Source organism: Moschus berezovskii, chromosome X, assembly GCF_049115385.1.
Source record: "Moschus berezovskii isolate FMDL1 chromosome X, NW_MosBer_1.0, whole genome shotgun sequence".
Lineage (NCBI taxonomy): Eukaryota > Metazoa > Chordata > Mammalia > Artiodactyla > Moschidae > Moschus > Moschus berezovskii.
Window position 1 is genome coordinate 137,273,830 of NC_142488.1, and position 72,089 is coordinate 137,345,918.

Below are 72,089 nucleotides of genomic sequence, written 5' to 3' on the forward strand. Positions count from 1 at the left end.
ATCCAACCAGTCCATTCTAGAGGAAATCATTCCTGGGTGTTCATTGGAAGGACTGATGCTAAAACTGAAACTCCAATACTTTGGCCACACACTGGAAAAGACTCTGATGCTGGGAGAGATTGGGGGCAGGAGGAGACGGGGACGAGAGAGAATGAGATGGATGGATGGCATCTCTAACTCGATGGACATGAATTTGAGTGAACTCCGGGAGCTGGTGATGACAGGAAGGCCTGGCGTGCTGTGATTCATGGGGTCGCGGAGAGTCGGACATGACAGAGTGACTGAACTGAACTGAACTGAGCAGTAACTGTATTTTTATTTTTTGGGGGAATCTCCACACTGTTCTTCCTAGTCACTTTACCGATTTACATTCCTACAAATAGTGTACGATGGTTCCCTTTTCTCCACACCTTCCCCAGCATTTGCTGTTTGTCGCCATTTTGATGATGGCCATTCTGGCTTATGTGATACCTCAGTTTAGTTTTGATTTGCATTTCTCTAATGATGGTAATTATGTGAGGTGAAGATTGTTAGCTAATATTTTTGTGGTAAGCATTTCATAATAGTTATGTGTTTTAAATCATTACACTGTACACTTTATGAAGTAAAGCATATGACTGCCTCATACGGTACACTTTAAACATACACAATGTTATATGTCAGTTATATATCAATAAAGCTAGAAAAAGAAATGAGATAAACTCAGGAACTTTGTGGAAGGTAATAAATGTTCAATAAGTATATGAAGAATTATTCAGTATTGTTAGTCATCATGTAATTGCAAAGTAAAGACAGACGATAACAATAAACCCTCATCTGAATGGCTAAAATGAAAAGGACTTTACAACATCAGTGTGGCAAGGGTGCAGAGCAACTAAATACACCGATACTGCTGGTGAGTGTATGAATTTTTTTAGTCTCACTGGAAATATGTTTGACGGTGTCTACTGAACCTAAACATATATATATGCTGTGACCTAGCAATTTTCTTCCTAGGTATATAATCAAACAAAATGACAGTTTATCTGCCAAAACACTTGTCCATGAGTGTTCTCCAGATGTATACATAATAGCTTAAATCTGGAAACAACTATTAGTCCATCAACAGTGGAAAAGATAAATACATTTCACTATATTTGTGTATTTTTATAATTGATGAGAGGCGACAATATTGGTTAATTTCCCAGACATGCTGATTGACAGAGGTGTGATGAGAAGGACATGTTGATGATTTACATGGAATTCAAGAAAATGTGGAATTAATTTATCGTCCTATATTAGAGGTCAGAGGATGTAGTTTTAAATTTTGGGAGAGTATTGACTTGTTGAAACACTAGAAGAGCTTTACAGGATACTGGAATTGTTCTCCATTTTGATCTATATTATACCCCCCCCAACATATAGATATAATGTATTCATTGAACACACAATTCAAATATTTTATCACAATGGTATATCAATTATTCTTACTAAAAAGGAAAAATATTAGTTCATATTTTTTAAACTGTCATATAACAGGTACATTTTTGAGGAGAAGGGGATGACAGAGGATGAGATGGTTGGATGGCATCACCAACATGATGGACATGAGTTTGAGTAGGCTCTGGGAGTTGGTGATGGACAGAGAAGCCTGGAGCACTGCAGTCCATGGGGTCATAAAGAGTCGGACACGACTGAGCGACTGAACTGAACTGAACTCAATACTAAGCACTAATGAGAAAAACAGCATTCTAATGGCAAAACCTTTGCCCTCAATGACTTGACTCTAGTCGAGGGAAACAAATATGGATAGGTAAGTGCATGTACTGTAGGTTTTAAAGAACATATACAGGGTATAATTCTCTAAAGGGGGAAGTTGGATTATGAAACAATTCATAAAAGAGGAGACAGTTCACTTGTGAAAAATGACTAGATAAATAGTGTGGGCACAGGAGTTGGATGATATTTCCCATAAAGGAAACAAGGCAGGTAGAGGCCTAGAGTTCAGGGTTTCATATTTGGAGCTAAGGAGCCCAGATTCTAGAGAGTCTGAAATATACTGTTAAGTACTTTGGACACAGTTCCAAAGTCAGGGGAATCATTATGAGATGAAAACTCATCTCTCATGTGTTCGTGGATTTCTTGATTACTAGTCTAACCTAAAGTGAAAAATAATTTTACCAGCAAAATTTTAAAAGTTTTTATTGTTCATTTGTTTCCTGCCACATGGTAGTCAAATTATATCCTCTGTTCAGAGAAAGGAAGTGTTCCCCAAAATGTTATGATTTCCAAATTATAGTAACTTCCCCTCAATTTCTCTCCTTGACTTCATCATTCTCATGATAAGATTTTAGTGGTGTGCAGGGAAGGGGATATGTTAACATGTCTGACTGAACAATGACAGCACAGTTAAATAAAATTCTGGAATATCCTACTATGTCCATTGTTGATAATCCAAACCAGGACCCCAGGTTGTATGCTTTTTTCTTATGGTTAACTGATTCTAAACAAGGCCACAGAGGAAACCTAAGTAGATATTCTAATTATGTCACAAAGTGAACAAAGAAAAGCAGTTATGCAGAAACAATGACATTTAAATCCTTAAGAACAGAGTCTGCTACTGGGAGGGAGACGGCAAAGTGTGAATTTTTCTAAAATCTTTGAGTTCCTTGCTAATTATATTTTCATATTGATAATTAGTAACATTATAGCTCATTCTTTACCTCATGCAGAATGCCATGGCTGAAACTATGTCTCAGATAATTCTGGATGTTTTGCAAAGGATGGATGGCAGTAAGTTAATGCCAGAGGCAAAGTGACCAGTTAAAAGCGTCTTAGAAAATCCTCCTTTAAATTGGCTTAAAATGTCTCTGGCTGTGACTTCCAACAATACGGTTCTTGATTGGGGGAAAATGGATGGCATCCCCTTGTAGTGCATTTTGCTGCAACTGGCTATGCTGTCCCTTCAGTCTAACTCCCTCCTGACACAGCACCCAATCAATATTGCTTGAATTTGTTAAACCTGAGTTCCTTTAGGAATTTCTAGAGGTTGATTATCCAGCATCTCTACGTTACTAGAGGGCTTCCCTTCCCTGGTGGCTCAGAGGTTAAAGCATTTGCCTGAAATGCGGGAGACCCGGGTTTGATCCCTGGGTCGGGAAGATCCCCTGGAGAAGGAAATGGCAACCCACTTCAGTATTCTTGCCTGGAGAACCCCATGGAGGGAGGAGCCTGGTAGGCTACAGTCCATGGGGTCGCAAAGAGTCAGACACGACTGAGCTACTTCACCTCTTTTTTTTTAGGACACTATTCAGAAAGCCTTTTGAAGTGGAAGAGGCTCCAGAAATGAAGGGCATCTAGTGCATGGAGATGATGTTTCAGAAGAAACCTCTGTGTGAATGTTTTTAGGCAGAAGACAGACATCTTGGATTTTATGCTTTTGTGTTTGGGGGGGGAGGCGGGGAGGGAGTGTTGCCTGCAGCCCACTTGGGTCTTCAGCTTTTGCAGTTACGAAGGTATTGAATCCATCCTGGTGGGTGTTTCCATCTTCACCCCTTTTACAAAGTCTTCCTTATGCCTCTCTTGTTTTCTTCTTCACTGTCAGCATTGACCATACTTCTGAATTTTAAATCTCTGAATTATGAGCCCCTTTCCAATAAGTATGGACCTGTATAGAGGTCTGTATGCAATTAAAACATTACAGATCTCTATGAAACAAAAAATTTTGGAACCCTCTTCTCACCCAAGCTCTGAGAATCCCAGTCCCCAGAGTTCAGCAATATTAGTAGATTTTTTAAAAATATGAATTTGTCTAAAAGTAGTACATTGACAGATATAGAGAACAAATTAGTAGTTACCAGTGGGGAGGGGCAGTACAGGGGTAGGGGTGTGGGAGGCACAAACCATTGGGTATAAGATAGGCTCAAGATTTTATTGTACATCATGGGGAATAGAGCCAGTATTTTGTAATAACTGCAAATGAGAAGTAAACTTTAAAAATTGTATACAAATAAAAAAATTTAAATATAAATGTATCATACTGTAAATATCTATCTACAACTTTTCCTTTTAATTACTTATAGTACATGATGGTTACATTTCCACAGAATTATATATAGATTTGCATCTTTTTTATCTGCCCAATATCTATTTACATGGCTGTACCATAAATTAACCAGGTTCCTACATATGGACAATTAAAATATTCCCAGTTTTCCATTAGTGCAACCAATATTGCTGAGAACATAGCAGTGAATACATATTATTATAGCTGGAGTACAAATACCTAGAAATTTTATTGCTGATTCAAAAAATATATGCGTTTTTAAATAATAGAATATATATATTGGTCTCTCCCTTGGTTTCTGGAACAGAGTTCCCAAAACTCTTGTAATTCCCCAATAAAGCACTCCAAATATCTAGTTCTAATATTTGGCCTTTGGCCTTGGTTCCTGACACAGAGATCCTAAATCTTTGGAATTTCCTGGGTGATAGAAGTATATTTTATTCTATATTTTTGAGATTAATTCTTTGTCAGTTGCTTCATTTGCTATTATTTTCTCCCATTCTGAAGGCTGTCTTTTCACCTTGCTTATAGTTTCCTTTGCTGTGCAGAAACTTTTGATTTTAATTGGGTCCCATTTGTTTATTTTTGCTTTTATTTCCAATATTCTGGGAGGTGGGTAATGGAGGATCCTGCTGTGATTTATGTCAGAGTGTTTTGCCTATGTTCTCCTCTAGGAGTTTTATAGTATCTGGTCTTACATTTAGATCTTTAATCCATTTTGAGTTTATTTTTGGATATGGTGTCAGAAAGTGTTCTAGTTTCATTCTTTTACAAGTGGTTGACCAGTTTTCCCAGCACCACTTGTTTAAAGAGATTGTCTTTTCTTCATTGAATATTCTTGCCTCCTTTGTCAAAGATAAGGTGTCCATAGGTGCCTGGATTTATCTCTGGGCTTTCTATTTTGTTCCATTGATCTATATTTCTGTCATTATGCCAGTACCATACTGTCTTGATGACTGTGGCTTTGTAAGAGAGCCTGAAGTCCGGCAGGTTGATTCCTCCAGTTCCATTCTTCTTTCTCAAGATTGCTTTGGCTATTCAAAGTTTTTTTTTATTTTCATACAAATTATGAAATTATTTGTTCTAGCTCTGTGAAGAATACCGTTGGTAGGTTGATTGGGATTCCATTGAACCTATAAATTACTTTGGGTAATATATTCATTTTCACAATATGTATTCTTCCAATCCATGAACACAGTATATTTCTTCATCTATTAGTGTCCTCTCTGATTTCTTTCACCAGTGTTTTTTAGTTTTCTATAATGAGGTGAGTCTTGGTGGGCTCCTGGTTGGGTGCTTGTCATCAGGAAGATAAAGCCATAATTGAAAGCTTAGACTTTTCAGCCCCATCCCCCATTCTCCAGAGATGATAGAGAAGATACTGATCATGCCTACATGATGAAGCTTCCATGAAATCTCAGTGGCGTGTGGTTTGGGGAACTTCTGAACTGGTGAACACATGGAGGTGCTAGGGGACTGGTGGCCGAATGAGAACACAGAAGCTCTATGCCCCTCCCCTTACACTGCGCTATGCTTCTCTTCCATATGACTATTTCTGATTCATATATATTTTTATGATGAACTGGTAACCTAGAAAGATGACTGTTTTCCTGAGTTCTGTGAGTCACTCTAGCAAATTAATGAAACTTGAGAGTGGTGGGAGTCTTGTGGGACTGAACCCTTAACTTGTGGGATCTCACACTACCTTTAGGCACATGGTGAAGGAATTGAGTTAAATTGTAAGATATCCAAGCTGTGTTGGGGCTTTCTAGGTGGCACTGGTGGTAGAGAACCCGCTTGCCAATGCGGGAGACATAAGAGAAGTGGGTTAGATCCCTGAGGTGGGAAGATCCCCTGGAGGAGGAAATGGTAACCCATTCCAGTATTCTTTGCCTGGAGAATCCCATGGGCAAAGGAGCCTGACAGGCTATGGTTCATAGGGTTGCGAAAGAGTCAGACACAACAGAAGTGACTTAGCATGCATGCACACAGCTGGTGTTGTTGAATTGCCTGTGCGGGAAACTCCCACACATATGGTGTCAGAAGTGAAGCATAGTAGCATAGTGTGAGAGCCTAGGAAACATAGACAACGAATGGTTTTTCTTTACTGCATTTTTTTTTAATTAAAATGTTCCTTGTTAGATTTTGGGCATGTGCATTTATAAATTTTATAGATAGTTCAAAATTAACCTTATAAAACATTGTATGATTTCACATTCCCATCCATTATATAACAGATTTCCTAGTTCTTCAGACCATTATTAACAGTAGCATCAGTATTAACCTCTCTGATAGCCACAACATGATACTTAAACCTAAATGTTGCATTTCTTATTGGATTTGCTTTAATCATAGAGTTGTAATTAAATTATTGATCCTCTTTTCTTTCTTGATTCATGGACATTCTGAAATTTCCTTTCCAAGTGTCCTTAGTCAATGTTGACCATATGAGATTTCCATTTCTTCATTATTATAAACCTTAGAATAATGAACTTTTCAATATCTTGTCTGTTCCAAATTAAAAGTTGTGATTTTCTTCTTTATGTCCTTTATGTTGTTTTCCAGCATCTACTACACTCTTTGTCATAATAACCCTGTATTGGAAGCATGAATTCTCACCCAACATTCTTTCCAATGTCAAGACTGCTAATGCCAATAGACACCAAGAGGATATGAAGAGATTTAATTAATGACCTAATGAGGCTTCCTGGAAGAAGCTGGGTGGTTCCAGAATAGGTCAGGAATGGCTTGAGAGAGCTAGGAGAGGCAAGTGGCTTTTGTTTTTATTATAGTTAGGAAATGAAGCTGGGATGAGGATTTCTGTAAGTCGACCAGGATGAACTTGAACCTTCTGCTGATGCTAAAGGGTTTCCCTGGTGGCTCAGATGGTAAGAAATCTGCCTGCAATGCGGGAGACCTGGTTTTGATCCCTGGGTTGGGAGGATCCCCTGGAGAAAGGAAAGGCTTCCCACTCCATTATTCTGGCCTGGAGAATTCCAGGGACTGTGGTCACAAAGAGTTGGACACGACTGAGTGACTTGTTTTTTTAGCTGATGCTAAAAGACTTAGCACACAGGCTTTCTTATCTGTTTGACCAGTTGTGGTACTAGAGGAAAGGAAAGAGGGGTTGAGCTTGAAGTTTGTCAGCAAACATGAAAAAATGGAGTCATGCACTTCATTACATCCTTTCTGAATATTCTGATATTCACTTAGATATCCACCCCTCTCTTGATTGTAGTTCGTTTCCCTTTCAGAAAGCTGATCCCACCCCCAGCTACAGAAGTGGACCTGATCAATATAAAGCAATCCCGTTTCTTTGCCATTTAGGAATTTTGAAATCAGGTATATGTTAATCAGCATGTAGAATGCCCCTGGCCATAGTGAATTTGTATATGACCAAATTTTAACCTATAAGAGGCAAAGGGAGGTATGTTTTTTGGTGTGAAGTGGTTTCCAGTGGGGAAATTCTAGGAAAGTTTTCTCCCACTTAGAGAAGTTTTGTGTAAGAGATGAGCTCTCTTCTTTTGGTCACTGCCATGTGTTTATGTGAGGTCTGCAAGTCCAATAGCCATCACCCTTCCAGCTTGCTACTAAGAAATTAACAAGAATCAGAGTTAGAATCTTGCTTATACCATGTCTCGTGACTCTGTCACCTCATGACATTTGTGGTCGTTTGAGCCAAACAACTGGCTATTTATAAAAATTATCATATTTTTTTTTTGTTAATTCACTTCAAAACAAACAAAAAAATCCTAGTCTTATATACATATTCATTTGTCTTCTGAGATGAAGGATTTTCTATAAAAATCTTGCTGGATGTATGCTTTTAGAAGAATAAGAATCTCCTAGATATATAGACATCAAAATCTTCCTGACCCAGGGATCGAGCCCCTGTTTTCAGCACTACTTTTTTTTCCCCCTTAAATTGCTAGTTACACAATCTGTACTCGAATCCACTATCCCTATATTCTTCCTTTCTCAAGAGTTTATGCTCTGATCTGTTTCATAATCTTATCACTTTGGTTCCTCTAATTTTCTCCCAAGGATTCCCTCTGAACCTGAGATGTTCTTTTTTGGACAGAAAGTTATCATCCTTCATACCACTCCTTTTTTGTTTAAATTTATTTATTTTAATTGGAGAATAATTTACAATGTTGTGATGGTTTTCACCATACCTTTTTGAACTACTTATTTTGAATAATGTAAATCCTTATATTGTCATTTTTCATTCATAAATTACACTTTAGGAATTAATTTGCCCCTTCCTACCAAGTTTTGAGACCACTCAGAAGTGAGTTGAATGATTATAGTAAGGAATTTCAACTAAATTAGGTAAATTCAAGTAAATGGTCTTTGGAACAGTCTATTTTTTGTTGACCTTTGTCTCCATTGTTCTTTGTTTTGTTTCCTTCATAAACTCATTGCATTCCAATGTCTAAAATTATTCCTAAGAACACTCATTTTATATTTTGTAGAACTTTTGTTTTACATTATTGTGACTTTTGATCAAGATAAACAACTTGTTAGTGTATTCATCTTGGTTGAATGCCAATACCTATAATTCTCTGTGAAGCAAAAGATATTGCACGATAACACATGTACACCTGGGGCAGATTCATGTCAGTGTATGGCAAAACCAGTACAATAATGTAAAGTAATTAGCCTCCAATTAAAATAAATAAATTTTAAAAAAGAAATAATACTTAGTGACTTCTGCTTTTTAAAACATATTTCCAAAATAATGTATTTCCATATATACTTCCACAGAAGCAGTGCACTTTCCCCAAGAATTATTATATTCATGTTGTGTAAGTTTATCTAGAGAGAAACTTAAGGGAGAACTCATTGTCAGTTTCTCATACTGGTAGTTTTGTTATATGTAGGAACATGCCGTTAGTAACATAGAAAATAAATTTATAGTGTGAAATATCAGTAGTATATTTAATGGTTAATTATATTGTTTGGATGGTAATAAACAGGTTTTGAATTCTCTTTTCTAGGTAACATAGATGTTACTATTATCTATCTATATATATAGAGAGAGATATTTGCTTTTTAAGTCACTATCTGCATGTTTGCATTGAAAATCTTTTTACATTCTTTCCTTTATTTCATGATTTTGTGTGTGTGTGTGTGTTTCAGTGTAGGAGCATTGAGTGAATGTTTATGATAGTAATATAGTATTCACTTTGTTCCCTTCTAGTACTCCCACTACATATCACCCTCTGACAGGCAATTAGTTCCTGTTGTGTAATTAATTATTAAAATCATCTTATTGCATTTTAAAAACTGGCACACAATATAGTGTAAATCACTGTAATTTCTATTCTACTAAAATGTGTAATGCTACTCTGTCTGAATAAAAAAAAAAAGTTTGTCCTTAATGTAAAGGAGATGGATTGTTGTTCCCATGTGAATACTAGTGCAATTTTCTTTAATGTCATATCAGCAAATATTATAGCAATGCTATGTCTATATTGGTGAACAGGTTTGCCTGACTGAAGAAAATTTGGCTCAATAAATATATAGATATTTCCTTAATTTTTCAAGTTTGAAAAATGATCAGTACAGTTACTAGGAGTCCTTATTTTCAGATATCAGGTACAACTTGATCAAAAGTGGAGGTCATCTGACTTAATACCAGAAGTCAGGCTAGTTACTATACAATTAGAAAAGTAAGTTGAGAGATGTCCTAGATCGATACACAATCAACAAGAACTTTTCTAGCTCCTGTATTAGGAAGTTTTGTAACAATACACCTTGATAGTACTGCAACTTACTTAGATACACTTTATAGTTTGGAGATTTTAACACACTCCTCAGCATGTAACCACTCCCCAGATGAAAAATCAGACAGATCAAATGAATGACTTACAATGGAGTGTGAGTCTGGCAAGTGGAGAGATCAGATGTTGTTTAAAGAGAGTCACATCTACTCATCTCCCCTCCCCCAACTCCCACCTTAAGCAAAAATCCAGATCCAGTGATGTGAAATCCAGATCCAGTGCTTTGATAACTTCTAATTTTTCAAGTGAAAATGAAAGTGTTGATTTTTATGTAAACTCACCTTTTTTTTTTTTATTTTAAGACTGCTCTTTCCCCATGGCGTGGTTTAGGGACTCTGGTCATAAATACATAAAAATGTAACAATATATTTCTGGACTCTCAAATCAATGCCATGAATCTAAATGTTTACCCTTATGCCACTGCCACACTCTCTTGCTTGAGTACTGTCATTTTGTAATAAGTTTTGAATTAGGAGGTATGAGCACTCTTTGTTTATCCTTTTAAAATTTGTTTTAGCTATTCTGGGTTCCTTATAGAAGGGCTGGCATATGAATATTGTTGTTATTCAGTCACTAAGTCATGTCCGACTCTTCGCAACTCCATGGACTGCGGCACGCCAGGCTTCCCTGTCCTTCACTATCTCTTGGAGTTTGTTCGAATTAATAGTCACTGAGTCAGTGATGCTAACCATCTCATCCTCTGTTGCCCTCTTCTGCTCTTGCCTTCAATCTTTCCCAGCATCAGGGTCTTTTCCAATGAGTCTGTTCTTTGCATCAGGTGATCAAAGTATTGGAGCTTCAGCTTCAGCATGTATTTCCAGTGAATATGCAGGGTTGATTTCCGTTACGATTGACTGGTTTTGTCTCCTTTCTGTCCAAGGGACACCCAAGAGTCTCCTCCAGCACAATTCCAAAGCATCAATTCTTTCAGCTCTCAGCCTTCATTATGGTCCAACTCTCAAATCCATACATGACTACTGGAAAAACCATAGCTTTGACTATACAGAATTTTATTGGAAAAGTGATGTCTCTGCTTTTTAATATGTTATCTAGATTATTCATAGCTTTTCTTCCAAGGATCAAGTGTCTTTTAAATTCATATGTTGAAATTCTAAACCTCAGTACTTCAGAATGTAACCATATTTGGAGACAGTCTTTTCACAGAGGTAATTAAATTAAAATTAAGTCATTAGGATAGACCCTAACCCAATATGACTGATGTTCCTGCAAGAAGAGGGAAGTTGGACACAGAAAGAGGAATAGGTGAAGACACAGAGAAGATGGCCATCCACAAGCCAAGGAGAGAGGCCTAGAACAGATCTTTCCTAGAACAGATCTTTCCCCCATGGCCCTCAGAAAAACCAATGCTATTGTTTCCTTGATCTCAGGCTTTTATTTTCCAGAACTGTGATTTCTCAGTTTATGTGGTTTAAGTTGCCCTGTCCATGGTACTTTGTTGTGGGAGACCAGGCAAATGAATACAAGTGGCAAGATGTATTGCCTTTTCTTGGGCCTGATGTTATGGAAAATGTATTCAATCTTTTACCAGTAAGTATATGGTGAGTTCACATATTTTGGGACTTAATCAAAGGAAAAAAAAAAGAAAACTTGACAATGAGGTGGCAGTATTGCTCAAAAGTTTTATTGGGCAAAGTTTAGACAGAATTGCATGAGAGGGGAAATTCCTTAGAGCAGGAGACTTTCCAGAGACAGGAGGGCTTGTTTACCATCCAGAAGAAGAGAGGGCAAAGGGTTCCCTTGCAAAAGGGTACTTGGAGAGGGGGCTTACGTGTTTAGGTGATGGTGCTCAGTAGCATGGGATTCTGTGTCAGAGAGCTCCAAAGTCTAGTAGTGGTTGTGGTATATTAATAGACACAGGGTTTATTTTATTTATGACCAGCAGATATTGGGTGCAGTTTTGCAGAATATGAAAAGCAGAAAGGATCTAAATAGCTAAAAATCTTCCTTTTAAAGTTATATTTAAAGCAACTGCATGTGTAAAAATTTGAGTTTGGTACCAGTGAGCTTCCTAACCTGCTATGAAAAACTAAAGAACAAAAGGCAAATATACAGAGGCTATCTTTTACCCACATATAAAACAAATATGCTAGCTGTGTGTTTCTATAACTAGTCTTAACAAATTGAGGATGTTCCCTTTTATTTCTAGTATTTGATGGTGCTTATCATGAAACAGACACATGCCAAAATATTTTTAAAAAAACCCAGCCAGTTTCATTTCTCTACACAAAAACTATTTGGAAGAGAAATAAGAAAAATCATATTTATAAGACCATCTAGCAATAAAATACTTAAAAATAAATTTAAACAATGAGCTAAAAAGTCTGTACACCTCAAGTTGATGATAGAAATCGATGAAGAGGCAAGCCAATGGAAAAATGTCCTATGTACATACAACAGAATAATAATAATAATACTGTTATTAAAATGTCCACATTATCCAAAGATATCTATAGATTCAATGCAATCCCTGTCAAAATTCCAATGACATTTTCCACAGAAATAGATACATCAATCCTAAAAGTTGTATGAATCACAAAAGTCCCCAAGTAGCCAGAAGTAACCGTAAGAAAAAATACAGCTGAAGGCATTACTTTTCCTGTTTTCGAACTACATTACAAAGGTATAGTAATAAAAAGCCAATATGGTACTGGCATAAAACAGACACCCAGACCAATGGAACAGAATTTAGAGTACAGAAGTAAATCCACACATATACCATCAACTAACATTTGACAAGAAAGCCAAGAATACTCAACGGGGAAATTATATGGAAAAGGATGAAATTGAACTCATATCTTGTACAACATACAAAATTTAACTCTAAATGGATTAAAGACATGTAAGATCAGAAACTGTAAAACTCCTGGAAGGAAACAAGAAAAGGTTCCTTAGCATCGGCATTGGCAATGATTTTTTGAATATGACACCCAAACTACAAGCAATAAAAGCAGTAAACAACAAGTGGGATTACACCAAACTATAAAAAGCTTCTGTACAGCAAAGGAAACAATAAAAAAAAAAAAATGAAAGGGCAACCTACTGAATGTGAGAAAATGTTTGCAAGCCACATATCTGAGAAGGGGTTAATATCCAAATTATATGAGGAACTCATACAATCAAATAACACTGATACAAATAATCTGATTTTATTTATTTTTTCTCTCTGCTAATAGGATTTATTTATTTATTTTTAAATTTATTTATTTTTTATTGGAGGCAAATTATTTTACAATATTATATTGGTTGGTTTTGCAATACTTTGACATGAATTTGCCCCAGGTGTACATAAGTTCCCCCTCCTGAACCCCTCTCCCACCTCCCTCCTCCCTTTATCCTCCCTCTGGGTCATCCCCCCACACCAGCCCCGAGCATCCTATAACATGAATCAATCCTGAACTGGTGATTCGTTTCACATAAAACAACATACATGTTTCAATGCCATTCTCCCAAATCATCCCACCCTCACCCTCTCCCACAGAGTCCCAAAGACTGTTCTATACATCTGTGTCTCTTTTGCTGTCTCGTGTACAGGGTTATAATTTGCATCTCTCTAAATTCCATATATATGCGTTAGTATACTGTATTGGTGATTTTCTTTCTGGCTTACTTAAATCTGTATAATAGGCTCCAGTTTCATCCACCTCATTAGAACTGATACAAATGTATTCTTTTTAATGGCTGAATAATAATACTCCATTGTGTATATGTACCAAAGCTTTCTTATCCATTCATCTGCAGATGGACATCTAGGTTGCTTCCATGTCCTGGCTATTATAAACAGTGCTGCAATGAACATTGGAGTACATGTGTCTCTTTCAATTCTGGTTTCCTCGGTGTGTATGCCCAGGAGTGCGATTGCTGGATCATATGGCAGTTCTATTTCCAGTTTTTTGAGGAATCTCCACACTGTTCTCCATAGTGGCTGTACTAGTTTGCATTCCCACCAACAGTGTAAGAGGGTTCCCTTCTCTCCACACCCTCTTCAGCATTTATTGCATGTAGACTTTTGGACGCGACGCAAGAGACGCCGGCCCCGGGCAACAAACCTAGCAAAGAGGTGCGGCCGTGAGGAGCTACCCCACGCCTGAGGCCAGGGCCGGCAGCCGAGAGGAGCTACTCCACGTCCAACAGGCAGTGGCTGCGCGGGTGCAGGAGGGCCGAGAGGAGCTACTCCACGTTCAAGGTCAGGAGGGGAAGCCTTGAGGAGATACCCCTCGTCCAAGGTAAGGTACAGCGGCTGCATTTTGCTGGAGTGGCTATGAAGAGATTTTCCACGACCAAGGTAAGAGAAACCCAAATAAGACGGTAGGTATTGCGAGGGGGCATCAGAGGGCAGACAAACTGAAATCATAATCACAGGAAACTAGCCGATCTGATCACATGGACCACAGCCGAATGTGGTCCACTGGAGAAGGGAATGGCAAACCACTTCAGTATACTTGCATTGAGAACTCCATGAACAGTAACGAAGGGCAAAATGATAGGATGCTGAATGAGGAATTCCCCAGGTCGGTAGGTGCCCAGTATGCTACTGGAGCTCAGTGGAGAAATAAATATAGAAGGAATAAAGGGATGGAGCAAAAGCAAAACCAATACCCAGTTGTGGTTGTGACCAATGATAGAAACAAGGTCCGGTGCTGTAAAGAGCAATATTGCATAGGAACCTGGAATGTTAGGTCCATGAATCAAGGCAAATTGGAAGTGGTCAAACAGGAGATGGCAAGAGTGAACGTCGACATTCTAGGAATCAGTGAATTAAAATGGACTGGAATGGGTGAATTTAACTCAGATGACCATTATATCTACTACTGTGGGCAGGAATCCCTTAGAAGAAATGGAGTAGCCATCATGGTCAACAAAAGAGTGCGAAATGCAGTACTTGGATGCAATCTTAAAAATGACAGAATGATTTCTGTTCGTTTCCAAGGCAAACCATTCAATATTACAGTAATCTAGGCCTATGCCCCAACCAGTAATGCTGAAGAAGCCGAAGTTAATCGGTTCTATGAAGACCTACAAGACCTTTTACAACTAACACCCAAAAAAGATGTCCTTTTCATTATAGGGGACAGGAATGCAAAAGTAGGAAGTCAAGAAACACCTGGAGTAACTGGCAAATTTGGCCTTGGAGCACGGAATGAAGCAGGGCAAAGGCTAATAGAGTTTTGTCAAGAGAATGCACTGGTCATAGCAAACACCCTTTTCCAACAACACAAGAGAAGACTCTACACATGGACATCACCAGATGGTCAACATCGAAATCAGATTGATTATATTCTTTGCAAACAAAGATGGAGAAGCTGTATACAGTTAGCGAAAACAAGACCAGGAGCTGACTGTGGCTCAGATCATGAACTCCTTATTGCCAAATTCAGACTTAAATTGAAGAAAGTAGGGAAAACCACTAGACCATTCAGATATGACCTTAATCAAATCCCTTATGATTGTACAGTGGAAGTGAGAAATAGATTTAAGGGACTAGATCTGATTGATAGAGTGCCTGATGAACTCTGGACAGATGTTAGTGACATTGTACAGGAGACAGGGACCAAGACAAGCCCCATGGAAAAGAAATGCAAAAGAGCGAAATGGCTGTCTGAGGAGGCCTTACAAATAGCTGTGAAAAGAAGAGAGGCGAAAAGGAAAGATATAAGCATCTGAATGCAGAGTTCCAAAGAATAGCAAGGAGAGATAAGAAAGACTTCCTCAGTGATCAATGCAAAGAAATAGAGAAAAACAACAGAATAGGAAAAACAAGAGACTTCTTCAAGAAAATTAGACATTCCGAGGGAACATTTCATGCAAAGATGGGCTCGATAAAGGACAGAAATCGTATGGACCTAACAGAAGCAGAAAATATTAAGAAGAGGTGGCAGGAATACACAGAAGAACTGTACAAAAAAGATCTTCACGACCAAGACAGTCACGATAACGTGATCACTGACCTAGAGCCAGACATCTTGGAATGTGAAGTCAAGTGGGCCTTAGAAAGCATCACTACTAACAAAGCTCGAGGAGGTGATGGAATTCCAGTTGAGCTATTACAAGTCTTGAAAGATGATGCTGTGAAAGTGCTGTACTCAATATGCAAGCAGATTTGGAAAACTCAGCAGTGGCCACAGGACTGGAAGATGTCAGTCTTCATTCCAATCCCAAAGAAAGGCAATGCCAAAGAATGCTCAAACTCCCGCACAAATGCACTCATCTCACACGCTAGTAAAGTCGTGCTAAAAATTCTCCAAGCTAGGCTTCAGCAGTATGTAAACCGTGAACTCCCAGATGTTCAAGCAGGTTTTAGAAAAGGCAGAGGCACCAGAGATCAAATTGCAAACATCCGCTGAATCATGGAGAAAGCAAGAGAGTTCCAGAAAAACATCTATTTCTGCTTCATTGACTATGCCAAAGCCTTTGACTGTGTGGATCACAATAAACTGTGGAACATTCTGAAAGAGATGGGAATCCCAGACCACCTGACCTGCCTCTTGAGAAACCTGTATGCAGGTCAGGAAGCAACAGTTAGAATTGGACATGAAACAACAGACTGGTTCCAAATAGGAAAAGGTGTACGTCAAGGTTGTACATTGTCACCTTGCTTATTTAACTTCTATGCAGAGTACATCATGAGGAACGCTGGGCTGGAAGAAGCACAAGCTGGAATCAAGATTGCTGGGAGAAATATCATTAACCTCAGATATGCAGATGACACTACTCTTATGGCAGAAAGTGAAGAGGAACTCAAAAGCCTCTTGATGAAAGTGAAAGAGAAGAGTGAAAAGGTTGGCTTCAAGCTCAACATTCAGAAAACAAAGATCTTGTCATCTGGTCCCATCAATTCATGGGAAATAGATGGAAAAACAATGGAAACAGTGTCAGACTTTATTTTGTTGTGCTCCAAAATCACTGCAGATGCTGACTGCAGCCATGAAATTAAAAGACGCTTGCTCCTTGGAAGGAACATTATGACCAACCTTGATAGTATATTAAAAAGCAGAGACATTACTTTGCCAACCAAGGTCCATCTAGTCAAGGCAATGGTTTTTCCCGTGGTCATGTATGGATGTGAGAGTTGGACTGTGAAGAAGGCTGATCGCCGAAGAATCGATGCTTTTGAACTGTGGTGTTGGAGAAGACTCTTGAGAGTCCCTTGTACTGCAAAGAGATCAAACCAGTCCATTCTAAGGGAGATCAATCCTGGGTGTTCATTGGAAGGACTGATGCTAAAGCTGAAACTGAAATACTTTGGCCACCTCATGCGACGGGTTGACTCACTGTAAAAGACTCTGATGCTGGGAAGAGTTGGGGCATGAGGAGAAGGGGACAACGGAGAATGAGATGGCTGGATGGCATCACCGACTCTGTGGACATGGGTTTGAATGTACTTCGGGAGTTGGTGATGGACAGGGAGGCCTGGCGTGCTGTGTGATTCATGGGGTCGCGGAGAGTCGGACACGACTGAGCGACTGAACTGACTGAGAATTTTGGATAGCAGCCATTCTGACTGGTGTGAAATGGTATCTCATTGTGGTTTTGATTTGCATCTCTCTGATTATGAGGAATGTTGAGCATTTTTTCATGTATTTGTTAGCCATCTTTATGTCTTCTTTGGAGAAATGTCTGTTTAGTTCATTGGCCCATTTTTTGTTTGGGTCATTTATTTTTCTGTAATTGAGCTGCAGAAGCTGCTTGTATATTTTGGAGATTAATCCTTTATCAGTTGCTTCATTTGCTATTATTTTCTCCCATTCTGAAGGCTGTCTTTTCAACTTTCTTATAGTTTCCTTTGCTGTGCAGAAGCTTTTGATTTTAATTAGGCCCCATTTGTTTATTTTTGCTTTTATTTCCAATATTCTGGGAGGTGGGTCTTGGAGTATCCTGCTGTGATTTATGTCGGAGAGTGTTTTGCCTACATTCTCCTCTAGGAGTTTTATAGTTTCTGGTCTTACATTTAGCTCTCTAATACATTTTAGTTTATTTTTGTGTATTATGTTAGGTAGTGTTCTAGTTTCATTCTTTTACAAGTGGCTGACCAGTTTTCCCAGCACCACTTGTTAAAGAGACTGTCTTTTCTCCATTTTATATTCGTGCCTCCTTTGTCAAAGATAAGGTGTCCATAGGTGCATGGATTTATTTCTGGGCTTTCTATTTTGTTCCATTGATCTATATTTCTGTCTTTATGCCTGTACCATAAGGTCTTGATGACTGTGGCTTTTTAGTAGAGCCTGAAGTACAGAAGGTTAATTCCCCCAGTTCCATTTTTCTTCCTCAATATTGCTTTGGCTATTCGAGGTTTTTTTGTATTTCCATACAAATTGTGAGATTATTTGTTCTAGTTCTGTGAAAAATATCGTTGGTAACTTGATAGGGATTGCATTGAATGTATAAATTACTTTGGGTAGTATACTCATTTTTACAATATTGATTCTTCCAATCCATGAACATAGTATATTTCTCCATCTATTAGTGTCCTCTTTGATTACTTTCAGTAGTGTTTTATAGTTTTCTACGTACAAGTCTTTTGTTTCCTTAGGTATATATATTCCTAAGTATTTAATTCTTTTCGTTGCAACAGTGAATGGAATAGTTTCCTTAATTTCTCCTTCTATTTTCTCATTATTAGTGTATAGGAATGCAAGGGATTTCTGTGTGTTGATTTTATATCCTGCAGCTTTTCTGTAATCATTGTTTAGCTCTAGTAGTTTTCTGGTAGAGTCTCTAGGGTTTTCTGTGTAGAGGATCATGTCATCAGCGAACAGTGAAAATTTTGCTTCTTCTTTTCCAATTTGTATTCTTTTTATGTCTTTTTCTGCTCTGATTGCTGTGGCTAAAACTCCCAGAACTAAGTTGAATAGTAGTGGTGAGAGTGGGCACCCTTGTCTTGTTCCTGACTTTAGGGGAAATGCTTTCAGTTTTTCACCGTTGAGGATAATGTTTACTGTGGGTTTGTCATATATAGCTTTTATTATGTTGAGATATGTCCCTTCTATTCCCACTTTCACCTTGCTTATTTAACTTATATGCAGAGTACATCATGAGGAACACTGGGCTTGAAGAAGCACAAGCTGGAATCAAGATTGCTGGGAGAAATATCAATAACATCAGATATGCAGATGACACTACCCTTATGGCAGAAAGTGAAGAGAAACTCTAAAGCCTCTTGATGAAAGTGAAAGAGGAGAGTGAAAAGGTTGGCTTGAAGCTCAACATTCAGAAAACAAAGATCATGGCATCTGGTCCCATCACTTCATGGGAAATAGATGGAAAAACAATGGAAACAGTGTCAGACTTTATTTTTTTGGGCTCCAAAATCACTGCAGATGCTGATTGCAGCCATGAAATTAAAAGACGCTTATTCCTTGGAAGGAAAGTTATGACCAACATTGATAGTATATTAAAAAGCAGAGACATTACTTTGCCAACCAAGGTCCGTCTAGTCAAGGCAATGGTTTTTCCCGTGGTCATCTATGGATGTGAGAGTTGGACTGTGAAGAAAGCTGATCGCCGAAGAATCGATGCTTTTGAACTGTGGTGTTGGAGAAGACTCTTGAGAGTCCCTTATACTTCAAGGAGATCCAACCAGTCCATTTTAAAGAGATTAATTCTGGGTGTTCATTGGAAGGACTGATGCTGAAGCTGAAACTGCAATACTTTGGCCACCTCATGCGATGAGTTGACTCACTGAAAAGACTCTGATGCTGGGAAAGGTTGGGGGAGGGAGGAAAAGGGGACGACAGAGAATGAGATGGCTGGATGGCATCACCGACTCTGTGGACATGAGTTTGAGTGTACTCCTGGAGTTGGCGATCCACAGGGAGGCCTGGCGTGCTGTGATTCATGGGGTCGCAGAAAGTCGGACACGACTGAGCAACTTAACTGAAATGAACTGAACTGAACTGAATTCCCACTTTCTGGAGGGTTTTATCGTAAATGGATATTGAATTTTGTCAAAGGCTTTCTCTGCATCTATTGAGATAATCATATGATTTTTATTTTTCAGTTTGTTAATGTGGTGTATTACGTTGATTGATTTGCGGATTTTGAAGGCTCGATTGTTCAGTCCTGTTCTGGGAAGGGAGGAATGCTGCAGACGAATATCTCTGGCATCTGTGGGGAGTGCTCACAGCGTCTCGGTCACACTGGGTTTGCCCCCGCTCGCAGCGCATGTGTTGTCCCAGTCTACACTGCACAGGCTCTAGGTTGTTCTGCCAGGAACTATCCGAGGCTGGCGCCGGGTTGTATGCACTTCCCAGGTCTGAGCTGCTCAAGTTCAGGTTCTTGGATACTCCACAAAGGCTCAGACTTGGTTGGGCCTTCGTTTTGTGCCTTCCCCGGTCTAAGCAGCTCAGGGGACCAGGTGTTTGGCGAGCACGGTCGCTGCGACTTATCACCTCCCCAGTCCCTGCCACTCGGTTTTCTGGGTGTACAACCGGCGCACCTTCTCAGGGGGATATTGACCGGCCCAAGCCCAAGAAGTCCTGATTAGCAACAAGCCTGCCTGCAGTTTGTATCAGATGCCTTTCTGGGGCCGTGGTTGCCCGCTCCGGTTCTGGCTGCCCTCCCTTCCTGTCTCGGCGGGGGATGGGGGATGGGCCGACCGCAGCCAGCTCGCTCTGCTCAGTCCTTTGTTCTATGAAAGGGTCTGGGGACTCTTAGGTTAGAGCTTTTGGCCTTTTCGTGGAAGCTATCCCAGTCTGCTTTGCTATCCCCAGTTCTCTCAGGTTGTTCTCACGACATTCAAGCCCAGTCCTCTCTCTAAGCAGTTCAGCCGGCTCCTCCCTACCCAGCCCCTGCTTGCTAATGGCATATGCAGGGGTCTGTGCTGCTTCTCCGCTGGGAGTTACCATTTGGCGGGTAATCTGTGGGTTTTAAAAAAATCTTAAAAAAAAAAAGAGGGTTATGTGGCCCTCTGAGATTCCAAGGCTCGCCACAGATTCGCCAGTGAGAGTATTTCCTAGTGTTTGGAAACTTTTCTCTTTTTAAAGCCTCCCTTCCCGGGACGGAGCTCCGTCCTTACTTCTTTTGTCTCTCTTTTTATCTTTTATGTTTTTTCCTACCTCCTTTTGAAGACAATGGGCTGCTTTTCTGGGTGCCTGATGTCCTCTGCCAGCATTCAGAAGTTGTTTTGTGGAATTTACTCTGCGTTCAAATGTTCTTTTGATGAATTTGTGGGGGAGAGAGTGGTCTCGCCGTCCTATTCCTCCGCCATCTTGTTCCTTCTCCCCTAATCTGATTTTAAAATGGGCAAAGATTTGAATAGACATTTTGCCAAATAAGACATACTAATAATTAGCAGGTGTATTAAAAAAGATGCCAGCATCACTAATCTCAGGGAAATGTAAATCAAATCCACAGTGAGATATCACCTCACACCTGTTAGATTGGCTATCATCAAAAAGCCAAGAAATAACAAGTGCTGTTGAAGATGAGGAGAAAAGTGAATGGTGGGAATGTAAATTTGTACAGTTACTACAAATAAAGCAATATGGAGGAGCCTCAAAAAATTAAAGATAAAACTACTGTATGATCCAGAAATCCCACTTCTAGGTGTATACTGGAAGGAAAAGAAAATACTATCTTGAAGGGTTATCTTCAATCCTATGTTCACTGTAGTGTTAATAACAATGGCCAAGAAATGGAAACTACCTAAGTATCTGTCAATGGATAGATGGATGCATAAAGAAAATGTGTGTGTATACACACACACACACACACACACACACAATCACACACATGTAATGGAATATTTTTCAGCCATAAAAGAAGGAAATCCTGACATTTTCTATAACATGAATAAAACTTGAGAGTTATGCTAAGTGACATAAGCCTAACAGAGAAAAATAAATACTGTGTGATCTCACTTTTGAGTGGAATCTAAAGAACTGAACTCATAGAAACAGTAGATTGGTGGTTGTCAGGATCTCTGGGATAAGGGAAATGAAGATATATTGATCAAAGGATACAAACTTTCAGTTATGTTATGAATAAGTTTGGGGGTCTTATGTACAGTATGGTGATTACAGTTAACAATACTGTACTGTATATTTGAAAGCTGCTGAGTAAATCTGAAACTTTCTCACTAGGCACACAAACAATAGGTACTTCGTAAGATAATGGATGTATTAACTAACATTATTGTGGTATTCATTTTGCACTACACATGTATACCAAATCATGAAGTTGTATACCTTAAACTTACCCAATGCTGTATGTCAATTACATCTCAATATAGCTGGAAAACATCATAAACTTGGCCCACCTTTTAGGGACAGCCAAATTCATGTTTGAAACACTCAGAGTTTCCAATCTTTGAGCCTTTCTGTGGCTTCAGAAGGGCTCTTCTTGGTTTCTTTTTCTGTTGTTCTCCCTTAAAATTCTAGGTGGGATCTACCATTTCATTTGTTGGTTACCACCTAGACCTCCATTGTTTTCCATAGTTCCCTTATCTATGAACTTTCCTATATTCTATGCCAAATAAAGTCAGTTTGCTTAGGAAGAGCTATGGATATCTCTGCTCTTATGTCCTGCTTCTCCACCTGAGCAGAGTCTCTGTACCACTGCACTAGAGAGGGGGCAGGCGAGGACAGTGACTTTCTTTTCCTGAAGTGTCCTCTTGATCTTTGAATGGGGGAACTGAGCTGTGATGGTTAGCCCCTGGTCATTTCACCTTGCTATTCTGGTTTGGAACCTTCATCCTATGAGCAAGATGTAGCTGGGGCTATTGGGTCCAAGTACACTTGGCCTGGGCTTCCCTGGTGGCTCAGTGGTAAAGAAGCTGCCTGCCAGTGCAGGAGTTGTGGGTTTGATACCTGGGTCAGGAATATCCCCTGGAGAAGGAAGTGGCAACCCACTCCAGTATTCTTGCCTGGAGAATTCCAAGGACAGAGGAGCCTGGTGGGCTAAAGTCCATGAGGTTGCAAAAGAATTGGACATGGCTTAGAGACTAAACAACAACAGTACTTGGCCCACCTCATCTTGGGTAAAGCTTCTACGTAAACACAGGCTGATAAGGTGAAGGGAGACCCAGTCCTTTAAGTTGCACCATTCAGAAATAGAAATTCTGCAACACAGAGCTGTTGGTGAATGAGAGATTTTGTGGTATCTCTCTTTCAAGGTGCCATCAATTATAATATTTTAAAATTGTAAGATGATTTAATATTGGATACTTAGAAAAGAGAAACTGTCATATAAAATTTTAGGTTTCAGAAAGCTTAAAATATATGGCCCCAAATCAAGTAAGTTAGAAACTGTGAATAATTGAACTCATATTGTGAATACAGAACTCCATATGGTGATTGATTGCATAACTTGGGCAGCATTTTTTTGTCTGGAAATAACTTTGAATTAAGTAAACTTCCTCTGTAATACATGTATTTCATCTTACAAAGAAATGGTTGCATCTTTGTATTGTGACTGTTAATAATTATTGCCGAGAATTGCTCACAGTTTTCATGTCTGGGCTTTCAGAGAATTGCAAAGAATGTAAAATATGTCAATCTCTTCCAAAATGCCCTGCAATGTGTCTTTCATCTAATATCTTGAAAAGGCTTTCACCCTGATCCTTCCCCTCTCCCAATGCAGACAACTCTTTTGTGCTCTGTTTTTCATAATTCCATGGCTTTGTCTCATGATGAGAGAATAGAAAGTTCTAGATGATCTCCTCTGGCAAATGTCCCCAATATTATATAATTCAACAAATGCTTCTGTAGCACTCACTACTTAATCACTTATTGAATCCTCCTAACAACTCAGGGCAAAGAGTCAGATGTGACTGAAGCGACTTAGCAACAACTTGGGAGTTTAAATTGAGGCATGATTATTATATCCACATTTTAGAAAGGTGCTAACTATTAGCTGTAGGATGCACAGCTGACAAATGTCAAGGCTGGTCTCTGAACTGGTAAAATCTGGCTTTAGAATCTACCTTATTAATTACTGTAATCTATGAGGAAAAGTAAAGCAAAGGGAGGTGGAGTGAATTGGCCAAACTCTCTAAGGGAAGCAGAATTTCCCTCTGTTCTCTTGACTCCTTGTCTGGTGTTTCCACACTTCCCCCAGTCTCCCCGACCCCCACTATTAGTTTTTTCTCTGCTGTAAGGAGCTGCATAAGAGGTTGGAATCCTTTCTGGATGGCCTCCAATGGAAATCTACTTAATAGTAAAGAGCTAGAGGGAAGCTTGTGTGTATTGGTTCCCAGGGTCTTAAGCTTTATCTTTCCTGCCACTACTGCTCCTGCTTCCATTCCAGCTGGCTCCTCCACCCCTTTTAGATGGCTGCCTTCATTCACCTAGTCACTGAAGAATCACAGCTGTGCCCTCTTTTCATAATCCCCAAAGCTCCCAAACCAATATTCACTTGAACGAGCTTGTATCACTGTACACATACACACCAGAAGCTATTCCTGGGTGAGATGAATGAAATCGTTCTTTGTTGCTATGACAAGTTCACTGGCAGCCAAGATTTCCCTATCCCATTTAAAAATAGAGGCAGGAAGTTACTAACATCTATATAAGTACTGAAAATTAACTGATTTCATGTGAGATGCCCTTGAGGTACCCAGGCCCCCAGCCAACTTAATTCCCGTTGGCCCCCCTCAGTCTCAGTACCTTAGACTTTTTGCCAAAACGGCTTGCCCAGCTGTAAGACCTCATGCTGTGACAAAGATAACTTACTGTATAAATTAGAAGTGGGACCTCTAGCAAGCACAATGAGAGCTAAATAATCCCACAATCTAACAGAATGTTTCACACCTATCTTGCCAAAATGAGTATGTATCCATGAATGAGGGTACTCTTTAACAGTAAAAACCTCTATTTCTCTATTACCATATTATACTTTTTTTTTTTTGGCCTTTCTACTCATTTAATCATATGGACTCATGGAAAGCAAACAAGAATCAAATAATAAAACTTCATTCTTATTTTTACATCAGGTTGTGAGTTTTTACTATATAAGTTTAAACAGGAGTTTAAATTTTTTATTAGAGTATAGTTGATATACAATTTTGTGTTAGTTTCAGGTGTACAGAGAAGTGAATCAATTATACATATATCCACTCTTTTTCAAAATTTTTCCCATATATACCATTACAGAGTATTTAATAGAGTTCCCTGTGCTATACAGTGGATTCTTATTATATTATACTTATTTCTTGTTCTTAGAAGGGTTATTCCCTTCTCAAATACTTCCCAGAAGAAAATATGAAGCCAGTAAATATTACAACCCTCCAAATTTCAACTCAGTGAAATTCATATTTCAGCATTTTGTCCTCTTAACCTATCAAATCTTAGATTAGGCTCATCCTCCAAAATTGATAGCTCTCTTCCTTGCAAATCTGGCTAGAGAGTTCACTGTGACTTTGCTTTAACCTCCTATACCCTGACTACATGTAAACTGTATTCTAAAAATATTGTTGGTTCATTTTTGGTCATGAAATGTGAAAAAAAGTAGTTTACTACATTATAAAATACTTAATAATTTAATTAAAAATAAATAATGAAATATATATTTGCTATTTTATTCTTGAAACTAATTTTCTTCACATTTCACAACTAGAAATTGAACCCAATTATTAATTTTGAGTATTATTAATGGAGTTTTATTAGAATTAGCTTTTTCAGAGCAAACAGTTGAGGAAAGAAAGCATTCAGGTTTTCAATTTGTCCTTTCATCTGAATTAGTCAGAGTGTATAAACATTATAGCTTATATCCCCCAAAGTGTTTAAAAATAAGATAGAAGTCTAAAATGTGTACAGAATTGATAATTCAGCAATCGTCAATCTGATGAAAACATTTTCAATAATGATAGAAATTTTACCCATGTAGAACCTCTAAAATCATTTGACCAGGACTTCCCTGGTGGTCGAGTGGTTAAGACTCGGTGCTTCCACTACAGGGGGCACAGGTTTGATCCCTGGTTGGGGAATTAAGAAACTACATGTTGTGTGGCATAAAAATAAAACAAAAATTTAAATTAAAAAAAATTAAAAAAATAGTTTGACCAGTTATGTTCCAGAGCTCTGGAGCATAGAGCTGGTGAAAGAAGCAGAAAGCCATCAAAAAATAGTTGTCATATAAATATCATTTACCCCTCAAATGTGTATAGAACTTCCTAGTTTCCAGATATTTTCATGTCTCATTTGATCTTCACAAAAACCAAACTGAAAATATTACCTTTAGCAATATAATTTTGAGGAATTGTGAGAGCTAGCCACACCAACACATTAGGCTAGAACCAGTCTTGTTCTTCTGTCACTCAGTCGTGTGGAGCTCTTTGTGACCCCATCAATTGCGATCTTTTCCAGTGAGAACCAGCCTGCCAACTGATAATTCCGTTGATCTCCTCGAGGGAAATGCTGTGTATCCCCAGTACCTGGCACACTGTGCAGCAAATACTTTGTGTTTGGTAGGTGTTTTCTGCGTGTAGAATCAAAGAACTTAGAAGGATGCTCCACGACTAGTTGAGCACCTCTGTGGGGGTGATTATAACTCATTGACAGAGGCCATGGATTTAGACATGGTAAGGTTGCAAAAAAGTGACCATTGTGAAAAAAAAAATCAGTCATTGCTTTATGTATATATACCTGAACCCTTCACCCTAGCCAGTGATGGTCACCTAGTATCCTGCAAGTGTGCAGGCTGGGCTTTTTTGGGGGTGTCAGTGTCTCATCACTCTGGAGGGAGTGCATGTGATCATCTTCAGAGCTTTATTGCTAAGAGGATAATCCTGATATGGTCTGTGTCTTGTGTTTGGCTTTCTAAATTAGTCTTGCTCCTTGTGGTGTGGGCTGATTTTCCCTGGGATGGCCATTGCTTACTTCAGCCTTCTTAGCAATGACAGCATTCCTGGCCTTAGCCCCGGAACTCAAGGATGACTCAGCAGTTTTCTGCTATTTCACCTGAATCCTCTGAGCTGCGGTTTATGTGGTAACTGATATCTCTCTTCAAGAGTAACATTTTAAAGCCTCATTTTAAAGGAGGAGACTTTCCTGCTTGGAGAAGAAACTTAAAATAGATCCATTTGTGAGGCTGCAGGAACCTTCCTGGGAAATAGTACAGAGCATGTTCCAGGTATGGCTGTCACATGGGTGTGTTGCTCAAATATCCCTTCAAGAGAGCATGCTGTAGGGCTCAGAGTAGCCTGACAACCTGTATCTGCTTTGTCTTTGGATTCACTATGGTACTTTGTTCCAGGCTATACTTCCCCCAGGGACTCCTCCAGTTAAGCTCTGATAACAGCAGGGGTCCCAGAGCCAGAGCATCTTTGTCTCATGTGGGCCTCCTTTAATGAACAACCTTTGCCTTGAGCCCCTTCACTGATCAGGTTGAGAATTTCTCAGTACTGTGTTGTCGTCTGTCTAAACTCTTTTCCTGTTCATTCCACTCCTTCGCCCTTTATCAATATATCTCTTGCATATTTTTAATCTCACCTCTACATCTACTTCTCAAAGGACCCAGATTGACATGGGGCAGGGGGCAGGAGTAGTCTGAGATATAAAAAATGTTAAGATGGGTTTGTAGCCTGGCTCACTCATTGCCTGGCTGGCAAGATCAGTGCCTTCCTGAGTGAAATATGAGGTAAGGACAAGCCTGAGCACGACATGGATGGCCCAGTTACTAGAGATTTCATACGTGATATCACAGAATGTACTGGTGAGAGGAATGTACTAGCTAGAGAGAAGTTACAGGCATTTGAAAGATTTGGTAGGGGTGTGTGTGTGGTGGGAAAGGGTGCAATGTCTAGAAGAACAGTAGAATTGATTATGCATCATTGAATCATACTGGCACTGATGGGGGCCTCCTAAGTGATGCTCAGTTCAGTTCAGTCACTCAGTTGTGTCTGACTCTTTGAAACCCCATGGACTGCAGCATGCAAGGCCTCCCTGTCCATCACCAACTCCTGGAGTTTACTCAAACTCATGTCCATTGAGTCAATGATGCCATCCAACCATCTTATCCTCAGTTGTCCCCTTCTCCTCCTGCTTTCAATCATTCCCAGCATCAGGGTCTTTTCAAATGAGTCTGTCCTTTGCATCAGGTGCTCAAAATATTGGAGCTTCAGCATTAGTCCTTCCAGTGAATAATCAGGACTGATTTCCTTTACGATGGACTGGTTGGATCTTCTTGCAGTCCAAGGGACTCTCAAGAATCTTCTACAACACCACAGTCCAAAAACATCAATTCTTCAGCACTCAGCTTTCTTTATAGTCCAACTATCACATCCATACACAACTATTGGAAAAACCATAGCTTTGACTAGATGGACGTTTGTTGGCAAAGTAATGTCTCTGCTTTTTAATAAGCTGTCTAGGTTGGTCATAAATTTTCTTCCAAAGAGTAGGCATCTTTTAATTTCATAGCCACAGGAGACACAGGTTCCATCCCTGGGTCAGGAAGATCCCCTGGAGGAAAGCATGGCAACCCACTCCAGTATTCTTGCCTGGAGAATCCCATGGACAGAGGAGCCTGGTGGGCTACAGTCCATAGGATCACAAAGAGCCGGACAAAACTAAAGGGAATTAGCATGCACGTATGCACACCACGGTTGACTGAAAAAAAAATGCAGAACCTAAATGTTGACAGTTATATTTTATTTGGTGGACAAAACTGATGACTTAAGCCTGGGACACAGCATCTCAAATAATGCTGATAAACTGTTCTGATTAGGCAGGGGGGAAGCCAGGATATATAGGAGTGTCTGCAATAAAAGACCAGGTAGTTAGAACATCAGGAGAAGGCAATGGCAAGCCACTCCAGTACTATTGCGTAGAAAATCCCATGGATGGAGGAGCCTAGTAGGCTGCAGTCCGTGGGGTTGCTAAGGGTCGGACACGACTGAGCGACTTCACTTTCACTTTTCACTTTCACACATTGGAGAAGGAAATGGCAACCCATTCCAGTGTTCTTGCTTGGAGAATCCCAGGGACGGGGGAGCCTGGTGGGCTTCCGTCTATGGGGTCACACAGAGTTGGACACGACTGAAGTGACTTAGCAGCAGCAGCAGCAGCAGTTAGAACATCAAATGATTATTGTTAATAATAAAAGAAAACCAGACATCTCAAGCTAACGACTTTAGCTCTTTTCTATGTATGGGAAGATGCAAGAGTCTGGGCTCACTGAAATCACTCCTTGGATATGCACCTCAGCTATCTAGGGTCAGTGTACTTTGCTTTCTCATCCTGAGTTTCTTCCAGGTGCACCTTGTGGGGTGGCTGCAGCAGCTGACTGCTAGGTGGCAGGTGTTCTTTTCCTCCTTGAATCCCTTCAGGGCTCATCAGCTCACTGTTCGTGGGTTTGCAATTGCTGATGACTGTGACGTCCTTCGTTTACTGATATGGCAGGCAATATTTTACTTCTTTACCACCTTGAAGAAGGATTTACTGAGGGTAGCTAAGAAATAGTTATGATCTAAGCGTATGAGCCAGAGAACCTTGCTGATAGCTTACAAAGAGGTCTTTTCCTACAGTGGAAGAACAAACAGTTGAAGACAGACTAAAGACTTGATAGTTGAAGTTCCAGAGTTCCAGAGACATTTTTATGCTTATTCAGGGTTAGTTTGTTATGTTAAGGTCAAGACCTTGGCCTATAAAATATGAAAGGAGGATGTTTGTCTAAGTGTATGCCCCTTAGAATTTTGGCTCTGAAGACACCCCTGAAACATCAGAGATTGTAGAGTTCTCCCAGCACTCACTAATATGAAAAAGCAACCTCCTCTCTTCTCTACAGAGGATTCTATAGAGACCTTGTTCACGCAGGCAAGAGGTGATCCCCTTAGGAAGAGCCACTTTCTTGGTTGCTAGACCAATAATTAGGACTAAGTCCCAGCTAGGAAAGTTTGGGAATTGATAATGGAGGAAAGAGTTTACCACTCAAAAGAGCTGTAAGAATTAGCTAGTGTGTACTGGCAGAATCTAAGGATAGGACTTGGGAGGTACTTGATCAAAGGTTCAGATCAGAATACCAGATAAGAATTCACTGATGTGGGGCATGGGGGCTTTTTTTTTTTTTTCAAAACAAGGAATTTAACACTTTTGTGAGGACTTCAATGGATGGAGCAAAATTGCTGTTAGGATGACTCTTTAGAGACCAAGAGAAAGCAATGGCACACATAAAGTGAAATAGAAATTCCCAAGTTTCTCTGGAAGATGACAATGAAGGAATAAAAAAAATCTTAGGGACATGAGCATGCTTGAACAGATATGATACACGATGCCGAAAGATTTTCTAGACGGTGATTTTTCACAGAAGGGCCCAGAAGACACATTTTTGTGTGTTCATGAAAGGATACCAGTAAGTGTTGACTCGCTTCTGCAGACCAAGGCTTCTATTATAGAAGTGATCATAGAGATGAGTTTTTTTTTTTTTTAATATTCAAGGGAATGATGAGGCTCCCAAATAATAAAGGCCAGGTGGTAGTGCTTAATTGCCAGAAGCCATGATGAATAAATTACTACAATGACCACCAGGTTTGGAGAAGCAAACAAGGGGATTGACCTAAAGAATCTGTAGAGATTAATAGAGCATATTGAAACTATTAATAAGAACAAAACAAAAGGTAGACAAAAGGGTGTTGCTTAATATCTACAACTAGAAAAAATGGCAAGAATGAGGAACAGGAGGCTGGTTGTTATTGGCCCAATAAAAATTCATGATCCCTTGCTCAGTGCCTGAATCTGAGCCAATTTCAGATGTATAACCCATTCACTGAAGACTTTGAAGGATCTCTAGGAGTAATGACCATGCCATACAATTGCTGTGTATACTGTAATGATTTTTCCAGGCCTTGCCTAAGAGGACCTGTGGCCATTTTTACTTGGATGAATTTACACTGAGGAAAAGGGAATACTCAACATTTTGTGGAGTATTGGGCACATATTCTGGTTTGATTTTGGTTTGGTTTGGGTTTTTTTTTTTTGGCCATGCTGCATGTCTTACGGGATTTTAGCTCCATGACCAATGTTTGAACCCAGTCCCTTGGCAGTGAAAGTATGGAGTCATAACTACTGAACAATCAGGGAATTCCCATGGGCACACATTCTGAGTAGACATTAATATCTGAAAACCTGAGGTATCATCATGGTCCCCTTGCTAGAGTAGGGACTTCTAAGCCAGGTAATAATGGGTTGGCCAAAGAGTTCATTTGAGTTTTCCTATAACCCAATAAATGAAGTACTGGCTAATGTCTTGATTACAATGGATCTGTTGGTTCTCCAGAAACCACCCAGTGTTCATTACTTCAGTTCTCAAGTTTGATTGAAGTTGACATACTTATAAATTGGAGTAACATCCAAATAGTATACTTAGCTTGTTAAGAGGTATCACAGACAGAAATACTAAGTAGATGCCTCCAAAACTGTCCCCCAAATCCTGAAGTCAAAATCTGGACATTAGTATTTAAATCAGGTAACAGGCACAGTGCCAAGAGTGATTCTTGGCATATAGAGGAATAATTCATTTCCTCTCATTCAGCAAATGGTTATTGATAATTTCTTGTGGACTAAGTACTGTGCTAGATACAATGGTAAACAAGAAAAAAGTCTTTCCTACTTCCATAGACACCAGAACTTGGTATGTTGTTATTGCTCGGTCATGTCCGAATCTGTGACCCCATGGACTACAGCATGCCAGGCTTCCTGTACTTCATCACCTCCTGGAACTTGCTCAAACTCAGGTCCATTGAGTTGGTGACACCATCCATCCATCTTGTCCTCTGTCATCCCCTTCAACTCCTGCCTTCAATCTATTCCAACATCAGGGTCTTTTCAAATAAATTGGCTCTTCACATCAGGTGGTCAAAGTATTGAAGCTTCAGCTTCAGCATCAGTACTTTCAATGAATATTCAGGACTGATTTCCTTTATGATTGACTGGTTTGATCTCCTTCCAGTCCAAAAGACTCTTAAGTGTCTTCTCCAACACCACCGTTCGAAAGCATCAGTTTTTTAGCAATCAGCCTTCTTTATGGTCCAACTCTCACATCCATACATGACTACTGGAAAAACTATAGCTTTGAATATACAGACATTTATTGGCAAACTAATATCTTTGCTTTTAATATGCTGTCTAGGTTGCTCATAGCTTTTCTTCCAAGGAGCATGTGTCTTTTAATTTCATGGCGTCAGTCACCATCTGCAGTGATTTTGGAGCCCAAAAAAAGAAAGTCAGTCATGGTTTCCATCATTTCCCCATCTATTTCCCATAAAGTGATGAAACCAGAAGCCATGATCTTCTTTTTTGGGATGTTGTTTTAAGCCAGCTTTTTCATCTCTTATTTCACCTTCATCAAGAGGCTCTTTAGTTCCTCTTCGCTTTCTGTCTTTAGGGTGATGTCATGTGCATATTGATATTTCTCTCAGCAATCGTGATTCTGGCTTGTGTTTCATCCAGCCCGATATTTCACATGATGTACTCTGCATATAAGTTAAATAAGCAGGCTGACGATATACAGCCTGACATATTCCTTTCCCAATTTGGAACCAGTCCATTGTTCTCTATCCAGTTCTAATTGTTGCTTCTTGACCTGCATGCAGATTTCTCGGGAAGCAAGTAAAAGTGAAAGTGAAGTCCTCAGTCGTGTCTGAGTCTTTGTGACCTTATGGACTGTAGCTTGCCAGGCTCATCCTCCATCCATGGGATTTTCCAGGCAAGAATACTGGAATGGTTGCCATTTTCTTCTCCAAGGGGTCTTCCCTACCCAGGGATTGAACTCAGGTCTCTCACATTGCAGGCAGACTCTTTAGTCTCTGAGCCACCAGGGAATCCCAAGGTAAGGTGCTCTGGTATTCCCATTTCTTGAAGAATTTTCCACAGTTTGTTGTGATCCACACAGACAAAGGCTTTAGTGTAGTCAATATAGCAGAAGTAGATGGTTTTCTGGAACTCTCTTGCTTTTTCTATGATCCAATGGATGTTGGCAATTTGATCTCTGGTTCCTCTGCCTTTTCTAAATACAACTGGAAAATCTGAAAGTTCTCATTTCACATACTAGTTGAAGCCTAGCTTGGAGAATTTTGAACATTACTTTGCTAGTGTGTAAAATGAATGCAACTGTGTGATAGTTTGGTGGCTTAGATGATAAAGAGTCTGCCTGCAATATGGGTGGCCCGGGTTTTATCCCTGGGTCAGGAAGATCCCCTGGAGAAGGAAATGGCAACCCACTCCAGTACTCTTTCCTGGATAATTCCATGGATGGAGGAGCCTGGTGGGCTGCAATCCATGGAGTCGCAAAGAGTTGGAAATGACTGAGTGACTTCATTTTCACTTTGAACATTCTTTGGTATTGTCTTTCTTTGGGATTGGAATGAAAACTGACCTTTTCCAGTCCTATGGCCACTGCTCAGTTTTCCAAATTTGCTGGCATATTGAGTGCAGCAGTTTCACAGAATCATCTTTTAGGGTTTGAAATTGAATTGCTCAGCTGAAATTCCATCACCTCCATTAGCTTTGTTCATAGTGATGCTTCCCAAGGCCCACTTGAGTTCATACTCTAGAATGTGTGACTCTAGGTAAGTGATCACACCATTGTGGTTATTTGGGTCATTAAGATCTCTTTTGTATACTTCTGTCTATTCTTGCCATCTATTCTTAATATCTTCTGATTCTGTTAGTCCCTACCATTTCTGTCCTTTATTGAGCCTATCTTTTCATGAAATGTTCCCTTGGTATCTTTAATTTTCTTGAAGAGATCTCTATTTTTTTCCCATTTTATTGTTTTCCTCTATTTCTTTGCATTGGTCACTTAGGTAGACTTTCTTATCTTTCCTTGCTATTCATTGGAACTCTGCATTCAGATGGGTATATCTTTCCTTTTCTCCTTTGCCTTTCACATCTCTTCTTTGCTCAACTATTTGTAAGCTTCCTCAGATAGCCATTTTGCCTTTTTGCATTTCTTTTTTTGGGGGGATAGTGTTGATCACCACCTCCTGTACAATGGCACAACCTCCGTCTATAGTTCTTCAGGCACTCGGTCTATCAAATCTAATCCGTTGAATCTGTTTGTCACTTCCACTGTATAATCATAAGTGATTTGATTTAGGTCATACCTGAATGTCCTTGACGTACTCCTGCCCCGATTTACAACCAGTCTGTTGTTCCATGTCCAGTTCTAACTGTTGCTTCTTGACCTGCATATAGATTTCTCAGGAGGCAGGTAAGGTGGTCTGGTATTCCCATCTCTATAAGAATTTTTCACAGTTTGTTGTGATCCACAGAGTCAAAGGCATTGGCATAGTCGATAAAGTAGATGTTTTTTCTGGAAGTTTCTCATTTTTTTGATGATCCAATGGATGTTGGCAATTTGATCTCTGGTTCCTCTGCCTTTTCTAAATCTGCTTGAACATCTGGAATTTCACAGTTCACGTAATTTTGGAGCCTGGCTTGGAGAATTTTGACCATTACTTTGCTCTTAAGAAATCTGTATGCAGGTTAAGAAGCAACAGTTATAAGTGGACATGGAACAAGAGACTCGTTCTAAATCAGTAAGGGAGTACATCAAGGCTGTATATTGTCACCTTGCTTATTTAATGTATATACAGCGTACATCATGAGAAATCCTGGACTGGATGAAGCACAAGCTGGAATCAAGATTTTTGGGAGAAATATTAATAACTTCAGATATGCAGATGCCACCACCCTCATGGCAGAAAGCGAAGAACTAAAGAGCCTCTTGATGAAAGTGAAAGAGGAGAGTGAAAAAGTTGTCTTAAAACTCAACATTCAGAAAACTAAGATCATAGCATTGGGTCCTATCACTTCATGGCAAATAGATGGAGAAACAATGGAAACAATGAAAGACTACTTTTGAGGGGGCTCCAAAATCACTGCAGATGGTGACTGCAGCCATGAAATTAAAAGATGCTTGCTCCTTGGAAGGAAAGTTATGACAAACCTAGGTAGCATATTCAAAAGCAGAGACATTACTTTGCCAACAAAGGTCCATCTAGTCAAAGCTATAGTTTTTCCAGTAGTCATGTATGGATGTGAGTGTTGGATTATAAAGAAAGCTGATCACCGAAGAATTGATGCTTTTGAACTGTGGTGTTGGAGAAGATTCTTGAGAGTCCCTTGGAGAGCAAGTAGATCCAATCAGTCCATCCTAAAGAAAATCAGTCGTGAATATTCATTGGAAGGACTGATGTTGAAGCTGAAACTCCAATACTTTGGCCACCTGATCTGAAGAGCTGACTCATTTGAAAAGACCCTGATGCTGGGAAAGATTGAAGGCAGGAAGAGAAGGGGTTGACTGAGGATGAGTTGGCTGGATGGCATCACCAACTCAATGGGCATGAGTTTGAGTAAACCCCCAGAGTTGGTGATGGACAGGTAAGCCTGGCATGCTGCAGTCCATGGGGTTGCAGAATCAGACATGACTGAGCAACTGAACTAAACTGAATGACCTAGTGGTTTTCCCTACTTTCTTCAATTTAAGTCTAAACTTTGTAATAAGGAGTTCACAATCTGAGCCACAGTCAATCTGATTTGCTATTGATCATTTGGTGATATCCATGTGTAGTATGATCTCTTGTGTTGTTGGAAGAGGGTGTTTGCTGTGACCACTCTGTTTTCTTGGTAAAACTCTGTTAGCCTTTGTCATGCTTCATTTTGTACATGAAGGCCAAACATGCCTGTTACTCCAGGTATCTCTTGACTTCCTACTTTTGCATTCCAGTCTCCTATGATTAAAAGGACATCTTTTTTGGTGTTAGTTCTAGAAGGCCTTATCATGGAACATCATAGAACCATTCAACTTCAGCTTCTTCAGCATTAATAGTTGGGGCATAGACTTAAATTACTCTGATATTGAATGGTTTGCCTTGGAAACAGCAGAGATCATTCTGTTATTTTTGAGATTGCACCCACATACTGCATTTTCAACTGTTTTGTTGACTATGAGGTTTACTCCATTTGTATAAATAGCAATATACTATAACAGAATAGTATACAAATGAATAAGTAGACAATTACAATGCATGCAATATTGTTATAGTAGAAGACAAGGTGCTGGGGAGCATAGAACAGAGCACTTTACCCAGAGCTAGTGGATCATCATAATCTTATCCAGAGGGAATGGTCTCCAAGTTGAGTCCAGAAGGGTGTACCGCTAAGTGGACAATGGAGAGTATTTTCGACAGTAAATGGAGCTTCATGGTGAGAGAATAAGAGTGGGAAGCCCTAGTTGGGCTTTAGCATTATTTTTTTTTTTTAATATTTTCTTGCTTCTCTGCCTAATTTTCCTTTTTTTTTTTCCTCAAGAAATCCATTCTATTTCTATTAGAATAGTAACATTCTATTACTTCATTCCTAGAAATGGAAGATTCCCAAACTACCTTCCAAGACCTGAAGTTTTGTTGACAGTCATCTTACTTGATAGTATTAGCAGTCATATTTACTAACTTTCCCTTTATTGGAAACTGCTGTAACAAGCTGCCATTGTGGTCACCCCTGCATACGTGGAGATTCCTCTTTTCCCTGACATAGGGACAAGACTATCCATTTCCCTTAGCTTTCTTGCAAAAACTTTAGGGTAGGACTCTTTCTTTCAATACATTATATATTAAGAAGCACTAGAACAGCATTTTTGAAGAAATAAATCCCAAAAATATTTATTAAGGCCAAGGATTTATTTGCCAGTGCTAGGTAATGAGTGCTCCTCATAGACTTGAATAAATCTTGTTACAAAATAGGCTAATTATCTCATTTACCCCTTTATTTACCAGACTCTTGAAAACAATATTGTAATAATAACTTAAACTATTTTACTATGAGATTAGTTGGATGAATATATAAAGTGGGATAATATATATATATATATATACATGGGTGTGAATATATATGTGCATGTAAAATATATAGTAAGATATACTATATTAATATATAATATATATATACATATACATATTCACATATATATGTTACACACACACAATTCTAGTCTGGGTGTAGTTGTTTTGGTTATGTGTTATTTATCAGTTGTCTTCTCTACCTCATAATAATCTGCATTTTGTTACTGTCTGCATTGATGTGACTGTTGCTTCATATTTTCTTTTCCTTCATTGATGGCAGGGAATTCTTGGTCATGCTGCCTGAAGTTACCTAAGTTCACACATTGACTGCAAAGTCTTTATCGTCTTTATTTGTATTTCTAAGGTTGGTTTTCCTCCAGTGGACAGTATCTGAAATTCAAGTTGTCAATTTAGAGCCCTCTGTGTTATTCACTGTGTCCATTTTTTCTGTATAAATGAGAAGTATTATTAATCTCTGAATTATTTTGAGGAAGAGAGTGCTTAACTGTTTCAATTTAATCTAAAAAAATGAAAATCTTCCATTGTTAAGAAATTATGGAAATGAAGATCCTTCATCTTTCACCAGACATTATCTCTCCTGACTACAAGCATGTAATGGTTTATTTTAGCTGTTTTATACTGAACACGTGTAGGCCACATATACTTGACACAGCCAAGTTTATGAAGCAGAAAGGGTGATAGAACAGATATGTTTGACTCAGCCTCTAAAAGTCATCCAATAATCCTTATTCTCCCTAAAAATCACCCTAGAGATACACTACAGGAGCACCTCTTAAGTTAAAGACCAGTATGGAGATATATTTTTTTAATCATCCTAAATATAATTACATGGTTTCACATTACTTCTCTAATCATTAAAAGTTATCCTTTAGAAAACTTTATATAACAAAAATACATTCAAAAAGTATCAGTGTCTGTACACCCTGCACTTAGCACAACCTCTGGTATATGGTCAGGAAATTTTCTCAATGAATGAATGTAAAATAATAAATCTTCATATTTTATATTGCCTGAGCTATAATTCTTTGTATATACATATATACATCTCATTTCCCTTACTGGTTGCTTAGCTTACAGATCATGAGGCAAAAATGTGCTTTGCTATGTTCCCAGTAGAGAGGACAATGCCAGGAATATTGTAGATGTTCAAAGAATATGAGTTGAGTGGATAGTTGTAAAAGTGAGTAGAAGAGAGAAAGAAAAAATAAATCAATAAATACATTTACAGTTGTCTTATTCCAAGTTAAATGTACTATTTGGAGCCACCTAAAATAACTGGGTATGATGAGGTTGTAAATGATGAACATAGTCAGATATTATAAATTTTTCCCAATTTTTAATTGAAGTAAAGTTGATTTACAATATTGTGTTAATTTCTGCTGTACAGTAAAGTAATTCAGTTAGAGACACATGCACATACACATATATACACAAACAATCTTCATTTAAAATATTCATTTCCATTATGGTCTATCATAGAAAATTGAGTCAAGTTCCCTGTGCTATAGTGTTCAGTTCAGTTCAGTTCAGTCTCTCAGTCATGTCCAACTCTTTGTGACTCCACGAATTGCAGCACACCAGGCCTCCCTGTACATCACCAAATCCTGGAGTTTACTCAAACTCATGTCCATCAGGTCGGTGATGCCATCCAGCCATTTCATCCTCTGTCGTTCCCCTTCTCCTCCTGCCCCCAATCCCTCCCAGCATCAGGGTCTTTTCCAATGAGTCAACACTTCGCATGTGGTGGCCAAAGTATTGGAGTTTCAACTTTAGCATCAGTCCTTCCAATGAACACCCAGGATTGATCTCCTTTAGAATGGACTGGTTGGATCTCCTTGCAGTCCAAGGGACTCTCAAGAGTCTTCTCCAACACTACAGTTCAAAAGTATCAATTCTTCGGCGATCAGCTTTCTTCACAGTCCAACTCTCACATCCATACATGACCACTGGAAAAACCATAGCCTTGACTAGGCTTTACCAACAAAGTAATGTCTCTGCTTTTGAATATGCAATCTAGGTTGGTCATAACTTTCCTTCCAAGGAGTAAGCATCTTTTAATTTCATGGCGGCAATCACCATCTGCAGTGATTTTGAAGCCCCCCAAAATAAAGTCAGCCACTATTTCCACTGTTTCCCCATCTATTTCCCATGAAGTGATGGAATCCGATGCCATTATCTTAGTTTTTTGAATGTTGAGTTTTAAGCCAACTCTTTCCCTCTCCTCTTTCACTTTCAACAAGAGGCTTTTTTGTTCCTCTTCACTTTCTGCCGTAAGAGTGGTGTCATCTGCTATAGAGTAGGATCTTATTATCTATCCATTCTCTATATAAAAGTTTATATCTGCTAAACCTGAACTCCTACTCCATAAACTTTTTTAAAGGACAATCTGAGTTGCATTGTTTTGGTTTATAGCCATACCGCAAAGGTTTTCTATTACCCAGGGCTTACAGTTTACGCCAAGTCCACAGAAGTTGGACAAGTGGATCACTGTTTCAGAACTACTCACTTTCCCCACCTCTACAGATATTTATACTCATCTATATTCAAACTTCTAGAAAGACTCTTACCAGAATGATTATTTCAGCGTCCACATAAGAAAACAATTTTGAAGTAATAGACAAGGGATACAGATATTATTTCTGTCAGCATAATACAATTTTTACTCAAAAAGAATTGTGACATAAATCTTCACCTGCCCCTAGATTCTGATGTTTTCCTCAACATGAAAACATGGTCCATTTTTATCACAATAAATTGAACTTCATAAAAAAATAAATAAAACTTTTTTCTATATAAAAAGCTCTGCAGTGTGAATGAAAAACCAAGTTATAGACTGGGTGAAAATATTTGTAATCCACATATCTTACACATTACTTATATCTGAAATATATTTAAAAACTCTCAAACTTAACAGTAAAACAACAACCCAATAAGAAAATGGACAAAAGATATAAAGACATATTTCAGATGGCAAATAAGCACATTAAAAGATTTATAGCATTACTAGCTATTACGGAAATGCAAATTACAGCCATAATGAGACATCACTACATCTAACAGCTAAAATTAGAAAAAAAAATAAAAAAGCTTGCCAATACCACAAAGTTTAGAGGATGTGGAGAGACTGTATCTCATATATTGCTGTAAAATACTACATGTAAAAACATGTAAAATACTATAGGCATGCTGCAAAATAATTTGGCAAGTTATTAAATAAAATTAAACATACAGTTACTACATGATCCGACAATGGTCCTCCAAGTTGACTCTTATTCTGGAGAAATGAAGATTTATGTCCAGACAAAAGCCTGTAGTTGAAGGATTTCCTGCTGTCGCAGTGGACAAGAATCCACCTGAAAATGCAGGAGACACTGATTTGATCCCTAGTCCAGGAAGATTCCACATGCAACTAAAGCTCACATACTGCAACTGCTGAGTCCATGAACCTAGAGCCTGTGCTCTGAAACAAGAGAAGCCACCACAAGAAGAAGCCTGTGCACTGCAACCAGGAGTAGCCATCAGTCACTACGACTAGAGAAAAGACTAAGCACAGCACGGAAGTACCAACACAACCAAAACATAGTATCCATCTTGCTTAGTTGTGTCCAACTCTTTGCAACCCCATGGACTGTAGCTCACCAGGCTTCTCCGTCCATGGGTATTCTCCAGGTAAGAATACTGGAGTGAGTTGTCATGCCCTCTTCCAAGGGATCTTCCTAACCCAGGGATCAAACCCAGGTCTCCCACATTGCAGGTGGATTCTTTGCCACCTGAGCCACCAACAGAAATACACAAATAAATGAATTGTTAAAAACCTGTAGATGAATGTTCCTAGCTGTTTTAATCATAACAGCCCCCAAACGAGAAACAATTCAGGTATTGACCAATGGATGAATGATTAAACAAACTATATGGTACATAGATACGATGGCATTAAATTAGCGAAAAGAAACCAACTGGTGATACAACTTGAATGGATCTCAGGCACATTTTACTGTGTGAAAAAGTCGATCTCAAAAGATCCATGGTATTATATATATATATATATATATATATATATATATATATACACACACACACATATATAAATGCATGTGTGCTATGTTGCTTCAGTCATGTCCTACTCTTTGGAACCCTATGGACTGTAGACTGCCAGGTTCCTCTGTCCATGGGATTCTCCAGGCAAAAGTACTGGAGTGGGTTGCCATGCTTTCCTCCAGGGAATATTCCCAACCCAAGGATCGAACCCACGTCTCTTATGTCTCCTGCATTGGCAGGCGAGTTCTCTACCACAAGGGCCACCCAGGAAGCCTATATATATTTTGGTATTTGTCCCCAGTTCCTGGCACAAAGCTCCTACAATCCTTGGAATTTCCCGAGCAATAGGGTATGTATTGGGTTGGCCAAAAATTTCTTTTGGGTTTTTCATACCATCTTACAGAAAAACCTGGATGAATTTTTTGGCCAACTCAGTATTTTGTTATTCATGCTATTCATACCAAGCCCTTTCAATCACGCTTGGATTTATGCTGATGAGATGACCTAGGATGGGGGTCCTAGATAGCCTGGGGATGGGGTGGTCACCAGAAAAAGTGATTAGGAGTTGGAAATTTTATGCCCACGCCCTACTTGTGAGAAGGTGTGTGGGGCGGGGCTGGACCTTGAGCTCTATAAAAACTTAAACAGTGAGAGTCAGAGAGCTTGTGGGTGTGTGAACACTTTGAGGTGCTACGTGGGGAGAAATTCTTCACCTTCTCCGGCCCCCAACCCTCACCCTTTGCATTTGGCTTCTGCTTGGTCGTTCCTGAGCAATATCCTTTATAAGAAACTTGTATTGGAAAAGATTCTGATGCTGAAAAAGATTGAGGGCAAGAGAAGAAGGGGGTGACAGAGGATGAGATGGTTGGATGGCATCATCGATTCAGTGGACATGAGTTTGAGCAAACTTTGGGAGATGGTGAAGGATAGGAAAGCCTGGCATGCTGCAGTCCATTGGGTCTCAAAGAGTTGGACACGACTCAGTGACTGAACAATGGCAAATGTAAGTAAAGTGCTGTTCTGAGTTGTATGAACCATTCTAGCAAATTAATGAAACTGAGGGGGTGACTGTGGGCCCCCTCAAATTTGTAGTTGGCTGCACAGAAGTTTGGGTAGCCTGGGTACCCCCTTTGTGGCTGGCATCTGAAGTTGAGGTTAGGTCTTGTGGGAATGAGTCCTTTAACTTATGGGATCTGATGTTAAATATTAACTCCAGGTAGAGCTGTCAGGATTCAGATGAATTGTGAGAGCCCCAGGTGGTGAGAATTTCAAGGTCTCAAATAGCATGACTTCATTTGTATAACATTCTCAAGTGATAAAATTATGGAGCTAGAGAAACATTACTAGTTCCCAAGGTTTAGGGGTGGTGAGGATCAAGGAGACAGTTTTGACTATAAAGGGGTAGTATAAGGGTGACGTTTGTGGTGATTGAATAGTTTGTGTCTTGATAATCATGGTGAACTTTACACAAATTTGCACATATGATGAAATGACAAAGTAATATACTCATACTTCACACACATGTTAATTTCCTGGCTTTGATATTGTCCTCTGATTATATAAGGTGTAACCATGGGCCAAGGGGGAGGGGTGAACCATGTGAAGGTTATGGCTGCATGGCATCTCTGTCTGCTACCATACTGTCTTTGTACCTTTCTGTGATTCTACAATACTTCAAAACCAAAAGGTGAAAAATCCCTCATAGTCACTGTTGACTCCTTCATCGTCTTCTCCACCACTGGCATCTAATGACCAAGTGTTACATATGTCATTATTTATATATACTTTTTCTCCATCCCTACTACTGCTGTCTCAGGACAAGCTGTCATAATTTCTTTCCTCAGTTATTACCATATCTTTCTAACACGCTAGGCTTCCATTAAGACTGTTTCCAATCAAATCCCATTCTATAAAAATGGAATGTCAAAAATATGTATATCCTCTTGACATGGTTCCTTATAAATTTCTTAAGATTCTTCACTGTATACAGTATTAACTGTCAATTCCTCAGCATGGCATTTACGGAATCTCATAGTTTCTCTTTAGTCTCACTTCCTATTCTACTGCACCAGGGGTCTTTTGTTAACTACCACGTGAGGCTAATCATTCTTTTCAAAGCATCAGTTCAGTTCAGTTCAGTTCAGTCGCTCAGTCGTGTCCGACTCTCCGCGACCCCATGAATCACAGCACGCCAGGCCTCCCTGTCCATCACCAACTCCCGGAGTTCACTCAAACTCATGTCCACAGAGTCGGTGATGCCATCCAGCCATCTCATTCTCCGTCGTCCCCTTCTCCTCCCGCCCCCAACCTTTCCCAGCATCAGAGTCTTTTCCAGTGAGTCAACTCGTCGCATGAGGTGGCCAAAGTATTGCAGTTTCAGCTTTAGCATCAGTCCCTCCAATGAACATCCAGGATTGATCTCCTTTAGAATGGACTGGTTGGATCTCCTTGCAGTATAAGGGACTCTCAAGAGTCTTCTCCAACACCACAGTTCAAAAGCATCGATTCTTCGGCGATCAGCCTTCTTCACAGTCCAACTCTCACATCCATACATGACCACGGGAAAAACCATTGCCTTGACTAGACGGACCTTGGTTGGCAAAGTAATGTCTCTGCTTTTTAATATACTATCAAGGTTGGTCATAACTTTCCTTCCAAGGAGCAAGCGTCTTTTAATTTCATGGCTGCAATCAGCATCTGCAGTGATTTTGGAGCCCAAAAATACAAAGTCTGACACTGTTTCCACTGTTTCCCCATCTATTTCCCATGAAGTGATGGGACCAGATGCCATGATCTTTGTTTTCTGAATGTTGAGCTTCAAACCAACCTTTTCACTCTCCTCTTTCACTTTCATCAAGAGGCTTTTGAGTTCCTCTTCACTTTCTGCCATAAGGGTAGTGTCATCTGCATATCTGAGGTTATTGATATTTCTCCCAGCAGTCTTGATTCCAGCTTGTGCTTCTTCCAGCCCAGCGTTCCTCATGATGTACTCTGCATATAAGTTAAATAAGCAAGGTGACAATATACAACCTTGACGTACACCTTTTCCTATTTGGAACCAGTCTGTTGTTCCATGTCCAGTTCTAACTGTTGCTTCCTGACCTGCATACAGGTTTCTCAAGAGGCAGGTCAGGTGGTCTGGGATTCCCATCCCTTTCAGAATGTTCCACAGTTTATTGTGATCCACACAGTCAAAGGCTTTGGCATAGTCAATGAAGCAGAAATAGATGTTTTTCTGAAACTCTCTCGCTTTCTCCATGATCCAGCGGATGTTGGCAATTTGATCTCTGGTGCCTCTGCCTTTTCTAAAACCTGCTTGAACATCTGGGAGTTCACGGTTTACATATTGTTGAAGCCGCTTGGAGAATTTTGAGCATGACTTTGCTAGCGTGTGAGATGAGGGCAATTGTCCGGTAGTTTGAGCATTCTTTGGCATTGCCTTTCTTTGGGATTGGAATGAAGACTGACCTCTTCCAGTCCTGTGGCCACTGCTGAGTTTTCCAAATCTGCTGGCATATTGAGTGCAGCACTTTCACAGCATCATCTTTCAAGACTTGTAATAGCTCAACTGGAATTCCATCACCTCCACTAGCTTTGTTAGTAGTGATGCTTTCTAAGGCCCACTTGACTTCACATTCCAAGATGTCTGGCTCTAGGTCAGTGATCACGTTATCATGACTATCTTGGTCGTGAAGATCTTTTTTGTACAGTTCTTCTGTGTATTCTTGCCACCTCTTCTTAATATCTTCTGCTTCTGTTAGGTCCATACCATTTCTGTCCTTTATCAAGCCCATCTTTGCATGAAATGTCCCCTTGGAATCTCTAATTTTCTTGAAGAGGTCTCTTGTTTTTCCTATTCTGTTGTTTTCCTCTATTTCTTTGCATTGATCACTGAGGAAGTCTTTCTTATCTCTCCTTGCTATTCTTTGGAACTCTGCATTCAGATGCTTATATCTTTCCTTTTCTCCTTTGCTTTTCGCTTCTCTTCTTTTCACAGCTATTTGTAAGGCCTCCTCAGACAGCCATTTCGCTCTTTTGCATTTCTTTTCCATGGGGATGGTCTTGGTCCCTGTCTCCTGTACAATGTCGCGAACCTCCGTCCAGAGTTCATCAGGCACTCTATCTATCAGATCTAGTCCCTTAAATTTATTTCTCACTTCCACTGTATAATCATAAGGGATTTGATTGAGGTCATATCTGAATGGTCTAGTGGTTTTCCCTACTTTCTTCAATTTAAGTCTCAACTTCGCAATAAGGAGTTCATGATCTGAGCCACAGTCAGCTCCTGGTCTTGTTTTTGCTAACTGTATACAGCTTCTCCATCTTTGGCTGCAAAGAGTATAATCAACCTGATTTCGGTGTTGACCATCTGGTGATGTCCATGTGTAGAGTCTTCTCTTGTGTTGTTGGAAGAGGGTGTTTGCTATGGCCAGTGCATTCTCTTGAAAAAACTCTATTAGCCTTTTCCCTGCTTCATTCCGTGCTCCAAGGCCAAATTTGCCAGTTACTCCAGGTGTTTCTTGACTTCCTACTTTTGCATTCCAGTCCCCTATCATGAAAAGGACATCTTTTTTGGGTGTTAGTTCTAAAAGGTCTTGTAGGTCTTCATAGAACCGATTAACTTCAGCTTCTTCAGCATTACTGGTTGGGGCATAGGCCTGGATTACTGTAATATTGAATGGTTTGCCTTGGAAACGAACAGAAATCATCCTGTCATTTTTAAGATTGCATCCAAGTACTGCATTTCGGACTCTTTTGTTGACCATGATGGCTACTCCATTTCTTCTAAGGGATTCCTGCCCACAGGAGTAGATATAATGGTCATCTGAGTTAAATTCACCCATTCCAGTCCATTTTAATTCACTGATTCCTAGAATGTCGACGTTCACTCTTGCCATCTCCTGTTTGACCACTTCCAATTTGCCTTGATTCATGGACCTAACATTCCAGGTTCCTATGCAATATTGCTCTTTACAGCACCGGACCTTGCTTCTATCACTGGTCACATCCACAACTGGGTATTGGTTTTGCTTTTGCTCCATCCCTTTATTCCTTCTATAGTTATTTCTCCACTGAGCTCCAGTAGCATACTGGGCACCTACCGACCTGGGGAATTCCTCATTCATTATCCTATCATTTTGCCCTTTGTCACTGTTCATGGGGTTCTCAAGGCAAGTATACTGAAGTGGTTTGCCATTCCCTTCTCCAGTGGACCACATTCGGCTGTGGTCCATGTGATCAGATCGGCTAGTTTCCTGTGATTATGATTTCAGTTTGTCTGCCCTCTGGTACCCCCTCGCAATACCTACCGTCTTATTTGGGTTTCTCTTACCTTGGTCGTGGAAAATCTCTTCACATCCGCCCCAGCAAAGTGCAGCTGCTGTACCTTACCTTGGACGAGGGGTATCTCCTCAAGGTCGCCCCTCCTGACCTTGAACGTGGAGTAGCTCCTCTCGGCCCTCCTGCGCCCGCGCAGCCACCGCCTGTTGGACGTGGGGTAGCTCCTCTCGGCTGCCGGCCCTGGCCTCAGGCGTGGGGTAGCTCCTCACAGCCGCACCTCTATGCTTTCAAAGCATAGCCTACACATTTGCTCAGGCTACCTACCCCCTATAGCTAGATTTTCTTTCTTTTACTCTCACAGGCATGCTGAAAACCCAGACTTCAGCTTCTGGCTCAAATATTCTATTTTCCATGAAGATTTTCTTACTTACTCAAATTTGAAATTTATTTACAAAGTAGCATTTATTTCTTTATTTGATATATGAAACTGTGCTGTAATAATCACATGTTTCCTGACTCCAAGTAACTCTTATTTTTAAAAAACTTATTTACACTTTGTCCTATAACGATATTTAAGCATTTCAATAAATGTATTTATTGCAAAACTATCAAAATACTATGTTTAGAGCAAACGGACTACTTGATTAGAATAGTAACAGTTGGAGTAAAATTAACACATAAAGTGAATAAAATTATAGTAACAAAAGATGGTTTGCAAATTTGATGACTTTTAATATCATTTTGATTCCAGCTTGTGCTTCTTCCAGCCCAGTATTCCTCATGATGTACTCTGCATATAAGTTAAATAAGCAAGGTGACGATATACAGCCTTGACATACTCCTTTTCCTATTTGGAACCAGTCTGTTCCAGGTACAGTTCTGACTGTTGCTTCCTGACCTGCATACAGGTTGCTCAAGAGGCAGGTCAGGTGGTCTGGTATTCCCATCTCTTTCAGAATTTTCCACAGTTTCTTGTGATCCACACTGTCAAAGGCTTTGGCATAGTCAGTGAAGCAGAAATAGATGTTTTTCTGGAACTCTCTTGCTTTCTCCATGATCCAGCGGATGTTGGCAATTTGATCTCTGGTGCCTCTGCCTTTTCTAAAACCTGCTTGAACATCTGGGAGTTCACGGTTCACATATTGCTGAAGTCTGGCTTGGAGAATTTTGAGCATGACTTTACTAGCGTGTGAGATGAGTGCAATTGTGTGGTAGTTTGAGCATTCTTTGGCATTGCCTTTCTTTCGGATTGGAATGAAGACTGACCTTTATCAGTCCTGTGGCCACTGCTGAGTTTTCCAAATTTGCTGGCATATTGAGTGCAGCACTTTCACAGCATCATCTTTCAAGATTTGAAATAGCTCAACTGGAATTCCATCACCTCCACTAGCTTTATTTGTAGTGATGCTTTCTAAGGCCCACTTGACTTCACATTCCAAGATGTCTGGCTCTCGGTCAGTGATCACATTATCGTGACTATCTTGGTCGGGAAGATTTTTTTTTGTACAGTTCTTCTGTGTATTCTTGCCACCTCTTCTTAATATCTTCTGCTTCTGTTAGGTCCATACCATTTCTGTCCTTTATCAAGCCCATCTTTGCCTGAAATGTTCCCTTGGAATTTCTAATTTTCTTGAAGAGACCTCTTGTTTTTCCTATTCTGTTGTTTTCCTCTATTTCTTTGCATTGATCACTGAGGAAGGCTTTCTTATCTCTCCTTGCTATTCTTTGGAACTGCGCATTCACATGCTTATATCTTTCCTTTTTCTCCTTTGCTTGATAGTATATTAAAAAGCAGAGACATTACTTTGCCAACAAAGGTCCGTCTAGTTAAGGCTATGGTTTTTCCCGTGGTCAGGTATGTATGTGAGAGTTGGACTGTGAAGAAAGCTGATCACCGAAGAATTGATGCTTTTGAACTGTGGTGTTGGAGAAGACTCTTGAGAATCCCTTGGACTGCAAGGATATCTAACCAGTCCATTCTAAAGGAGATCAATCCTGGGTGTTCATTGGAAGGACTGATGCTAAAGCTGAAACTGCAATACTTTGGACACCTCATGCGACGAGTTGACCCACTGGAAAAGACTCTGATGCTGGGAAAGGTTGGGGGCGGGAGGAGAAGGGGACGACCGAGAATGAGATGGCTGGATGGCATCACCGACTCTGTGGACATGAGTTTGAGTGAACTCTGGGAGTTGGTGATGGACAGGGAGGCCTGACGTGCTGTGATTCATGAGGTCGCGGAGAGTCAGACACGACTGAGTGACTGAACTGAACTGAACTATCATTTTGGCTGGAAGTGCTTGATGCAGATATGTTAATAGATAAATTATAATGTAATCTGGCAAATGATCTAATAGGGTTATAAGTGAAGAAAGAAACTGGAGGTGGTAAGCTACTGCTTAACAAAATCAGGATATGTTTCTGGTTATAGATGGTAGAATTGTAGTTTTCAAAGGGTGGGGGATGGGTAGAGATTTTAGAGGAAATGATGTATATAATGGCGTAGTTATAAAAGGGGAATATGGAAAATTTAGTGTAGTGTAATTATAGGGTCCATGTAGGTAAAGTGACTGGTATGGTTGGAGTTAACACAAGAGAGAGGCACACTCCTGGCTGTCACCCCTCTTATATATAACAGATAAGAAATTTTTGTTCTGTCTTTAACTTGTGTTCATAAAAGCTGTGTTTTAACTCCATGATAACATTTATAATACTTTGTATTACATCTAGTTGAATTCATTTTTTCTTTTCCTCATGATACTATGGAATCTTCAAATGGACATTTCCCATTGGTTTTTTTATACTCATCAATTAAAACTCTCTTAATTATGCAGTCTGTGTTTGTTGAGTGGCTAAAGAAAAGTGAACTCTGTTTCAGGTAGAATAAATAGAGTCCATGGTTTTCCTTCCCTTCGTTTACAAGCACCTTGTTTTACTGTTTCTGATTCAGGAATGCCATCTGCCTGTATTTGTGATTGTACACAGTGGTAAGATAATAAACATCTTCACCTGTGCTGAAAACTCCCAGCTCTGCTGTCACAAAGTAACACAATCCTGGTAGTTGCTACCATAGAGAAAATTTCATGCCACAGAGCTTATATTTAAAACTGTTTTTACAGATGACTAAGAAACTGAAATTAAATATTCATAACCATTCATTCGGAGAAGGCAATGGCAAGCCACTCCAGTACTATTGCCTAGAAAATCCCATGGATGGAGGAGCCTGCTAGGCTGCAGTCCATGGGGTCGCTAAGGGTCGGACACGACTGAGTGACTTTACTTTCACTTTTTTTTTTTTTCTGTTTGCAACATTGGTTTATTTACAATTTGGTATTTTAAAATTATATTTGGAATTTTAATTTTTTAAATTTATTTTATTGGAGCAAATTGCCTTACATTAATATATTGGTTGGTTTTGCCATACATTGACATGAATCCGCCCCGGGTGTACATATGTTCCCTTTCTTGAACCCCCGTGCACCAGCCCCAAGCATCCTGTATCATGCGTTGAACCTGGACTGGTGATTCATTTCACATATGATAATATACATGTTACAATGCCATTCTCCCCAATCATCCCACCTTCACCCTCTCCCACAGAGTCCCAAAGACTGTTCTATATACCTATGTCTCTTTTGCAGTCTTGTATACAACTGAACTGATACAGGGTTAAGGTTACCCTCTTTCTAAATTTCATATATATGCATTAGTATACTGTATTGGTGTTTTTCTTTCTGGCTTACTTCACTCTGTATAATAGGCTCCAGTTTCATCCACCTCATTAGAACTGATTCAAATGAATTCTTTTTGATGGCTGAAAAATACTCCATTGTGTATATGTACCAAAGCTTTCTTATCCATTCATCTGCAGATGGACATCTAGGTTGCTTCCATGTCCTGGCTATTATAAACAGTGCTGCAATGAACATTGGAGTACATGTGTCTCTTTCAATTCTGATTTCCTTGGTGTGTATGTCCAGGAGTGCGATTGCTGGATCATATGGCAGTTCTATTTCCAGTGTTTTGAGGAATCTCCACACTGTTCTCCATAGTGGCTATACTAGTTTGCATTCCCACCAACAGTGTAAGAGGGTTCCCTTTTCTCCACACCCTCTCCAGCATTTATTGCATGTAGACTTTTGGATAGCAGCCATTCTGACTGGTGTGAAATGGTATCTCATTGTGGCTTTGATTTGCATTTCTCTGATGATGAGGGATGTTGAGCATTTTTTCATGTGTTTGTTAGCCATCTTTATGTCTTCTTTGGAGAAATGTCTGTTTAGTTTTTTGGCCCATTAATAAACAAATGGGACCTAATTAAAATCAAAAGCTTCTGCACAGCAAAGGAAACTATAAGCAAGGTGAAAAGACAGCCTTCAGAATGGGAGAAAATAATAGCAAATGAAGCAACTGATAAAGGATTAATCCCCAAAATATACAAGCAGCTCCTGCGGCTCAATTCCGGAAAAATAAATGACCCAATCAAAAAATGGGCCAAAGAACTAAACAGAGACATTTCTCCAAAGAAGACATAAAGATGGCTACTTTCACTTTTCACTTTCACACATTGGAGAAGAAAATGGCAACCCACTCCAGTGTTCTTGCCTGGAGAATCCCAGGGACAGGGGAGCCTGGTGCACTTTCGTCTATGGGGTCACACAGAGTCGGACACGACTGAAGTGACTTAGCAGCAGCCGCAGCAACCATTCATTGTATTGCATAACTAAAAGGGTCCATGTCGACCATCTAGTCTAACCATCTAATATTTTAGCATTTGAAACTAAGTTCAAAAGAGGTTAAAGAAAAAAATCACTTGAATTGACGCATTTAGAGAGTCTAAGGTAAGACCAAAACCCAGGAATCCAAGCACTCTGTCCATTGCTTACCTTTAACACAAAGCCTATGTTTCCTCCACTTTTTTTCAGGAGAAAGCCTTGCCATTTAGGATTGTGTATGAGTATATGTGTGTGCGTGTGTGTGTGTGCGCTTGCTAGTGATTGACTCTTTGTGACTCCAAGGACTGTAGCCTGCCAGGGTCATTGGTCCATGGGATTTTCCAGGGAAGAACACTAGAGTGGGTTGCCATTTCCTAATTCAGGGAACTTTACCAACCCAGGGATCGAGCCTGGATCTCCTGCATGGTAGGCGGATCCTTTACCACTGAGCCACCAGTGAAGCCTTCCATTTAAGATGTCACACTATTAACATTTCTTGAAGCAGAGAATCAAAGTCCCTGCAAATATAGTCTTTTTTTTGATTGGCTATATGAGAGTGAACATCCTATTTTATTATCTTTACCCTTGATTTTCTCAAAACGAAAAATATTTACAAATAGCCACTCATATCATTTCAGAAAAATATATAATCCAACTTTTATTGTCCATCTAAATCTATGTGAGTACTTACATGAGTGTGATTTTTATTAATAATTTCCCCTACTTATTAATAAAAATCACACTTCCCTAGTGGCTCAGCCAATAAAACATCTGCCTACAATATGGGAGACCTGGGTTTGATCCCAGGGTCGGGAAGATCCCCTGGAGAAGGAAATGGCAACCCACTCCAGTACCCTTGCTGGAAAATCCCATGGATGGAGGAGCCTGGTAGTCTACAGTCCATAGATTTGCAAAGAGTCAGACATGACTGAGCAACTTCACTTTCTTTCTCCTACTTAAAAATTGAAAATATCAAATCATATTTTTTTTAACTTATGCTCCTCTTTCTTAAAAAAGGTAGTTTTTTATTTTTTTGGTATGTGTGTCACTTAAAAGTCACTAAACAATTAAGTTCAGTTACCCAGGAAATCACCTGATTTATTACAAGGATTTGTCTCCAAAGGAAATTAGGTGGTACTCAAAGGAAAATGTTTGAGCATTCTTTGGCATTGCCTTTCTTTGGGATTGGAATGAAAACTAAACTTTTCCAGTCCTGTGGCCACTGCTGAGTTTTTCAAATTTGCAGGCATATTGAATGCAGCACTTTCACAGCATCATCTTTCAGGATTTAAAAACTCAACTGGAATTCCATCACCTCCATTAGCTTTGTTCGTAGTGATGCTTTCTAAGGCCCACTTGACTTCACATTCCAGGATGTATGGCTCTAGGTGAGTGATCACACCATCGTGATTATCTGGGTCATGGAGAGCTTTTTTTGTACAGTTTTTCTGTGGATTCTTGCCACCTCTTCTTAATATCTTCTGCTGCTGTTAGGTCCATAATATTTCTGTCCTTTATCGAGCCCATCTTTGCATGAAATGATCCCTTGGTATCTCTCATTTTCTTGAAGCGATCTCTAGTCTTTCCCATTCTGTTGTTTTCCCCTATTTCTTTGCATTGATCGTTGAGGAAGGCTTTCTTATCTCTCCTTGTTATTCTTTGGAAATCTGCATTCAGGTGTTTATATCTTTCCATTTCTCCTTTGCTTTTTGCTTCTCTTCTTTTCACAGCTATTTATAAGGCCTCCTCAGACAGCCATTTTGCATTTCTTTTCCATGGTGATGGTCTTAGTCCCTGTCTCCTGTACAATGTCATGAACCTCCATCCATAGTTCATCAGGCACTCTATCAGATCTAGTCCTTTAAATCTATTTCTTACTTCCACTGTATAATCATAAGCAATTTGATTTAGGTCATGACTGAATGGTCTAGTGGTTTTCCCTACTTTCTTCAATTTAAGTCTGAATTTGGCAATAAGGAGTTCATGATCTGTGCCACAGTCAGCTACTGGTCTTGTTTTTGCTGACTGTATAGAGCGTCTCCATCTTTGGCTGAAAAGAATATAATCAATCTGATTTCGGTGTTGACCATCTGGTGATGTCCATGTGTAGAGTCTTCTTTTGTGTTGTTTGAAGACGGTGTTTTCTATGACCAGTGTGTTCTCTTGGTGAAAATCTATTAGCCTTTGCCCTACTTCATTCTGTGTTCCAAGGCCAAATTTGCCTGTTACTCCAGGTGTTTCTTGACTTCCTACTTTTGCATTCCAGTCCCTTATAATGAAAAGGACATCTTTTTTGGGTGTTAGGTCTAGAAGGTCTTGTAGGTCTTCATAGAACCCTACAACTTCAGCTTCTTCAGCATTACTGGTTGGGGCATAGACTTGGATTACCGTGATATTGAACGGTTTGCCTTGGAAACAAATAGAGATCATTCTGTCATTTTTGAGATTGCATCCAGGTACTGCATTTCAGACTCTTCAGTTGACCATGATGGCTACTCCATTTCTTCTAAGGGATTCCTGCCCACAGTAGTAGATATAATGGTCATCTGAGTTAAATTCACTCATTCCAGTCCATTATAGTTCGCTGATTCCTAGAATGTCAATGTTCACTCTTGCCATCTCCTGTTTGACCACTTCCAATTTGCCTTCTGGACCTAACATTCCAGGTTCCTATGCAATATTGCTCTTTACAGCTTCAGACCTTTTTTCTATCACCAGTCACATCCACAACTGGGTATTGTTTTTGCTTTGGCTCCATCCCTTCATTCTTTCTGGAGTTGTTTCTCCGCTGATCTCCAGTAGCATACTGGGCACCTACCGACCTGGGGAATTCCTCATTCAGTATCCTCTCATTTTGCCTCTTCATACTGTTCATGGTGTTCTCAAGGCAAGCATACTGAAGTGGTTTGCCATTCCCTTTTCCAGTGGACCACATTCTGTCAGACCTCTCCACCATAACCCATCCGTCTTGGGTGGCCCCACATGGCATGGCTTAGTTTCATTGAGTTAGACAAGGCTGTGGTCCATGTGATCAGATTGGCTAGTTTTCTGTAATTATGATTTCAGTGTGTATGCCCTCTGTTGCCCTCTTGTAGCACCTACCTTCTTACTTGGGTTTCTCTTACCTTGGTCATGGGTTATCTCTTCACGGCTCACCCAGCAAAGCACAGTCGCTTCTCCTTACTTTGGACGAGGTCACCCCTCCTGACCTTGAACTTGGAGTAGCTCCTTTCTGCCCTCCTGCACCCGCGCAGACTCTGCTCCTTGGACGTGGGGTAGCTCCTCTCAGCTGCTGCCCCTGACTTCGGATGTGGTGTAGCTCGTCTCGGCCACCACCCCTGACCTCGGACTTGTAGTAGCTCCTCTCGGCCGTTCCTGCACCATCACAGTCTGCCATTCTGTTTCCACTCCTGACCTTGGGCGTGGGGTAGCTCCTCTTGGCTGTGCTTCTGCTCAAACTACCACGCAATTGCACACATCTCACGTGCTAGTACGGAGAAGGCAATGGCACCCCACTCCAGTACTCTTGCTTGGAAAATCCTATGGATGGAGGAGCCTGGTGGGCTTCAGTCCACGGTGTCGCTAAGAGTCAGACATGACTGAGTGACTTCACTTTCAATTTTCACTTTCTTGCATTGGAGAAGGAAATGGCAACCTGCTCCAATGTTCTTGCCTGGAGAATCCCACGGATGGGGGAGCCTGGTGGGCTGCCGTCTATGGGGTCACACAGAGTCAGACATGACTGAAGTGACTTAGAAGCAGCAGCAGCACATGCTAGTAAAGTAATGCTCAAAATTCTCCAAGCCAAGCTTAAGCAATATATGAACTGTGAACTTCCAGATGTTCAAGTTGGTTTTAGGAAAGGCAGAGGAACCAGAGATCAAATTGGCAACATGTGCTGGATCATCAAAAAAGCAAGAGGTTCCAGAAAAACATCTATTTCTGCTTTATTGACTATGCCAAACATTTGATTGTGTGGATCACAATTAACTGTGGACAATTCTGAAGAGATGAGAATACCAGACCACTTGACGTACCTCTTGAGAAACCTATATGCAGGTTGATATTGATATTGATATCTGGACAGAATATAGCTACAAAAATTAAGATCAAAAGTAGATTAAAACATGACACTATATCATCTTGTTTCATTGATCTTGGATGGAAGTTAGTTATCAACTTGGTCCAGAAGTCCTGGGTACATTTAGAAATGGACATGGAACAACAGACTGGTTCCAAAGAGGAAAAGGAGTACATCAAGGCTGTATATTGTCACCCTGCTTATTTAACTTATATGCAGGGTACCTCATGAGAAACGCTGGGCTGGAAGAAGCACAAGCTGGGATCAAGATTGCCAGGAGAAATATCAATAACCTCAGATATGCAAATGACACCACCTTTATGGCAGAAAGTGAGGAGGAACTAAAAAGCCTCCTGACGAAAGTGAAAGAGGAGAGTGAAAAAGTTGGCTCGAAGCTCAACATTCAGAAAACTGAGATCATGGCATCTGGTCCCATCACTTCATGGGAAATAGATTGGGAAACAATGGAAACAGTGTCAGAGTTTATTTTGGGGGGCTCCAAAATCACTGCAGATGGTGACTGCAGCCATGAAATTAAAAGACACTTACTCCTTGGAAGGAAAAGTTATGACCAACCTAGATAGCATATTCAAATCAGAGACATTACTTTGCCGACCAGTGCATCCTAAGGGAGATCAGTCCAGGGTGTTCATTGGAAGGACTGATGCTGAGGCTGAAACACCTATACTTTTGCCACCTGATGCGAAGTGTTGACTCCTTGGAAAAGATTCTGACGCTGGGAGGGATTGGGGGCAGGAGGAGAAGGGGAACGACAGAGGATGAGATGGCTGGATGGCATCACTGAGTTGATGGACATGAGTTTGAGTGAACTCTGGGAGTTGGTGATGGACAAGTAGGCCTGGCGTGCTGCGATTCATGGGCTCGCAAAGATTCGAACATGACTGAGGGACTGAACTGAACTGAACTGAACTGAAAGAAAAATGTGCATAAACCAATCAGTCACTGTGGTTTTTATGAGTTACCTAGTTCACATATAAATTGTAACTAGCTGTTGGGTTCACATCAAGAAGTGATTCAGTTCAGTTCAGTTCAGTCGCTCAGTCGTGTCCGACTCTTTGCGACCCCATGAATCACAGCACACCAGGCCTCCCTGTCCATCACCAACTCCCGGAGTTCCCTCAAACTCATGTCCATCGAGTCGGTGATGCCATCCAGCCATCTCATTCTCTGTGGTCCAGTCTCCTCCTGCCCCCAATCCCTCCCAGCATCAGAGTCTTTTCCAGTGAGTCAACTCGTCGCATGAGGTGGCCAAAATATTGCAGTTTCAGCTTCAGCATCAGTCCTTCCAATGAACACCCAGAATTGATCTCCTTTAAAATGGACTGGTTGGATCTCCTTGCAGTCCAAGGGACTCTCAAGAGTCTTCTCCAGGACCACAGTTCAAAAGCATCAATTCTTCGGCGATCAGTTTTCTTCACAGTCCAACTCTCACATCCATACCTGACCACGGGAAAAACCATAGCCTTGACTAGACGGACCTTGGTTGACAAAGTGAATACCATAGTTAGAAATAGCCCTGCTACAGTAAAAGAGGACAGAATATAGCTATAAAAATTAAGATCAAAAGTAGATTAAAACATGACACTATATCATCTCATTTCATTGATCTTGGATGGAAGCTGGTCATCAACTTGTTCCAGAAGTCCTGGGTAGAAGCTTGAGGTCTCTGGTAGGGATCATCTGTCAGAGTAATCCTTGTGGAGTTGGAATACAGATTTCTCTTAGCAATCCTTTCTTGACCTAGACTCAATTTCTGGCATTCTATAATATTCTCGTTGAAACTCTCTGAAGATTTAGTCTCCCAAGCTATAGTAGGTGTTAGGATCTTCGTGAGGGCTTAGAGATGAAGACGTCTCTAAAGTCTAATTTCTATTTGTCTGTTGACCACAGGTACTTGGGTTTCCATTGAAGACAGGAATGTTAGCTGTTTCGGACTCATTCCAAAATCGTGAACAAACCCCCAAGCTCTATCTGCTACTGTTATATATATTTACCCTCTCACTTCTAGCTAAGCAGCAATCTCTGATGAGCAAAATGAGTTTGACCAACTAGAAATATTTTGCTACTTGAAAATAGAATTTGGTTTGTTTTCTTTAATGGCTACTTTAATTATGACTCTGAAGCTGCAATCAAATCTACATTTCTCCACAATGGGTTTTCTGATACAAGGTTGCTGCTGCTGCTGCTGAGTCACTTCAGTCGTGTCCGACTCTGTGTGACCCCTTAGACGGAAGCCCACCAGGCTCCCCTGTACCTGGGATTCTCCAGGCAAGAACACTGGAGTGGGTTGCCATTTCCTTCTCCAATGTGTGAAAGTGAAAAGTGAAAGTGAAGTCGCTCAGTCGTGTCCGACCCTTAGCGATCCCACGGACTGCAGCCTACCAGGCTCCTTCATCCATGGGATTTTCTAGGCAAGAGTACTGGAGTGGCTTGCCATTGCCTTCTCCGGATACAAGGTTAGGAGTGTTACAAGACTGATAGAAAATTTAGATACTTTTTCTAATAGGCTCGTAGCTATTCTGTACTTCTGTAGCTTATAGTTTATGTGGGTATCATATGAGTATGGGTAGAAGTTTAAATTGGGCAGTGTGAATGTCCATGGTTTCAGTCCCACTTATCCTACTTATATCAAATTATTTTGCCCTCAGAAAAGGCTCGCACCGCTTTGAGATCTTCCATTTTGGCTTGATTTAGACACAATGGTAGCTCTGATCTTATGAAAAAAGTAGTTTCAATGATTCTGAGGAAGAGATGATCAGGAGATCCCTTTACCTTGCGATTTTTTTTTTTTTTGCCTTGGTAAATCTCTTTCTATGAAGTTAGGGAGTGTGCTATCACAAAGAAGGAAATATATATATATATATATATATATATGTAAAAGATCTGAGGATGGTTATTATGGACCAGAACATGGTGAATATTCATGAATTATTAGAGGTAAACCCCCCTGAGGAGTTTGATTTTGTGTAACTATGATAGGCTTAACGTTTATATTATAGTGCTCACCTTATTCAAGTTGTCCTTTTATAGTTTGAGAAATTTCTTGTTGTGTGTCTAAGGGTAAGGACTGGAAATTTGCTATTTTATTTCCCTCTTGAGCATTTTTGTTGATTAATCATAATTTCATTTTCTCTTTGTTTTCTTAGCTAAGACAGGATACCTTTTTCCAATATAATTTCAGTTTAGAATGTGTAAAATGTCTGTTTTGAGAGACTCTTTCCTTCCAGTGTGTAATGGTGGGGTGTGTGTTGTGGGGGTAGGGGGTGGAAACATCATTTTTTTCCTATAAGACCCTCAATGTATTTTTAGTCATATTCTGTCTCTATTCTAAGACCCTTTCAAAATGTTCAGAAAGATGTTGGAAAAGTGTGCATGAGGCTCTTTCCATTATAATACTGGATAGCTTTTAAATTACTTTCCAATTTCTGACTTAAGATACTTCATAAAAAGCAACGTAAGAGATGAGACCATTTTGCCTCAGGGTTTATTCTGAATACTGAAAAAGTTGCTAAGATGCTCACCTTTGGAGTCCAGATGAATGAACTCCTTCTTACTTTTGTTCCAGTACTGAACTGGAGTCCAAACTATTGTCATGAGAAAGACTGAAAATAGGCTACAAAATACATTGTCCAGTTGTGAAAGACTTTCTAAACTCCTCTGGGAATGGATTAGGACAAAGACTTGAATGGATAATGTCACAGATTAAGACTAGATGGTCTCGACACTCTTACACAAGTGCGTTCTCTTGGCAAAACTCGATTAGCCTTTCCCTTCTTCATTCCGTGCTCCAAGGCCACAAGAGAAGACTCTACACATGGACATCACCAGATGGTCAACACCGAAATCAGACTGATTATATTCTTTGCAGCCAAAGATGGAGACGGTCTATAAACTCAGCAAAAACAAGACCGGGAGCTGACTGTGGCTCAGATCATGAACACTTTATTGCCAAATTCAGACCTAAATTGTAGAAAGTAGGGAAAACAACTAGACCATTCAGATATGACCTAAATCAAATCCCTTATGATTGTACAGTGGAAGTGAGAAATAGATTTAAGGGACTAGATCTGATAGATAGAGTGCCTGATGAAGTATAGACAGAGGTTCGTGACACTGTACAGGAGACAGGGACCAAGAACATACCCATGGACAAGAAATGCAAAAAAGAAAAATGGTTGAGGAGGCCTTATAAATAGCTGTGAAAAGAAGAGAAGAAAAAAGCAAAGGAGAAAAGGAAAGATATAAGCATCTGAATGCACAGTTCCAAAGAATATCAAGGAGAGATAAGAAAGCCTTCCTCAGCGATCAGTGCAAAGAAATAGAGGAAAACAACAGAATAGGAAAAACAAGAGATCTCTTCAAGAAAATTAGAGATACCAAGAGAACATTTCATTCAAAGATGGGCTCGATAAAGGACAGAAATGGTATGGACCTAACAGAAGCAGAAGATACTAAAAAGAGGTGGCAAGAATACACAGAACTGTACAAAAAGATCTTCAAGACCAAGATAATCTAGATGGTGTGATCACTCACCTAGAGCCAGACATCCTAGAATGTGAAGTCAAGTGGACCTTAGAAAATATCACTACGAACAAAGCTAGTGGAGGTGATGGAATTCCAATTGAGCTCTTTCAAATCCTGGAAGATGATGCTGTGAAAGTGCTGCACTCAATATGCCAGAAAATTTGGAAAACTCAGCAGTGGCCACAGGACTGGAAAAGGTCAGTCTTCATTCCAATCCCAAAGAAAGGCAATGCCAAAGAATTTTCAAACTACCGCACAATTGTACTCATCTCACATGCTAGTAAAGTCATGCTCAAAATTCTCCAAGCCAGGCTTCAGCAATATGTGAACTGTGAATTTCCAGATGTTCAAGCAGGTTTTAGAAAAGGCAGAGGCACCAGAGATCAAATTGCCAACATCCTCTGGATCATGGAGAAAGCAAGAGAGTTCCAGAAAAACATCTATTTCTGCTTCATTGACTATGCCAAAGCCTTTGACTGTGTGGATCACAATAAACTGTGGAACATTCTGAAAGAGATGGGAATACCAGACCACCTGACCTGCCTCTTGAGAAACCTGTATGCAGGTCAGGAAGCAACAGTTAGAACTGGACATGGAACAACAGACTGATTCTAAATAGGAAAAGGAGTACTTCAAGGTTGTATATTGTCATCCTGCTTATTTAACTTATATGCAGAGTACATCATGACGAATGCTGTGCTGGAAGAAGCACAAGCTGGAATCAAGATTGCCTGGAGAAATATCAATAACCTCAGATATTCAGATGACACCACCCTTATGGCAGAAAGTGAAGACGAACTAAAAAGCCTCCTGATGAAAGTGAAAGAGGAGAGTGAAAATGTTGGCTTGAAGCTCAACATTCAGAAAACGAAGATCATGGCATCTGGTCCCATCACTTCATGGGAAATAGATCGGGAAACAGTGGAAATAGTGTCAGACTTCATTTTTTTGGGCTCCAAAATCACTGCAGATTCTGATTGCAGCCATGAAATTAAAAGGCGCTTACTCCTTGGAAGGAAGTTATGACCAACCTAGATATCATATTAAAAGTCAGAGACATTACTTTGCCAACCTAGGTCCGTCTAGTCAAGACTATGGTTTTTCCAGTGGTCATGTATGGATGTGAGAGTTGGACTGTGAAGAAGCCTGATCTCCAATGAATTGATGCTTTTGAACTGTGGTGCTGGAGAAGACTCTTGAGAGTCCCTTATACTGCAAGGAGATCCAACCAGTCCATTCTAAAGGAGATAAATTCTGGGTGTTCATTGGAAGCACTGATGCTAAAGCTGAAACTGCAATACTTTGGCCACCTCATGCGACGAGTTAACTCACTGGAAAAGACTCTGATATTGGGGGGGATTGGAGGCGGGAGGAGAAGGGGACGAGAGAGAATGAGATGGCTGGATGGCATCACCGACTCTGTGGACATGAGTCTGAGTGAACTCTGGGTGTTGGTGATGGACAGGGAGGCCTGGCGTGCTGTGATTCATGAGGTCGCAAAGAGTCGGACACGACTGAGCGACTGAACTGAACTGAACTGAACTGAACACTCTTACATATCGATTTGTATAAAGAAGTGTTGGATTTCACCTGAAAGTTGCAAAAATTGATGGTCCACATATGTTTGTAACAAAATAAAGTTTTCCATAAGAAGAAAACTTAAGACCACTTATTTGAAAGTGAAGATGAAGTCTCACTTTCTACTTTTATTTTCTCATTAGTTCCTTCCAGAGTAAGGTCTTAAAGCTGTGAATGATATTTTTCTCATAATGAATCCACTCAAGACATTGTGTAGCCTATGAAAAGTACTAAGTAATAAGACATTTTAGCAGTTTTATATTCAGTCTAACCTTCCCTAATGTTTTTCTCTTCTTGTTTTATTAAGACAAAATGCACACCAGCATGGTTACTCAGTTCCCAATAATTTATGATTTGACTCAAAGAAAATATTTTGCATAAAGTTGTGTATATATTTGTTATATACTTCAAATTCAAGTTGATGTCTTTGATTTATGTTTGAAAGAAAAGTGAATAACTCAAAAATAAATACTGAAGTTGGCTTAATTGTCACAGAGAGGTTACTTTCAAAATACAATAAAGCACTCTGATCAGCAAGTAGAGAAATATCAATGCGTTAAAAATGTCTTATCTTAATTTTATATATTTGGCATTTCCAGCATCTTTTTTTTTTTTATTTTAGTGACTGAGATGATATTAGGGTGATTTTATTCATTAAACATGGTTAAGTTACCATTTACTGAAAATTTTGATGTAAAAGTGCAATTGGTGAGTTAATATAGCAATATATATTTTATAGCTGAGTAATTTTTACTTCTGGAAAGTTAATTAATTTCACAATATGGAATGAAGTCGAATTTTAAAGACAGGTCTGTCTTAATTGAAGAGCTGGGATATGTCTGCTATAATATGCATTCCTCTCATAATAGAAATAGTAACTCTGTACCAATAGAAGTACCAATAGAATTTGGTAATTACATACACATATCATTATTTTTCCATTCTATTTGATATATAAAATGCCAAATTGTAGCCTTTATATGAAACACATTCAATGAGCTTTTTCATGGATATTACTTTAAATTTCTCTCAAAATATCTAGTTTAGTTTGAAACCCAAGGCTCCTGTCATCTGATTTATCCAGTCACAGATTATTGAAGTCAAAAATCAATTAATTTTTGTCACTATTCCTATCCTTAATCTTTCAAGTTTTTCCTAAGTAATTTCCTTATAATTTATTTGGCTTATGGAAATTGGTGTTGGAATTATTTTTCAGATCACCTCAAAAGAGAATTTCGTCAAAGCGAAGAGGTGAGTTTGAAAAAAAATTTACTTACATTGTTCAAAGTCATATTGGGGTCAAATTTTCCATAAATTCAGTTCAGTTCGTCTCTGGGCATTTATGGCCATGTACTTCTGACACTGGTAGAGTTTGATATAACATAAATGTGTGGTTGATCCAATGTTTTGTGATTATTTATGATGTCCCCACATATAGCAAAGTCAGTATTACTACAGTACATTACCCATGGGTCTATGCAAACAGGCGACTATATCATAGTGAATGTTTCATTCATGCCATTCTGGGCTTAAGATGCAGGCTGAGGAGTTGGTTGGATCAAGTGAAATGACTTCTTTCCATGTTGAACACTCTAAACCAACTACAGCTTTGAGTTTCTCAATTTACTTCTATGACTGTAACTTTCTTCTTTATCGTTATCTGATCTCATTCATATTCTAAATGTGCACAGAACATTGAGTGAAGAATAGGATGACCTGAGATATAGAAAATACTGTTATCTACGATATATTTTTTCTCTTTTCTGGACATCAGTTTCCTCTTCAGCTATAAAAGGAAGGGATTGGCTAAAATAAGCTGAAGTCGTTTCAAGGTTTGTCTCTTTGAGTATAAAGGAAAAATAAGGAAATGTGTGCTATATTCACCAGCAGAATTATTCAGACTAATGTCTAAGGAATTATACTGTGTAATTACTCACTTTTGATAATTCTGGTCATATTTTTGCAGTTCAGTTCATGGTAAGATCATAGAGAGACATTGTTATCCTTTGAGGTTACTCATAGAGCATTCTATATAATATGTTGAATCCAGCTAACCATCTCTAAAACATCACCAACACAAGGAATCAGTTCAGTGGATGAAAACACCAGCTTAACATTACTTTAAAAATATGGCTAGTCCCCCAAATTATCTGAATGAGTTTGTCCCTCTTTGATAATTCTCCTATCTGATAAAGATGTAATCTCAAATTGAAAGCATCAGGAAGAACACCAGAATACTTATTTAATGGTATTTTTTTAATTCATGAAAGCTCATAAAATAGACTATAATATAGAAAAATACGAGGACATTAAAGTGACTTTGAGCCAAAAGTCTGAAACAGATTAAATTACATTCAGAAGTTATGCTAACAAAATGGAGTCACTGTTTAGAATATTTCCTTTTTGACGTGGCTGCTAAAAACAGTGATAAAACAGTGTTACTACACTGATTCAGCAAACACCCATCTGACCCTATGTATGCTGGTCTTGACTGGACAGCACAAAGAGTGCCTACAGTTGTCCAAAAGGTCATTTGAGAATGGGCTTAGTATTATTACATGATTTGGGAAATTTCAGTTAAATGGTATTTCATTTATTAAAGAGGCATTTTATCACTATAATCAGAGCTTTGAAGAATATTTGCATTTGTAATATTCAGTTCTTAATGGAAAGCAAAACTTCTTAAAAATCAAAAGGTAAATGGCCACCAGTGTTGAGGAGATCAATCAGAATACAAGAGAATGGCTAGTATCTCAGGTTCCTGTAGAGGATGGGTCTTGATATTAGACTTTTCTCACTCTTTACTTAGAGAATTAGGGGGGAAAATGATACAACATGACTTTGGTAGGAACAAGGATCTCAGCACTGAGTCAGGCAATTTCAGGGAGGTAGGAAGGTGGGAGCATAATCTTCCCTTGAAATGGTTTCTACACAAGAGAAGTACTGAATTAATCATACTCAACACGCTGCTTCAAAGAGGGCATTTCCAATTGTCTTTGTGGACTTATATTCTACTTCATGGTATTTTCAGGAAAACAGATCATAGCACTGCAGCAGATTACTGTGGAAAATTTAAGTAAAAAATTTGAGTACAGAGAAGAGTTTATTCCATAAAGCTATGAAATTCTGAATCAAAAAACAAGAAACATTACAAAGAATAAGGTTAATCTATAACTAGTGCATATGCATACACAGAAGCATGAGCCAATACACACAAGTCTGTGCATTCAAATTTTTATGGAAATATTGTCCTTTGAAGCCATCAATGTTGTTTGCATGCTCTGCAGTGTTGTGGAGGACTTTAGCATTGACCACTGGGCTTCCCTTGTGGCTCAGCTGGTAAAGAATATGCCTGCAATGTGGGAGACCTGGGTTCAATCCTTGGGTTGGGAATACCCCCTGGAGAAGGGGAAGGCTACCCACTCCAGTATTCTGACCTGGAAAATTCCATGGACTATATAGTCCATGGGGTCACGAAGAGTCAGACACGACTGAGTGACTTTCACTTTCACCAGTATATATGTAGCAAGAGAAACATGAATGTTGTCACAAATTCATATTTGTGAGCTAAAACATTAGGCTGTATATTATAAAATATATAGACTGTATATTATAAAGTATATAAAATTCCTCCCAAGAATACCTAAGGATGAGTATTTTTACTAAAAAGACAACATACGTACTTAGTTATCTATAAAGAAAATAAATACAGAGTGCTACATGGTGTTTAATAGGGAAAACTGATTTATTCCAGAGTATCAGTGAAGATCTGCTCTGTTACAGGAAGCTGACCTGTATGGAATACACAATATTCTCTAATTTCTGGTTGAGTTAGGCTAGTGGGGATTGTTTGGTAGAATAGAACAAGATAGGATAAAAAGGTAGATACATTCATTTCTCTAGCTCCCTCCTCACATGACTGTCTTGGGCTGGTTTTGTCCCTTGACTATCTGTGTTTCTCCATGTCACACCTACCATTTAATTCCCTCCCACCTTGTCTCCTGCTGTTAGTTGCCCTAGGGTATGGAGTCTCTTGAATTTGCCTACATATGTCCACGTCTGTAAATAGTGTCTTAGTTAACCTAACTGTCTTTAATTATTCTAGTTTGGACATGCCATCTGTTTCTTGCTGAGTCCCTGATTAATAGATGCTTTATTAAGAGTGTTTAAACTGGGACTAAAAAGATGACTAGGGGCTTCACTGACAGAGAGAGTTGTCTGTGGAGGCATAGGAGGCAGATTGGTAATGAGAATACAGCCAGCATGGAACCAGAATATACAGATTCCTCAAGGCAGGAATGAGACTGATAGGTTTTAGGGAAACAAAGAAAAGTCAGTATGGCTGAAGCCAATATTGCTGAGAAAAGAGTGGTATGAGTAAACCAGAAAGAGTAGACCAGAGTTAGGAGTTTGATGGTATAAGGATAATAACTAGCTGGTTTGTACCTCAGCAGAGGGGGTAACTTCATGAGTAAATGAGTAATCGAGTGTTTTCTATCACTAACACTAGAAAGCAAGAAAGAAATGTTCTCATTTTCCAACATGAGGTACAAAGAGTCAGAGAAAAGAAGTGGGCTCGTTTTGAGAGAGTTGTAGATAAAGCAGCATTTTATGGGAAAGAGGAGTTTCGCTTTAAATCGGAAGATGAGTCATGCTAGAGGGGGTGCTGCTAACTGTGATGTCAGAGTTCTAGAAGGGTAAGAACGTACTTGGTTCCGTATCAAATGAAGTTCATAACAGTGTGAAGACACATGGAGAAGAAAGTAGAGCTTTCCTGAAGCTCAGAATTTGGATCAGGACAATGGATAGGTGAGAAATGGGAGAATTAGTCCTAAACGAGGCCAGGTCTGAAGAGGTTTGATAACTGGCAGATGATTCAGACTGGATCTAACTGGTTATTGCTCTGTTTGACTACAAAACTAGTAAACGGTAAAGGATGGATATCAGTAAGATCTAGGATACCTGATGTAAGGGAGGAGGCACAACTCCCCATGCAATCAACTGTTTTCCTATTATCACTAGAAAGCAAGAAAGAAAATGTTCTAATTTTCCAACTCATAGGTACAAAGAGTCAGAGAAAAGCAGTGGGCTCATTTTGAGAGTGTTGTAGATAAAGCAACATCTTAGGGGGAGGGGGAGTTTCACTTTAAGATGGGAGGTGGCTCATGCTATAGAGGGGCTGCTCCCTGTGATGTCAGAGTTCTAGAAGAGAAGGAATGTACTTGGTTCTGTACCAAACGAAGTTCATAACAGTGTGAAGACACATGGAAGTGATAAACTGAGCTCTCCTGAAGCTCAGAATTTGGATCAGGACAATGGATAGGTGAGAAATGATAGAATTTAGTCCTAAACTAGGCCAGGTCTGAAGAGGCTTGATAACCGGCAAATGATTCAGACTGGATCTAACTGGTTACTACTCTGTTTGACTATAAAACTAGTAAATGGTATGGGATGGAGATCAGTAAGATCGAAGATACCTGGTGTAAGGGGGGAGGAATAGCTCCTCATGATGCCTACTCTCTTACAGAGGACTGCCCAGAGTTTAGAGTTTGGCAGCCTGGTTAGATTCACTGGAGTGAAGCACAGTGGTCAAAAGCAGGTTTTGAAGCATCACCAAAGCATACTAAGATCGATTCATAATGCTTTGCTATATTAGCTGCTTCAGCATTTGCCGGAGAGCCAGGTAGAATTATGAATGGCTTGCCAAAATGGGACAGTGATTGTCTAGTGGCCTTTAAAAACACATTCATGTGTAGTCATTTGGCTTGTCATCTCAACAAATCACACAGTGCCTTGTGAACTAAACATCTATTCCATGGTAATAAAAAGGCAAGCAAGACATTTTAAGAGAAATTAAATAATTTTTAAAATTTTAAAAAATTAAGTTATTTTAATTGGAGGCTAATTACTTTACAATATTGTGGTAGTTTTTGCTATACATCGACATGAATCAGCCACAGGTGTACATGTGTCCCTCCATCCTGAAACCCCCTCCCACATCCCTCCTCATCCCATTCCTCTGTGTTGTCCCAGAGTACCAGCTCTGAGTGCCCTGTTTCATGCACCAAACTTGCCCTGGTCATCTATTTTACATATGGTAATTTACATGTTTCAATTGTATTATTTTAAATTGTCCCACCCTCACCTACTCCCATATACTACAAAGTCTGTTCTTTACATCTGTGTCTCTTTTGCTGTCTTTCACATAGGGTCATCATTACCAGCTTTCAAAATTCCATATATATGCAATAATATACTGTATTGGTGGTTGTCTTTCAGACTTGCTTCACTCTGTATAATAGACTCCAGTTTCATCTACCTCATTAGAACTGACTCAAATGTGTCCTTTTTCAAAGTTGAGTAATATTTCCTTGTGTATATGCACTACAACTACCTCATCCATTCATCTGCCGATGGACATTTAAGTTGCTTGCATGTCCTAGCTCCTGTAAACAATGCTTCAATGAATATTGGGGTACATGTGTTTCATTCAATTCTGATTTCCTAGGTGTGAATGCATAGCAATGGGTTTGCTGGGTCATATGGCAGTTCTATTTTCAGTTTTGTAAGGAATCTCCACACTCTTCCCCATAGTAGCTGTACAGTTCAGTTAAGTTCAGTCATTCAGTCATGTCCGACTCTTTGTGACCCCATGAATCACAGCACACCAGGCTTTCCTGTCCATCACCAACTCCCGGAGTTCACTCAAACTCATGTCCATCGAGTCGGTGATGCCATCCAGCCATCTCATTCTCTGTCGTCCCCTCCTCCTCCCACCCCCAATCCCTCCTAGAATCAGAGTCTTTTCCAGTGAGTCAACACGTCACATGAGGTGGCCAAAGTATTGGAGTTTCAGATTTAGCATCAGTCCTTCCAATGAACACCCAGGATTGATCTCCTTTAGAATGGATTGGTTGGATCTCCTTGCAGTCCAAGGGACTCTCAAGAGACTTCTCCAGCACTACAGTTCAAAAGCATCAATTCTTCGGCGATCAGCTTTCTTCACAGTCCAACTCTCACATCCATACATGACCACGGGAAAAACCATAGCCTTGACTAGACGGACCTTGGTGGGCAAAGTAACGTCTCTGCTTTTTTCTTCTTCTTCTTCTTTTTTTAAATTGAACGCTAATTGTTTTACAATATTATATTGGTTGATTTTGCCATACATTGACATGAATCCACCTCGGGTGTACATGAGTTCCCCTTCCTGAACCCCCCTCCCACCTCTCTCCTCCCTTTATCCTCCCTCTGGGTCATCCCCGCACACCAGCCCCGAGTATCGTATAACATGCATTGACCCTGAACTGGTGATTCTTTTCACATATGACAACATACAGGTTTCAATGCAGTTCTCCCATATCATCCCACCCTCACCCTCTCCCACAGAGTCCCAAAGACTGTTCTATACATCTGTGTCTCTTTTGCTGTCTCGTATACAGGGATATCATTTGCATCTCTCTAAATTCCATACATATGCGTTAGTATACTGTATTGGTGATTGTCTTTCTGACTTACTTCACTCAGTATAATAGGCTCCAGTTTCATCCACCTCATTAGAACTGATTCAAATGTATTCTTTTTAATGGCTGAATAATAATACTCCATTCTGTATAGGTACCATAGCTTTCTTATCCATTCATCTGCAGATGGACATCTAGGTTGCTTCCATGTCCTGGCTATTATAAACAGTGCTGCAATGAACATTGGAGTACATGTGTCTCTTTCAATTCTGGTTTCCTCGGTATGTATGCCCAGGGGTGCGATTGCTGGATCATATGGCAGTTCTATTTCCAGTTTTTTGAGGAATCTCCACACTGTTCTCCATAGTGGCTATACTAGTTTGCATTCCCACCAACAGTGTAAGAGGGTTCCCTTTTCTCCACACCCTCTCCAGCATTTATTGCATGTAGACTTTTGGATAGCAGCCATTCTGACTGGTGTGAAATGGTATCTCATTGTGGTTTTGATTTGCATTTCTCTGATGATGAGGGATGTTGAGCATTTTTTCATGTGTTTGTTAGCCATCTTTATGTCTTCTTTGGAGAAATGTCTGTTTAGTTCTTTGGCCCATTTTTTGATTGGGTCATTTATTTTTCTGCAATTGAGCTGCAGGAGCTGCTTGTATATTTTGGAGATTAATCCTTTATCAGTTGCTTCATTTGCTATTATTTTCTCCCATTCTGAAGGCTGTCTTTTCACCTTATTTATAGTTTCCTTTGCTGTGCAGAAGCTTTTGATTTTAATTAGGTCCCATTTGTTTATTTTGCTTTTATTTCCAATATTCTGGGAGGTGGGTCTTGGAGGATCCTGCTGTGATTTATGTCAGAGAGTGTTTTGCCTACGTTCTCCTCTAGGAGTTTTATAGTTTCTGGTCTTACATTTAGCTCTCTAATCTATTTTGAGTTTATTTTGGTGTATGGTGTTAGGCAGTGTTCTAGTTTCATTCTTTTACAAGTGGCTGACCAGTTTTCCCAACACCACTTGTTAAAGAGACTGTCTTTTCTCCATTTTATATTCTTGCCTCCTTTGTTGAAGATAAGGTGTCCATAGGTGTGTGGATTTATCTCTGGGCTTCCTATTTTGTTCCATTGATCTATATTTCTGTCTTTATGCCAGTACCATACTGTCTTGATGACTGTGGCTTTGTAGTAGAGCCTGAAGTCTGGCAGGTTAATTCCCCAAGGTCCATTCTTCTTCCACAAGATTGCTTTGGCTATTCGAGGTTTTTTGTATTTCCATACAAATTGTGAGATTATTTTTTCTAGTTCTGTGAAAAATATTGTTGGTAGCTTGATAGGGATTGCATTGAATGTATAAATTACTTTGGGTAGTATACTCATTTTGACAATATTGATTCTTCCAATTCATGAACACGTTATATTTCTCCATCTATTAGTGTCCTCTTTGATTACTTTCACTAGTGTTTTATAGTTTTCTATGTACAAGTCTTTTGTTTCGTTATGTGAATATATTCCTAAGTATTTAATTCTTTTCATTGCAATAGTGTATGGAATAGTTTCCTTAATTTCTCTTTCTATTTTTTCATTATTAGTGTATAGGAATGCAAGGGATTTATATGTGTTGATTTTATATCCTGAAACTTTACTATATTCATTGATTAGCTCTAGTATTCTTCTGCTAGAGTCTTTAGGGTTTTCTGTGTAGAGGATCATGTCATCAGAGAACAGTGAAAGTTTTACTTCTTCTTTTCCAATTTGTATTCCTTTTATGTCTTTTTCTTCTCTGATTGCTGAGGCTAAAACTTCCAGAACTATGTTGAATAGTAGTGATGAGAGTGGGCACCCTTGTCTTGTTCCAGAATTTAGGGGAAATGCTTTCAGTTTTTCACCATTGAGGATAATGTTTGCTGTGGTTGTGTCATATATAGCTTTTATTATGTTGAGGTATGTCCCTTCTATTCCCACTTTCTGGAGGGTTTTTATCATAAATGGATGTTGAATTTTGTCGAAGGCTTTCTCTGTATCTATTGAGATAATCATATGATTTTTAATTTTCAGTTTGTTAATGTGGTATATAACGTTGATTTACTTGAGGATATTGAAGAATGCTTGCATTCCTGGGATAAAGCCCACTTGGTCATGATGTATGATTTTCTTAATGTGTTGTTGGATTCTGATTGCTAGAATTTTTTAAGGATTTTTGCATCTATGTTCATCAGTGCTATTGGCCTGTAGTTTTATTTTTTTGTGGGATCTTTACCAGGTTTTGGGATTAGGGTGATTGTGGTCTCATAGAATGAGTTTGGAAGTTTCCCTTCCTCAGCAATTTTCTGGAAGAGTTTGAGTAGAATAGGTGTTAACTCTTCTCTAAATTTTTGGTAGAATTCAGCTGTGAAGCCATCTGGACCTGGGCTTGTGTTTGCTGGAAGATTTCTGATTATAGCCTCTAGTTCCGTGCTTGTGATGGGTCGGTTCAGATTTTCTATTTCTTCCTGGTTCAGTTTTGGAAAGTTGTACTTTTCAAGGAATTCGTCCATTTCTTCCAGGTTATTCATTTTATTGCCATATAATTGCTGATAGTATTCTCTAATAATCCTTTGTATTTCTCTGTTGTCAGTTGTGATCTCTCCATTTTCATTTCTAACTTTATTGATTTGTTTGTTCTTCCTTTGTTTCTTGATGTGTCTTGCTAGTGATTTGTCAATTTTATTTACCTTCTCAAAGAACCAACTTTTGGCTTTGTTGATGTTGTTTCTTTTGCATTTATCTCTGCCCTAATTTTTACGATGTCTTTCCTTCTACTGACCCTGGGGTTCTTCCTTTCTTCCTTTTCTAGTTTCTTTTGTTGTAAAGTTAGGTTATTTAGTTGACTTTTTTCTTTTTTCTTGAGGTGTGCCTGTATTGCTATGAACTTCCCCCTTAGCACTGCTTTTACAGTGTCCCAGAAGTTTTGGGTTGATGTGTTTTCATTTTCATTCATTTCTATGCATATTTTGATTTCTCTTTTGATTTCTTCTATGATTTGTTCATTATTCAGCAGCGTGCTGTTCAGCCTCCATATGTTGGCATTTTTACTAGTTTTTCTCCCGTAATTGAGATCTAATCTTACTGCATTGTGGTCAGAAAAGATGCTTGGAAAGATTTCAATTTTTTTTGAATTTACCAAGGCTAGATTTATGGCCCAGGATGTGATCTATCCTGGAAAAAGTTCCGTGTGCGCTTGAAAAAAAGGTGAAATTCATTGTTTTGGGGTGAAATGTCCTATAGAGATCTATTAAGTCTAACTGGTCTATTGTATCATTTAAAGTTTGTGTTTCCTTGTTAATTTTCTGTTTAGTTGATCTATCCATAGATGTAAGTGGGGTATTAAAATCTCCCACTATTATTGCATTGTTGTTAATTTCCCCTTTCATACTTGTTAGTAATTATCTTACATATTGCAGTGCTCGTATGTTGGGTGCATAAATATTTATAATTGTTATATCTTCTTCTTGGATTGATCCTTTGATCATTATATTGTTTCCTTCTTTGTCTCTTTTCACAGCCTTTGTTTTAAAGTCTATTTTATCTGATATGAGTATTGTTACTCCTGCTTTCTTTTGGTCTCTATTTGCGTGGAATATCTTTTTCTAGCCCTTCACTTTCAGTTTGTATGTGTCCCTTGTTTTGAGGTGGGTCTCTTCTAGACAACATATATGGGGGTCTTGTTTTTGTATCCATTCAGCCAGCCTTTGTCTTTTGGT